This window comes from Molothrus ater, chromosome 8, assembly GCF_012460135.2.
Source record: "Molothrus ater isolate BHLD 08-10-18 breed brown headed cowbird chromosome 8, BPBGC_Mater_1.1, whole genome shotgun sequence".
Lineage (NCBI taxonomy): Eukaryota > Metazoa > Chordata > Aves > Passeriformes > Icteridae > Molothrus > Molothrus ater.
Genome location: NC_050485.2, coordinates 10073939 through 10144699, shown reverse-complemented (window position 1 = coordinate 10144699; position 70761 = coordinate 10073939). Strand labels below are relative to the sequence as shown.

Sequence of the window (70761 nt, the reverse complement as noted above, 5' to 3'; positions counted from 1 at the left end):
TTGGCCACGTTCTTGGTAGTCCAGCGTCGAATGCAGAGCTGGTTACTGCCCGCCATCCTGCCCTTGATCCGCCACTCACACTCACCTGCTGCACAGCCGAGAGAGAGAGACAACACCAGAGTGTTCAACACACATCACTGAAATGCCAGCTCTCTTGTGCCATTTTAGATGCTCAATTAGCCCAAGACATTTTACATAAGAGATAGCTAAAAAACAGACCTAATTTCTAAGGCAAGTAATACAAAAATGTGGTTTTTTTTCAAGAAAAACTAAATTAAGATTATCTCATTTGCTCCTAAATAGAAACCTAAAGTTTCCAAGAAGCAGAATATTTCCTAGATGTATCCAGTATACTGTTCTAATTTTGTTGCAAATAAATAAATAAATAAATCCTGCTTTGTTAATTACATTAGGCAATGAAAATCAAATACTACTCTTTAAATACCAGCTTAATCATTAGACTTTTCCACTGTTTGCAGCTCATCAACTACATGAGGAAGTACAGTCAGCAAACACACAAAACTGAATTAAAGCTGAAATAATACATTTCAATACAGTCCAATATGTCCCACTGTTTTAAAATACTACTGAAGCTTTGATGACATGACATTCTCCCACTCCTTCCAAGTAAACCTAAGTCTAGATATCTGCAACAGTATTGAACTGAAGTATGTTAGTTGTATCATGATGGTACAACCATCCTATTTCTTTGTTTGATCTCAATAATTAAGATAGATACTTACTGAATTGTGAATCCTTTAAAATACTCAGCTTTCAAAAACAGCATTACTAGAAATGAAGTACTGGTTTAAGCTTCAAAGCATTTTTTAAATGGATGTGGTAATAGATAGCATAGTAATACACCAAAACCAGAAGAGAGGTATCTAATTTCCTGATCTGTGTTCCTGACTCTAGAATATTGCATGAAGGAAGGAGAGACAGCTCAGCAACATTTTAGTCACATGGTGGTGACAAGTCACCAGAAAAACAACCAAGAAAAAAGTTAACCACAGGACATTATATGGAACACAACAGAACTCTGAAAGGCTACCAGTGAAGTAAAAGTACTAAAACGTTTATGCAATATTGAAGACCCACAGCAGTAGAGAATGGATTTGTGCATAATTTATATTTGGTGGCTCATGTACAGCTACCACCTAAGAAACAGCTACAATATCACAGCTCTTTTGTACTCGAAAAAACAGTCTAATTAACTAAAATGCTTCAATCATGCCAACCAAATCTCAGAAAACACAAGGCACTACAATGCACTATTGCCACATACATCATTCAAGGCTTTCAGAATGAAAGTAAAGAAACAGTGTATTTAATCTATTATTTAGCTGCTGTCTATAGTAAACTGGTAGTCAAATCCATCATGAATATTCAGCACAGTTCTCCATCTTTTTCAGGGGCACAGCTCCTCCAGAAACAGAACGTCTTTCCTTCTCACTTCTTTTTTTTTTAAGGAGGTACAGTACCTATTGTGCTCTTAATATAATTACTGGATGCAACTTTTTCTTCTGGCTTTCATCTACAAAGTATTTTATACTATATCAGAGAAGATTCAATTTGCCAAATGAGATTTCCCAGCAGTGCAAAAGCAATATTTTAGAAGAAAAATGAGCACACAAATCACACTTACCCTTCTAAAATAATTAAGGGCATAATACATCTGAAGATATTCTCTCAGCAGTTGACTGTATATTAAAAACTTGTACTTAATTCATTGCTAAAATTTCTCAGTACCTCATATACAGTCAATAAGTATATAAGCTTTAACACCTTGATTTAAATAGTTGCCCAAAATGAAAAAACCCCAAACTCCTAGAATATCTGCATATGCTATATGCTTCCTTCTCGATATGAAAGGGTATTTTCTCATTTTTATGTTATCGTACTATTTCTGAAAGTGTAGCTCAAAAATAACTCTGACAATTATTTTGGTCACACGGCTAATAAAATAAATTATGATACTTAATTTGATTAAATGTCCTGGCCCACTCCCCCTGCAGTGGGATGGTGGGGGAGAACTGTAAAAAGGCAAACCCAAGGGGTTGAGATAGGAACAGTTTAATAATGGTAATAAAGTAAAATACAGTAATAATAACAGTGAAAATAACAAAAAGAGAGAAGAACAACACCCAAGAAAGACAAGTGATGCACATTACAACTGCTCAGCACCTGCTGACCTTTGTCCAGCCAGTTTCCCAGCAGTGGTCAGCCCCTCTGGGCCAATCTCCCCCTCCATTTATATACCAAGCAGGGCATTCCATGGTATGGAATGTTCCTTGGGCCAGGTTCAGGTCAGCTGTCCTGGCTGTGTCTCTACCAGCTTCTTCTGCCCCTCCTCACTGGCAGAACAGGGGAAAATCAAGAACTCCTTGACTTAGGGTCAGCACCACTGAGCAACATCTAAAACATGAGTGTACTGTCAACATTGTTCTTATACTATTCCAAAATATCCAGTAAAAATAAACAAACTTGAGTTGCCAAACTGAACTTCCAGAAAAACAGATTACATACAGAAAAGAAAAGAAGTTGTTAATCCCAGTGAGTTTTATAACATAGTAATCATCATGGGTTTTCTAAAAGCAGTGAATGTAAACTCACAACACAAATACACTCAACTTACTGATATTGTCTTCTAACCAAAGCAGCTTCTGAGGACAAAGGCAGGAAACTGTCCCTAACCTAAGAGAATTCCATTCATTTGTTACAAGTCAAGTAGCCTAACAGCAGCCTAGTCTTCTTTCATCTGGCATTGCTGGAATAAAAATCAACCCTTATCAAAGGTGCAATAAAAGTAACCTTACAACACTGAATCAGCACACCCATCAAAGGTCACTATGGGCTGGACCTGGGAGAAAGTCTACATTAAACCTCAAGATGCAACTGATAGGACCTGCTCTGTTTTTAAACACTGTCAACAAAAGGACACTTAACCAACTGGAAAAGACAAAGAAATGACCACAAAACACAAATTTAAAATATTACACAGAGCAGGTAGCTAATTTCATCTCAACAGCAACAGGTAAACTCATTTTTCAATGACAAAGCAACTTCTTAAATCCTGAAACTGCCTTCCCTTTCAGACTACTCAATTGGTGACACTTGTGTGGTTTAAAGGGTAAAAGGCACTCTCCCTAATAATTGTAACACCTGGAATACAGTACAAAGCCCTATGTGCAACTGCTCCTGCTCCTTTTTGAAGCTGAAGAATGTTGCATAACTTTTACAAAACTACAGTGCTATGTAAGAATAACGCAGCAGAGGCCAAGTCCCCTAGATAACTGCACCTGTCTTCTGGAAGGAAACAGCTCTGGGAACTACTTTGCCTTCCATATTACTAGTTTTATCCCTAAAGCAAATAATGGGTAACATTACTTAATGATGAATAACACACATGAGTAACACAAAGCAAGCATAGACTGAAGCGTCAGAGGGTAAAATATACTTTTCACCTGACATCAGCAATGTCTGTAGCTAGTTAGTGGATTATTTTCCTGGTACTGTGACTTAACACTTAGCAAGCCTGTCAACAGTATGTATTGTGTGTCCCATTTTCTTGCACCAGCCTTTCAATTAACAGCATGAGCACAATGCATATGAACTGTATATGTATAAATATTTACTTTTTTAAAAGAAAAACATTACTTTGTGAGCCATAAACATTCCTACAACTTGGCTGTGGCATCTTAAGAAATAAGATGCCTCTGAGAGGCTGACTATGCCCTAGCTGACAGCAAAATTTTGTAGATTTATATCTAGAGAAAATTAACCTCCCTCAACATGATTGTCCATGATTCTATCATGTTCCCATCTACTGAATTGCTGCCAGTCAACCATTAATTCCCTAACTTTCCTAGCTTACAGACTTTGAGACTTTATATTGAGGTAAAAATGTGGGAAGTTGAATCTGCTTATCACTACTCTAGCCAAGGAAAAGTAGCATTAATATCACAGTAACATTAGGCTGCAAACTTGATTAGAGCAGTCACAGCTGAAGGGTTAAACAACCTAGTTAGGTCTGCAGCAGTTAGCAGAGGGCTGACTGGTTTTGTTTATTCTAGACACATATGCAAAATCTCTACTGGCACCATGACTGCTTTACCACCTGCCCTCAGGTACCTGGGAGAGCCTTGCCCCTTGCTTTTTTCCCCATAGATTCATTTCCCACCATCCTGGAGAGGAATTTTAGGAAGGATGCTGAACAACTACCAGATCTCAAGTGATTTAACCTACATTTCTGTGTGAAGGTTTCAAGCTGCAGTTTGAAAACAGGCCATCCCAACTCGGCCCCCCCTTCACTGGGTCTGCTGGCTTAGGAGCACATCCCACACCTCAGGGGAGAGGCTGTTCCCTGCAAAGGCTGCTACTTCACCCATGTTGGTGGCCTTGGTTCCCCAGCACAAAAAAGCTACACAAAAACATGTGCTGAGCCAGCCTGCAATAATAAGGCTACTGTCACACACCAACTTAGCAATGCTGTGCTGGAAAAAGAACACACAGCACTGCCTTGTTATGCAGCACAAGGCTCAGCTACTCTGCTGACTCTGACTTACATGAGAAGCTTGTCACCTGCTCTTCCTGGAAACTCTAAATTCTTCAGTGCTTATTTAAAGCAAATAGCACCAAAGATTTCACTGCCATATAGCATACAGTGGCTTAGTCCTTACTTCCTAAATGCCACCGGATACATATAATATGCTAGGTGTCTTGTAAGCAGAAGGACAAAAAGAACACATGCAAAAACAATACATGATTTTTCAAGAGTTTTTAACCACAATGGCTACCATACTACATATAAAATTGATCAAACACATCACAATGCCCACCATGAGACAACATATGGTATTTTCCTGAAGCAAGAATACAATAATTTCAAATGCATAAATATTGCTGTAAAACTTGCATTGAGTTTTAAATAGTGACTTTGGTATCATAAGTGAGATGATCAGCAATAGCTTAACTGTACTCAAAGTTCTTAGTGCTATGTATGAAGGTAAGATAAGAAATCTCAAAGTAACACTAGCTTAGTCTTAGGTTTTAAGCCATCAAGGAAGATGAGCTTTTTGAGAATTACGTACTGAAGTGCAGCTTGTGTATCAAATATTAGTGAGACACCTCCATGCAAGAGTGACAGCAGCTACTACAGAAAGTCCTGAAAGTTAAACATGTTTGTCTTAAGAACCACCACGTACAGTTACATATTGCATCAAAATGAACAGAATACAAACTGCTCCCTGACTCTTACACCTCATGAAGCCAAACAGGCTGTTACTATACTCAAGTGAACACTAAGAGCAGCTCAACTCCTAATCTACTAACCAGCTAACAAAACAAATTTTTATACTACTGCCACCATTCAATGCACACACAAGTGATTTTTAAACAACTGATCAAGTACTCCACCACTTATCTTAGGATGTCATTCACAGTATTTCACTACTATTTGACTAAGTTCTTGAACATTTTACATGCTAAATATCAAATGTCAAGTATTTTTCTTCCAGTTTCAAGTAGTATATCCCTTCTGTGACAGAATAATGGCTGCTCTTTATCCCTATACAACTTAGGAGTAACAATTCAAGTTTCTTTCTCCCCTTTTCTTCCCACACTCTCATCTTACTGTGGAGATAGGAGAAGACATGAACAAACTCTCCATACAAATGAATACCAGAACAATATCTGAAGTGAAACTGTGTTTCATCTTACTCTCCACAACCATTTACAATCTGATCTTTCTGGTCTAGTGAAAATCTAATAGCCTTCCTCATTTTAGATGCATTAAAGTAGGCAAGAAATAAAAAAACTTCTAAAAGGCATGTGATTATCAAACAAACATGAACAGTGTAATATGGTTAGTGGATCTCAAGCAGCTAAGTGGGCTGCAAAAGCAAGCTCTGTACAAAGAAAAGCGATACTACAGAACTCAAAAGATTACAGTTCCTAGGCCAACCTGTATTTTAATAGTATCCTACTAAAATAAACCCCCAACCAGCCAGCAGAAACAACACCCATAAAAGGGCAAACAAGATAATTTAAAATTCTTGTGCTTTACAAATGTACAGGACATCTCCTTCACTTCTAAGCAGTACTTATACAACAAAACCTTAGAAAACTTTACAAAATTTCTTTCACCTGGTATAAAAATCACTTCACACTAATCCTACAGGTTAGTTCCACCTTTCTTCTACATCACAGAAAGCAAAATGAAGAAAAAGACACAGTCATTTCCTTACCTCTGATATTCAGCAAGAAGCACCCCCTACCAAACAGGAGGGGCACTTAAATGCCGGGAAATGTCTTCCGAGCTCTTGCCACTCCAGGGCACAGCATGATCAGCTGCTCTGTGGAGGTGGCACAGACACCATGCCCAGCTGCACAAGGGAGCTCTGTGGAGACAGAGCAGACATTAGCCAAGTTGAATTTTGCCATCGAGTCATTTTACAACACAGAATGAGCACTGCACATAAAAAAAAATTTATAAAATTAATTTTGCAAACTGAAGCCTCAAATACAAAACCATAAGACCACTTCAACTTATGCCAAACGTTAACACTAACACTACCTCTCATTTGCCTCTTCCATTAACTTAGGGAGCTGGAAAAACCTACCTTTTTGAAGTGTTGGGGTTTTTTAATAGCAATCTGCAATAACTAAGTGAATAAGGCCACATAATGCATCAGTAATATAGATTTAAGAGACTGAGTGGGTAACAGTTCCAGTACTTTCGACTTCTTTATGCTCAGGCCCTAAACTTGCACACACTCTCCCCACAGGCAGACCCCACCATTTAACCCTGAAACTCGAAGAGGACACATAAAAACCAGTAACAGCACTATTCCATGCTGCCTTCTTAATAATCAAATCCTACATACTCAACAGCATTTTTATTCAAAACTGAACATTTTGTCCTCAGAAAACACACCAATTTTATTGAAAAAAGTAACAAGAATATCTATTTTGACCGGTACAACCGTTTCGTTATCTGACTGTAAGAGTGACACAAAACATCATTTCCAGGAACGATCTGTTCGCTGCGGAGGCTGACGCGGGAGTCACAAACCGCACGGGTCCCCTCTGCCCCCAGACCCCACAACAAACCGCACAGGGCCCGCAGGCCCCGGCCCCCCGGTGCCGTCCCACACCTTCACACGCCTCTCCTAACGAGGCCGGCAAAGTTCACCCGAGAGCGGCACAGCCGGGCTCAAGGGCTGACCCCTTCAGCCCGAAGCCTGCCGGCGACACGGCCCCAGCGCGCAGCTGGTGCTCCGGGCCGGGCGCTCACGCTCGCCAGAGATGTGCCGGGCCGGCGGGCGCCGTAATTACGGCGGAGCGGATTTTAGCGCGGACACACAGCACGGGAGGCTCGTCCTCCCCCCAGTAGGCGAAGCTGCTCTCCTCCCGCACAGCCTCTGCGCCCCGAGACTCGCGGGGCCCGCCCGCACCCCGGGGGTTGATGCCGCAGCGGGGGCAGCGACGGGGACCCGGCGGGCTCCCGCCTGCGGGGCGGCCCCACGGGAGGGAAGGCAGGAAGGGTCCCCGGTCCGGGCCTCCCGGGAAGGGCCCCGCGGCTCGCCCCGCCTCACCTGCCGCCGAGTGGCGGTGCCGCCGCGCCGGCCCTGGGAGCTGCGGCAGCGGCTCCTCCGCGCCCTACCCGTGCCTCTGCCCGTGCCTCTCCTCGGCGGCAGCGGCGGCCACCGCCACCCCCCATCCCCCGTCCGGAAGCGGCGGCGGCAGCGCCGGCAGGCGGCGGCGGAAGGGGAGGGACGCGGTGGAAGGACGGGGCCCCTGCCAGGAGGGGCTTCGGTCTGTGCCCGAGGCTTGGAATCGGTGGATCGGTCAATATCGCCGTCCTTCAACTCAAAGCATACACCAGGACAGAATAACAGAGGAAACTTATAGGGCCCTCGTACTGTCAGGCCTCATAGCAGGCAGTCATTAAAAAGCATTTCAATTGCACCATTGTTCTTTCCTGATGTCTGTATAAAAAGAATAAAACTGGCTGTCCGCACTTGGCCGACAGCACTGAGTCATTTATGCGCGGAGATGCAAAGCACAGATGTGAACAGCACACATGACTTAGGAAAGCTTCAGCAAGGCGCCGTAACTTCGGGAGCTCCATAGCCTACAAACAGCACAGGTGGAGGCGATAGAAGGAGACAGACACACGAGAAGCAAATTGCTCCAGAAATAAATTTATTTTGGATACCAACTGTCTGGGGTAGCTGCCAGCCCTTTGCAACTGTTTGAGTAACAGTCAGAATTTGTTTTGTTGATGATGTAATTACTATGAGGTCCAAAACAATCTTAAGTTGTAGCTTCAGTTGAAATAAAAAGGAGGTGGCAGTGTATCCATGAAGTTAAGGACACTGCCTTTTTGCCTTTTCAGAGAAAGTGGCCTTGAGATCCTTGTTCTAAAAAAAAGAAAAAAAATGTATTGCAAAGTTTATATGCTGCTAATAGTGAAACAAGAAAATTTGCACTTCAAAATTCTTCAAAGCTAAGTCAATTTGTCGAATCATCAAGCAATCCTATGCAAATATGCACTCTTGTGCTCTCTCAAGTGTAATGGACTGTCTATCTACCAGATATTCAGAAGAAAAATTGTGAAGAACATCTCTCAGAAGGCGTGAGAACATCTCCTCCTTTCCACAAGCCTTGGTTCAAAGATGCTTATCTCTGTGCAGTCTGTTCTGTCCCGCTTTTGTTTTTTACACTAAATGATCTGTAGTTTCCCAAAATGAGTTGTTGAAGTTGGAGGGTGTGTTCCTCTGTTTTTGCCAGTTTAGCAGCATCTGCAAACAATGTAGGAATCAAGTGCAATTTCAGTCCTCACAATGTTTTCCTTCTTTGCCGTTAAGGCACTAGATGAAAAACTGACGAATCTGAATTCATCAGTGACAAACACATACATGTAAATCTGAAAAAAATCAAATGGACCTTGTCTTCCTGTTTATCATGGATCAATTAATAAAGCTGGTTGAAAATTGAAGTAATTTTGCTTACTCCAGTATTTTTTCTTACTTACACATATTTATATTCAAAAACCCCTAGCATGTATCTGACAAGGAAAACAAAATTACAGGAGAGCAAGGCAAGTAAGTTGAACGAGATTTTGTGCTTCTCTATTTGTGTGCATTCTCTACTGTTTTTGACATGAATTTTTCTCCACCAACTGCCAGTCAATCACAACTTTTTGCACACTTCCAAGTGCCAAGTTGGTACAATCTACAATACATGGCTGCATTTGCTTCTATCTGAACAACTGGTTTAAACCAAAAATGTAAAAATAAGCACAAACTAAAACTAAAAATTGCTGCAAAAACAACTGTAGCAGGCTACGGAGCTGTCGTATCATGGAATAGGTCACTGAGACAGCCTTAAGCCCGTGCCCTGAAGCTAGCTCACCATTTGGAATCTCATTCTTTTCATGAGAGGTACCAGGAAACTGCTGCTTTGTTCACCGTGCTATGCCTTTGTTGTTTTATTTTATGTATAAACATGCACTAGGGTCTACCAGCTCACCAGATTCCAGGAAGGAAACAAAAACGGAAGCAGAAGTTTCCTAACCCTGTTTCCCTGTGCTGTAGCAAAACCAGCAATCCACCTAAATGTTACATTCGAAATTCAGTCTCCAGACTTTAGAAGTCTGGGTTGGAAAATGAGCTGTATTTAGACATGCATGTTACTCCAGGACTATGGAGTAACATAGTCCTAAGGTGTGTTATTCCAGCAACAGATTTCCATGCAGGGAACCCCTGGCCAAGAGCTGCATCCAGAGCAAAGGTGAAGCAGACAGACAGACAGACAGACACATACAGAGTGGAGACCAGCCGCGGCCTGGCCGTGGAGGCTGCTGGGCTGGTTTGCAGGAGCGATTTGCCCAGTGACAGGACAAGGAGTAACGACCATAAGCAAAGGCACAAGAAGTTCCACCTCAACACAAGGAAGAGCTTCTTTATGTGGAGGTTGGAACAGGCTACCCAGGGAGAGCATGGAGTCTCCTCTAGACACATTCCAAATGCACCTGAATGGTTCCAGTGTCACCTGCTCTAGGTGACCCTGCCTTGGCAGGGAGGTTGGACTGGATGATCTCCAGGGATCCCTTCCAACTCTAATTAATCTCTGATTCTGTGAACCTCAGCACTGGAAAAAGGCTTGATGGTCAGTTTCTATCTCAAGTTATCACTGCTAAAGGCATTTTTCTGCTCTAATTTCATAATCTAGCAAATATTTTGAAAATTACTAAATAAGCTTGCACAGAAAAGTAATAGAACGTAATTTAAAACTTGTAACACTTAGATATGTAATAGCTGCTTAGTTGTTGCACTTCAAAACTGAAAACTACTTCTCCATGCTAACATTTGATGCTCTTTAAAAGGGTGAATTATCTAAATAGTTGGTGCTTTATTTAACAGAAATTTCCAATAAACCTCATTCTGTCACTTTGGCTTACGCCACTTCATGCCATGTGACATGAAGGCATTGATATAAGTTTGGCAGGCAGTGCCAGTACTGACCAGTCAGTTTGAGAATTTATGACAAATTATATGCTACTGATATTTTTAAAACAACTGTGGATTGCCAAGGAAAAAAAGAATTTTAAATGTGTAATAACACTGATGTATCTTTAGATTGAAAGCAATTTATTCAATTCAAATAGTTATATTGATTTAATGTTCAGGCTGACAATGCAATAAAAGAAAGGAAATTTATATTGAAAATTCCCAACTAGCTTAGGTTACAATATATTATAGAGCAAAGGAAAATTCGATATGTTAATGTAATGGGCTTTTTTTCATTTTTTAAAACATTGTCATTAAGTAATATTGTTAGCATTTAATAATTTGAAATAATCTATCTCAAACGTTAAGGACCTACACAGAAAAAAAAGGGCGTCCACTGAACAGAGAATTAATTGCTTATGAAAATTCTTATTCAGCAAAGAATACAACATGGCAAGGGGGGGGGGTATCTTTCACTAGAAGTGCTAGTTGTTTTAAATAATGTTTTTTCCTTTTTCTGGGTTTGGGGTGGGGTTTTTGGTAATCTCATTTTTCTACAGATCAAGTCCTGCCTTATAATTTCTCCACAATCTCTGTACTTCAGTCGAAGCACACTTTGGTCAGGCATGTGTGAACTTTCACACATCTATTTTATATTCAAATGTCTTAATTCTGTAATGGATGAATAAGAGATTGAATGCCTAAGGACTAATCAAATCAGTGAACCATAATCATTTTTGTAAGACAGAAAACAAGCTTATTAGAAGAGAATAATAAAGGAAAAAGGAAAAAGAATAAACTCCATATCCTCAGTAGACAAAATTGTTCCATGTGTTAAAGTACTTTGTTCTGGATCACCAGAAAATGTGTCTCACTTATTCACTTAGTGTTGCTCAAAATGTACCAAAGTTCAAGTACTTCTCTTCTTCTTCAGTAGTTTACCATCCCAAAAATCAAATCCTGAAAACAGTGAGTGAAATGAGAAGAACCCTTCTGCAGCTGGAGATACTGTATCTATGAAATCCTATCTAACTGAACTGTCATACTGTAACATTTTCACTGTAAAAGCTGCCGTCTTTCAGGGTATGTGAAAGGAGTCTGATTTTGCCTCTTTTTTCTTCAGTAGAGAGATGGCATAGCATCAGTTAGAACTGATATGAATATTTCCAAGGAAGAAATAGAAGATCCACCATGAATTTCCTGTTTTCAACTGCTGTGCATTTTCCTGGCAATGCCATACCACGAGCTGCTAGAGCACTCCATGGCAATTTACACTGCTGCCACCTAATACATTATTAGCCAGGAACTGTTTGATTTAGATTATTGCACCAAGTGCTACCTTCTAAGCAATCACAAAGACACAGTCTGGTTAGAATGATGTTCGTTGCATGTTCCAAGATTAGGCATGCATTAATTTCAGCTAAAACAGCAGCTGTTTAATGTTCATATATAATTGCACACAAATGTTTGGTTTAGAGTTGCCCAGCATTCAAACTGCCAGAAGAACCACCAAATGACTGGAATCACAAAAAGTGCTTCCTGCACAGAGTATTAAACTTGCCTCCATTCAGTGTGTCCATATATCAGTCTGTTGCTTTCTACATCCTTTCTTAGCAGATGTTGAAAGGGCCAGAAAAGAAGCACAGATGTAGAGAGGGAAATCCATCATAGTATATCAATGCATATGGAATGAAGGTGGCTCAGACCTGACCAAGAATTCCTTCTATTCATGACCATTTTTTCTACAGGGGAAACTCTTAGCAACAAGCTTCTCCTCTTGGGTCACCTTCTCTCCTGGATTGCTAGTCTTACTGAGGAAAAGCATCACAATTTCTTTTGTTCTACCTTGTAGCTTGACTGACAATTTTGCAGCCCCTGCTAGGAGTCATCCTGCAGAAGCATAGGCACTCCTGGACTTGAAAAGACCCACTAATACAATTTCATATATACTGTGTCTCCAATTTATGGCTGGCCAGACTGTCCTATGTAAACTAACTCACTGGCTTACAAGTTTCACCTGACAACCATTACACTCCTGGCTTTTGTTCTCTTTTCAACAGAAGAGGGAGGTATCATGCAATGTATGGCAGGTGTACTGTATTAACCCAATGAAGGACTGCAATAGAAAATATTAAAAATATAAAGTACACTTATGTCAGATAATTTCACTTTGTGAAAAATAGTAGCTTCAAGAAATAAATTTCCCTAGATTATCAGTGACAGGCAAGGCATCATCATCATCCACTTGGTATTTAACCTCCTGGTGAAATACCCGCTGATGTATTTCTGACCCTTTCACCTCAGACTAAATGACGGACAATTGTTACTGGGACAGGTTGCTATTTTTCCTGTATCAGGTTTTAATTGCTAGCGGTGAATGCCCAGATCTCGCTGACTGCCACGGCTGTGTGGAGACGCGGCTGGGGACAGTCACACAGTGTGTGTCCTGCGGGCAGGGGCTGTGCCACACGGTGCAAGGCTGCTGTGTGCAGAACAGTGCGGCTCTGGAGACGAGCCCCGAGAGGCAGACTGGACCCAGCAATGCCCAGTTTGGTACCTGCATATGTTTGGAGCGGCTGTGGCGGTCGCGGCAGGGCAGAGGCGAGCGGCCAGCCCTGGGACAGGCATGCCTGGCTGCCCGGCACCTGCCCCAGCCCGTCTCGCAGCGCCCCTGTGCCCTTCCTCCGGCCGGCGGGAGGGAGCGGCGTCTCGCCCTGGATCGCAGCATGGCTGGGGCAGGGGCGCCGGACAGCCAGGACCCTGAAGGCGCTGGGACATGCCCGGAGGATGTCCCTTCCCTCAAGGAAATCGAGCAGCTCCTGAACACTGGGCGGCCCTCTTGCAATCACGTTGATGAAGTATGGCCTAATCTTTTCCTAGGGGACCTGTAAGTACGGGTTTATGACACACCTCTGTCATACCTTCTGTTAGTATGCCTCATGGGTGCGGCTTTAGACAGCTCATAGTTTTGTTAATTGCTGTCGTTTACGCTGCAGACAGCACGATTTCCGAGATAAAATTATGACTAAGCTGGTATTCCCTTCTCCATTAGCCCTTAGAATCGATGATGCATAGGCTGGTGCTCCAGCAGTGGTTTGGGAGATGAAATCTCAGTGCTTCTGCTCTGTGAATATCACTGCACCCATCTTGATTTGTCTTTGTCTTTTCCTTAGAGTAACAGCAAACAATAGATTTGTTTTGTGGAAGATGGGTGTGACCCATGTTTTAAATGCTGCCCATGGCACATCATACAGCCACGGAGGCCAGGACTTTTATGGAACAACCATTGATTATTATGGTGTACCAGCCCATGACCTGCCAAGCTTTGATATCAGCCAGTTCTTTTTCTCTGCTGCACAATTTATCCACAATGCCTTGAACACACCAGGAGGTATGAAATTATTGTTGGTCACATTTTGATGCGAGTCAGCAACCTCATGTAACAGGTCAGCTCCACAAAGCTCAGTGGTGGACAAGTCACTACATGGTGTCCTGCCAGGTGCTGGTCACCTGTACGGTGGGTGGCAGGAGAAGGGAGTGCTGTGTATGTGTGTATAGCTCTGACTAGGTCCCAAAGAGCTGATGTGACAAAACAGATGAACTGTGCAGGAGAGAGCCTGGGGAGGAGAGAGAAAATTATTTGGAAGGTAAAGCTCATTCAAAAGGGGAGAAGCAAAAACATGCATTGGAAATGGACACCCTCTTTTGAGACCATCTTATTGCAAGAACAAATGAATAAAAAGATTAATGTCCTGATTTCTTCAATCACCTGTATAAAGAGGTTCGTATGTTGCAGATGAGTTTCTTGTGTGAACAGAGCCTGCAAGGCTGGGCCTCCAAGAAGCAGATTTTAGCATTCTTCCTTCCTTTAGCCAGCCTGCTAAAACTAAGGGGTCTTCTTTTCCTCATGGTCAAAACAGAACAGCTTCATTACTCTAAGAGGGTTTTCTTTCATTTACCAGTATTTCTGAGATCAGTTTGGGGTCTCAGGGTGTTTCTCATACATAATTAGAAGTTCACGTGATTTATCAGAAGAGAAAAACATTTAAATTAAACTTCATCCACTGTACTGCTTCTCTTGATGGTTGTATTTTCTTTTTTTTTTTTTTTACTAGCCAAAATATTGGTACATTGTGCAGTTGGAGTAAGCAGATCAGCTTCTCTAGTCCTAGCATATCTTATGATAAATCACCACCTCCCACTAGTTGAAGCCATCAAGACAGTGAAGGAGCATCGATGGATTTCACCCAACCGTGGTTTTCTGAAGCACCTGCGAAACCTGGATGCTCAGCTACGGCAAAGGAAGGACTGGAACAAAGGAAGGACTGCTGAACAGGCAAGCCCATCTGCATTCACTTGACTGAGTTTCACCCTTCAGAGCAGCTGTGCACATACAACTTCCCATGATCAGTGCACATTACAAAAATGAAGAGAATTATGCACAGACATAAAAGGCCAAGAGAATGATAGATGGATTAATTCTGTTAGCTCAGTTCCTCCAAAACCAGCACAGCCAACATCAGCACCATAACCACTGCGCAGGGTGGAACTGCTGTGCCTTGAGTGGTGCTACTGGATGAACCCACTGAAGTGGTTAAGACAGACCAAGTTTGTCCCTGGTTTCTGCTCATGCCAGAGCCAAGTTCAATATTTGCATCTAGCTGTAAAGGATGTTTGAGGCCCCGTTACTTGGGAGTGTAACATAATAATCTTTCTCAGTTTGGTTACAGTTCTCACATGGATGTTCTCCTAAGAAAAATTAGTGTTTCAGTTTCAGGCCTGATGATGTGACAAGGACAGTTTATTAAGAGCCCAGGCACTCCTACAGAAATGTTCCTCTATTTCTGGTCTGCTAAATATTATGGTGCGTCAGCCACAAGACCCACACCATCAGAATAAATGTTTGTGATACTTCTGCAGCCTGGGTCAGCAAGCCCCACGAGTCTTTTCTTGTTAAATGTGTTTTCAAAAAGATAATGTATATCATGTAGTATATTGAGGATGTTAAAGACTATGTCATGTCTTCAAAGCATTTTGTAAGTTGGACTCCTCAGTTCTCTTACACTCCAAATTATCCCAAATCAGTTCTGTGTCAGTGGCTTTGGATCACCTGTGGTTTAATATCAGGTAGACATTTAGCTTACATCAGTGGCTTGGCCTAATTGATACAAATTAGTTTTAAGATGTTTTAAGGATGTCAGTTTTCAGCGTCACCAGTTAATCAGTACTTAAACCAATGTGATTTTTAATACAGCAACAGCATTTGAAATTCATGCTACCACTCTGCCTTAAAATTAGCTTGTTACCTTGTGGTGAACCATGAAGTGATAATCAAATTTGGTTTTGCCCTTTGCTGCTGGTTGGATTTATTGATTAGTTGACCTTAAAAGATTCCCTAACAGATTAAGTAAATACATTTCTGCTTGCTTGTTTGCATTTGAAGCATCAGTTCTGATCTTTTATTCTCTGCTGTAAGAGACTTGCAAGGCTATTAGAAGACTAATATAATGGTGACTTGGGAGCTGAACCTCTTCCTTTCCAGACCACATTTCCTTATTCATTCTTTCAGAGGTTATGACATGAATGCTGATTCTGCCTAGCATTTAGGAGAATGTAGAAATCCCTCCCTATTTCACGGTACACAAGTGCTTTGCAAAATAAGCACATTTAAGATCCTTTCAGACATCAGTTTGACTATTGAGATTTTCCTAAACGTTGCAAAAGAGCTCCACTTATCAGAAAAAGATCAAATAGGAAATCACATTTAAAACCCAACAGTGCTAGGACAATCTTTATACCTCACAAAGCAGCAGAGCAGTGGAGGAGGAGCTTTGTTTGCTTTGAAGTTCACCATAAAAATTAATAGGTATTTATAGGAGTTAATATTTCATTGTAATTTATACTTCATTCACATTACAGTAGGTTTTAGTCTGGAAACCTTTTGAATACACAGCATTGAAAAATCTGAAATTCATGTGAGTGAAATAATGCATCTTAATGGCTTTAGGCTGGACAAAATTAGACACATGTGAGCAAGATTAATGGAATCCTCCCATCAGGATAATGTTTTGCATGCCTCTGAGCATCTGTCCTACAAAGCCACAGCTGTGAAAGCTGCTTCTGTTGTAAATTAGTACCTGCTCTTGAAGATACTGCTCATCCTGGGAGAGTATTGTTTCACCAGGGGCAGGGAAGGGAAGAGCACAGAGTGAAGCTGAGTCTTTCGGGCATCCGTGCCACCAATGGCATGGTAGTGATCTTGTAAGCACGACTTACTTACCTCAGTGGAAGGAATGAATTAGGTAGAAACTTTTTTCAAGGGCATTGTCAAGTCACAGAAGTGCTTTTAATCTGTGGCATCAGTGTTGCTTATATTTCCTGCCTGCCTGTATTGTGTCTTTATATACAGATTTACTTTGAGTGCACATTTGTGCTGGGGAAAAGCTTCCAGTCAACATAAGCAAAAGCAGAAGAATAGTCCTGTAACTTCTTAAAACAGAAAGCATTGTCTGCTGCAATGTGCTAAGAGGAAAAGGACCTCCTCATCTGTCAATTACACTATCCATAATTCACGTCATGATGTGACATGACATTAGTACTTCACTGCTTTCCACTATCAGCAGAAAAACTTGTATTTTGAATGTTAGTTTGGCAAGTTATATTAAGGAACCAAAATGAAGGAAAAATACTGCCTTCCCAGTGGCACTTCATTCAGAAAATACACATTTGTCAAGAGGGTCTACACAACCTGGGAGAAGGTGCAAGTGAAAGGAACTGTCCCCACTACAGCTCTGGCAGACTTAAATCTGCTTACAGCAATCACAAAACCAGTGTCACCTGAAGGAACCCATGTAGAGTTCCAGCGAAAACGTCTCTTCATTTTATTTTCCAGTACAAGAACCGAGGGCATCAGATGAAGTCAGTAGAAATCAGGTCTGAAAGAAAGGGAGGGGTTTACATGAGCTGTGTAACACTTGCCACAGGGTGCTGCAGAGAGTAAAAGCCTATAGACATTCAAGTGGAAATGTTTGAGGGACAGAAATCCATTCAGGGTTACCAAATACTTAGAAACTCCATCCAGATCAGCAAGCTCATAAACTGCAGCTGGAAGCTGGGAGAGTGTTATTATACACACAGATATAATTCATGCTTGTGTGTTCTTACATTCTGTAGGCATTCACTTTCAGCCACAGTCAAGCACAAGACAGTGGGCTTGGTGAACCTTGGGTAAGGCCCAGAACCAGTGTTCTCATGGTGTTTATTTTGAACTCGCCCTCAAGCTGTGCTGTCCCCTCTTTCCTGGTAGCTTATTATTAGAACTGGGTCACATGAGGCACTTGGGACTGCGTCTCGGTTGCACTGACATTTCTTTCACAGGGAAAGCTCTGTGCTGGCAGGAACAGCACCATGGCTTATGTCAGGATGGGAGTAGCATTTTTTTGCATAAGATTCACTTAAAGCAGAAGGTTCATTTTTCTGGCTGTTCCCCATTGCATCAGGGAGATACTGCTGAGCTAATCCAGGGAGGCGTCAAGGCGCGAGCTGTATTTAGAGTCAGCCACCTGCTTGGGAACATCAAGCTGCAGAAAGAGCCTGCTTCAGCAAAACCCTCCCTGTGCATTCCACAGCAGCGACTGCCAGCAGGCCCTCCCTCCTCTGCCTGACTCTGCACGAGGCCTCCAAAGGGGTCAGCACCTGAAGACAGACCCTGTCAGCCCAGGAGTGCTCTGAGCCTGGCACTCCCTCTGCCCAGGAACTGCCAGATATTTTGGACAGCTGCAAGGTGGAATTAAATCACGTGGGTGAAGAGTGGCCTAATCTCTACATAGGCAATATGTAAGTGTTATTTGAGGCTGAGCTGTTCTGAAGGGCTGGGGAATACAGTGCTCATTAACATATGCTGTCCAACTTTATATAATTAGCATTGGTAAATTTCATTGCCTTAAAATAGACAAGATTAGCACAGAAGAAAGCAAAAGGACTATCCATTAAAGAAAGAACCTACTGCACAGAAAAACAATTAAAAAGAAAATTCGACTCTCTTTATTGCTTTGTATTAATTTATAATTGTGCAACATACGGATTTTATAAATGCTACAGCATTTACCATACAAAGCACAAGACAGGCTCATGATCCTAAGCAGCCTTAAAATTGAACAATTGGTTTTTACCTTTTTTGGTGTAATTTTAACTAGAATGGAATTTTCACATTAAAAAATATTCTGATTTTGGCTGTTTATAAGACAACTTGATTTGCAGTTAAAATTTTGACAAATCTATGGATATTCTGAATGACAGCAGACTTCACTATTTCTGAAAACTGTGCAGATGGGTGTTTCACTCTGAAGATAGAGAAAGCATGCAGTTATCTGCACTCAACAGACCTAGGGCCCAGTGTTATGCCAAAACAAGGGTTGTTTCACCATCATCAGGTTGCAAACTTGTTGAAATATCTAGAAATTACAATAATCCCTACAGGAGAGAAACAGGGGATACTAAAAACCCTGCTGATTGCTCACTGATTACAGCTAAAGTGGCCATTCTTCTAGCTATGAAACAGCAAAGCCAAAAAATGAGCTAGGTGACATTGGGGAAATAATCTGCATTTACAAAACTTAGTTGTACAGATTGTCGCCTGCTTCCTGATGTGCCTGCACTTGCAGGCAGGAGCGTGGCAGCCGGCAGGTGGCCCTGTGCCACCCTGTGCGGGTGGGGACAGCCAGCAGCACGGGGCCCTGGTCGGAACCTGGCTGTGCTCAGGCAGAAGCCACAGCGATGTGCAGCGCTTCGCTGAACTCCTGCCTTGGCCAGGAGAGTGCGAAACCGACCCTTGCCTTTCCGGTTAAGCCTTGTAACTACACTTGGAAATTAACTCTTTTACTTATTAGAACCATGTGCAGAAACAGGGATTTGTAGAATTGAGCCTGACAGGTAGTACAGGCAAAGATTTAACACAAACATCACTGACATGGTGTTCTCTTAACAGCAACATTTGATTGTAGACAGCCTTTTATGTGCAGTTTCAAGACCTCCTTTTAATGCCTGTGAATATACATGTTCCAAACTACTCTTGAATGTTTCTTTCAATCACATTCTGTCTTGTAGGGGGAAAGAAATGGTAGAGAATATAAAGAAAAAATATATAGATAACAACAGTGTGTATGTGTAGTAAGGAGAAGATGAACTTTGATAACATTCAGCTAACAGAAATAAAAATGTAAACAGGTTTGTTAATGGAACAGCTGATCACTAATATCAGCTTAAATACAAGTTACAGATTCCAAACAGTGAAAGTTGAACAAGTAGAGATTGAATTTTCTCGATTGTGCCAACATCAATAAAACAAATAGGAACAACACCTGAGAATGAGGTTTCATGGGCTCTTCATGAGATAGGAATGGAGAGAGTATTTGCATTTAGGGCCCAACCCAGTACTCAGTGAAGTTAATAAACAATGGATGTTTCTGTTACTGAGCAAACCCATGCCAGCATCAGGACTTGTGCCAGAGCTAAAAGAACCCAGGGCAGTACCATATATTGTCACTTGTTTCTGTGGAACCATTTATGTGCAGTTTCTGAGCAGCTACTTGGAAATCAAAGATCAATCTAGAATTAATGCTGTATTTTATAAGAAATATTTCTCTGTATGCCTTTATCAGAAATCTGATGTTCAGCATCTTTAAACAAGTTAAATATATCATAAAATAAAGTAAGGACAGCTGACTTAACATGATGACTTTCATCCTGGAGGACTTTGAAGTTGTCAACAAACTGATTATTAAATATTTGTCTGGCTATCAGCCATTGCTGATATACAAGGCCAAGGCCAAGACCCTTTGGATTTAAAGGTACAATGTTTTCTGAAGTGCTATATAAGCAGCTGAGGGCACAATATGTAAAATATCCTGCAGAAGTCAAACTTTATGCTGATCTTAAGCAGGTGGGTTTATTAACTGGAGTTTAACTGGATCAGCAAATCTAATATCACTTCAGCAAAGAAACATTGTACAGTTACAACCTATGCTAAAATCTCAGTGTGTTCAACATGCATGTTTCAAATCCAGTTGTAGAGCTATCTCCTGAGGTGAATTTTAGTAGGGTGTTTGGGCTAGCAGTCCTCAATGTGATTGTGGCCAACTGAAGTCAGTAAAACTTGTTAAACTTATTTCATTTCAGAAGTGAAATAACTTGGAATTCTGCATTTCCAGATTTGAGTATATACAGAAATTGCAACCTTGTATCATTCTTCTACTACTTTACTTTTTCTTACACTTCTCAAAGGGGAAAAAATGTCTCAGAGTGTGGTGGGCACGGGGCTCTACAGACAGGAATACATTACAAGGCAACAAGATAACTAGAGCTACTTGCAATCACGAGCTTTCATAGCGGACACAATTGACTTTGACCTTGTTGCACATTTCTGTACATTCCGTGTGCATTAACAAGGGCAAATGGCGAATCCCTGTCCCAAAGGTAAACTGCTGCTCTTACACAGCACTCACATTAAGCAATCACAAATTACTTTAGCAGCATTAACTAAATGTCACTCAACCACTCAGGTAAGCCTAATTATCCACTTGCAGACATTGTCTTCATTGGCACATGGGAAAACAGCAGGATCCTGAGAGATTAGGAGTGACCAACAAAACCATATCCACATCAGTGGCAAGGATCACACATGGTGTACTAGTAATCATCAGAATGTATCTTCTGTCACAGGAGAGAAAAAAGAAAAACAATTATAAAAGGGAAGACAGTTTTGAGCTCTCAGTCAGAAATCACAATTTTTTTCAGTTTTTCTGTATTGATTTGTCAGAATGCACAACAAAAATAACTAAAAATAGTTACTTCCTCATTTGAGAAATAGCCAAAAGCTGCAAAGAGCTATTGCAGAGACATGCCAGTTGGCCATTTACAAAGCCTCATGCCATGTGTTTTCCTCTGTTTCTGGACTCAGATCTCTAGTAACAAAAAGCAGTTCTTGATTTATGAAAGGGCTGTATGTAATACCCTGGAGGCTACTTTATCTCAGCTGCTGTAAATTGGATCTCTCAGAGATGAGATGAGATGAGATGCGAGTAAGGCAAAAGTACAATCTTATGCAATCTGTGACCATAGCACTGTTCTGTGCAGCCTGGAACAGCACTATGTGTATTCCTTTCTGTTTTGAAAGGAAAAATCTTTATTTGCTGTATTCTTCAAAAAAGCAGATCTGCTTCCTTTATGCTGGCTTGCCCTATGATATTCTGCCACTTTCCTCTAGGCAATGCTATCCAAAGAGTTACCCAGTCGTGAGCAATTCCATCAAGCTGCAGGATCTACATACTGAACTCAGATACAGTATACACCTATGTAAACTCTAAACTCATGAAATTAAAAGAACACAAAGCGACAAAGAGAAATGTCAGACAAACAATCTGAATATGAGATAAAGATGAAAGGAACATGACCTAAAGCTTTAACATCAAATCTATTTTTCCTCTCTGTTTAGGGTATAGAATGTTTCTGAATTTTGCATGTTCCTTTCATTCTTCAATCTGTTTGTTAAATGAAGGCAGCAAATATGCTAGGTACTCCTCTGGGATACATTCCTAATTTGCTGTCCATTCTGCTCATTAAAACTCTCAAAACTCAACTCCAAGAGAAAATAGGCCCCTGTTTAAAATTAAAGCTCTTAAGTATATCCCTGGACACAAAAAGATGCTAACCTGTTTCGCTGATTTGGATCAGCAAATGAAAAGGGGAAAATATTGCCCAGCCTGTAAAAGTCACCCAGATGGGAGACAGTTTTCTCACCCTGCTGACAATAGATGCTCAATGGCTGAGGACTTCCCAGAGGTAACTTCTTCCTGCCATGCCCTCTGCCCAGCTCTGTCCCAGCTTCATGGACCTGAGAGTTATTGCAAATACAATAAATTTTCAGCCATAAATTAGACATTTCTCTCATGCTCAGAATTTCCCATTCCCACCAAAATTCTTATTACTTGAGCATTGCTGTGCCTGTAGCACTTGTGAACATGGAAAGAGACAAGTTATTTAATTTTAATGGAATATTTCATAAACGAACTGCTCTTTAAAGCCTATTCTGCTGGCTCAGAAGGCAGATTTCTCCCAGTACCCTGTTTTATGTCAATGTCTTGCCGAGGAGAGGGGACTGTCAAGAAAAAATTGAAACTTTTTTTGAACTGTTGAAATGACTACCCAAATTTGCATACTAAGATAGACCACCCCATGGCAGTTCTCATCTTGGAGCATTTGTTTGGAAAATAAATTGTAGTTTTAGACTGAAGTCCTAAACATGAAGAGGTAAAATACCTGGGGAAAGTTGCTGGTGGCAATTCAGCATCTCAGCAGAATTCCATAGCATTTGCCCAGAGTTCTCTTGCCACATGCATGCATTTCTGGAGAAGGTAATGCAGTGCTGCATCAGAACACCAAAGCTGGGGCCACACCAGTCCTTGTGGAAACTCCCACCCCAAACCAGCAGTGTAACCCAGGGGTGAGCTTGCCCTCCTGTTTCCAAAAGGAGACGTGTGCCAAGGACAGTATGGCCTAAGAGGCACGCACTGCTGGCAGGCTCTCAAGTGTCAAAATAGAGCCGGCACTGCCAGCCACACAGATCCTGCACTTCGCAGGCAGCACACAGACAAGGAAAACAATCCAGTTGTTGGGTGGAAAAAGCGGCTTCCCAGGATTGCTCTGACCATGGTGTGATTGTGATCAATCCACATTGGCAAGTATCACCTTTCCACGTGTGTTTCGCCTCCCGCAGGCTGCCTGCGGAGAGCAGCCCGGGCAGGCTGATGCATGCTTGTTATTGCCGGCGTAAATATCTCTGCCTTGTGCTATTGTGGCACAAAGCAGCTGGACCATTTGAAAATCATTTAAAAAGCACTATAAAATTAGGGCTCCAGTGCTCTTATTTTATGGCTTTCACGAGCAGCCATTGCCTAGAGAGAAATTATCCTCTTTATTTTCAAGGCTAAAGGTTCTTTTAACATTCATCAAAATCAAAGTGCACCCTTGGTAACACATAGAGCTGTTACTTATTTAGTACAGACTCTACTTTCTGCATAATATCACATTTGAGATCTCAGTTCTTCATATACAACTCATTTCATTGTGTCTGCTGTTGTTTTCACCAAGTGAATTTGCACAGTTTCAAGAGAGGCTGGATGATGCCCTGAAACATATTCTTTCCATAATTCTTCTTTTTTTTTTTTTTTAATGGTTAGAACAACAGCCTGGAGTGTTTTTGTTCTGATCTTTCTATAAAAATGTCCAATTACCTTTAAGCAATGGATTTGCACAGACCAATTAAGCACTGTAAGTGGAAGATTTTCAAGGGCAGAAATAATACTTAGGTGCATAACCTGATAGACTCACTTTAAAACATCTCTTCCCTGTATAGATTAAAAATCTGTCTTTAATAATTTTATTTTTTTGCATTCTTGTTTTCACAGACAGTTTCTTTACCAAACTGAAGAAAACGGTGAGTGAACCAAAGCAGCATGAAAAAATGCAAACAGTACAAAAAGAAAGCCATTTCTTTTAGAAAAAAAACCCCACAGCTGTATCAACCATACTTACAGCTCATCTCTGAAGGGCTTAGGAAGAGACGCTGCATGAAAGCATCCATTGGCCTCAAAGGTGGCAAGTGGGAATGGTAAGGCCCTGCACATGCTCTGTGCTGCAGCTTAAGAGAACCACTGTGTGCCCTCTGTTGTTTAACCTGCCTTACATTTCTGTAAGAGACTGGTCAACTTATTATCCAGACATCAAATACAGACTGAAGATAAAAATTTACAAAGTCATAACCTTAGCTCTGTTCTCATGGTTCCCTCTTTGGCCAGGATTTTGTCTTTATGTTCTCTGGGGACTTGCAGGCTCATTCCTGTGCCAAAAGGGAGCACTCTTTCAGATCCCTACAAGGAGGGTGTTGGGTGCTGATAGATCCTGCTGTGAAACCATGTGTAGCCACACAGAGCAGTTGTAAAGTCAAGATGCACCATCCTGCCTGGAGGGGATGTAACCAGGCAGAAGGCAAGGCTGCCTGTGTGCAAGGGGAGCTCCATCACCATACCAGCACCTCTGAGAGCAGAGGGAGTTTGAGTTTTTAATGACAGACGTTTTGCCTGTCATCACCCAGTCCGTGATCCATCAAGGGAATGGTTAATCTAATAGAGGGATGGGATGAAGTTAATTGGTAATCACTATTGCTTATGACCCTAGAAAGGCAGAAAATGGGACAGGCATGATAGACATCTTTATGGAATAAGGAGGTGGGACAGACATTAAGTAAGTCAGGATAAGAAAAGCACCTCAGCTCTGTGACACATTTTTCTGTTCCAACAGTCAGCAGCCACCTTTCCTGTGTGTGACAGTCCCAGAAATAGAGAGAAGGGCCCAATTAAGCTCACATAGCTATGGGCCCCTGCATTTCAGATCAGATTAGATCCTTTGGGTTAAGACTGACCCATCCAATCTCAGCCCTTACTTGTGGCAATAGTGAAAAGTTGCAGGAGAAGAGCAGAGGTCAGTGTAGCCTCTCAAGACCTGATCCAGCACCATGAGTGAGATGATGTCACCTGTGCAGGGGGTTCTTCCCTTTGGAGCTGACATGTACATGTGTTTGTTCCCTCTCAGGCATATACACCTTACTCAACAGAACAAAAATTAAAAACTCAGACAGAGTTTTTAGCTGGTAGAATAGAATTGAAAATCCCTTAACCCATAAGAATAGAAATAGAAAATCCCTTCTACCCAGTGATTTCAAATTCCTGGACAGCCCTTACTTCATGGATAAACTACCTGTGGTGAATGGTTTCTCAGTATTGTTTTCTCTATAAAAGATAGCAAATTGACACTTGCAGTCAATGCTTTAGTGCTGAAAGGGGAGAATTTTCCTTTCCAGCACTGAAGGGGAGCAGGTGTCTAGAGAGTGTTGTTTTCTCCATACACACATATCTCCTAACACCTCAATCTGTAAAGTCTTGCTCACCTCCCATCCAGAGCAGGATTAAGCATGTCCTGGAGCTGTTTTGACCTAGATGATCAGTTGCTGAAAGCCTGGCAAAAGGACCCAGGTTGTAGGATGTCCTGCATGAGCTAAGTTCAAAGTCATTTTGTGCTCAATTTAAACTATTAATTTCAAGGAAGCTTAATTTACCTTTAAATAGCAGGTGGGACCCCATAACTCAGAGGTGGACAGCCAAAGGGCAAAAGAAGGCTCCTGGATGCTGGCAGTGTTCTTGCTGTGTTGCCAGCAGCTGCAGACCTTCCATCATTTGTTTTCCTCACAAAATGAAGCTGCTAACTGCAGAACCAAGCTGGGACCAAAGTAATTTTATGAAAAGAAGCAATACAAGAAATAATATCTTAAAAATCCAAGTAGGATCAGAATCTGGAAAGGTGTGAAGGCATTAGGATCTGTTTTAGTATCATGTCATGGGACAAGGGTGTTCCTGCCCAGGTGGTGGGCACCTGTATTATCAGTTCTTCTTCCATCATCATCTCAACAGTTGAAAGTTACTGTAAGCATTTTGCTTTTGCTTCTTCACTCTTGCTGCCTTGTCATTTTCTTCCATGTTGTCACTGTGAAATGAACCTTGGTTCATAATGACAAATGTATTGCCAGCCTGGGAGGCAGATTGTGGACGTTTGGTGCCCATTTTATAGAATTCAGTATTTAGTAATGAGTAGTGTAGACACAGCATTCATAAGACAAGTGGGAAGAGCCAATTCAGGTTGGACCTGAAGGACTGGGTCTCCATCAGGCCAGAGCAGAGTCTAGAGAAAGCCAGCTTAAGAAACAGGACATCTGTGTATCCTCCAGCTTTTGGCTTTCAACAGATTGGTTATTTCTTAAACCTCTTGATACTTTTAATTACTACAGACTGAATAGAACTGGTCCTAGCACAAAAGTCCCTAATTGCCCTCACGCCCCCAACAAGCACCTTGCCTCCATCAGTTCCAAGGAGGGGTGAAGGCTGTGGGGGGAAAAAAAGAAAAGGAGCAATGAAGGCTGGGTGAGAAAAAAAGGTGAATGGATAGCTGAGGAGCAGGCTGGATGGATGAGGGGGAAGGCTGGATGGGTGAGGAGGAAGGCTGGGTGGGTGAGGAATAGGCTGGGTGGGTGAGGAATAGGCTGGGTGGGTGGGTGAGGAATAGGCTGGGTGGGTGGGTGAGGAATAGGCTGGGTGGGTGGGTGAGGAATAGGCTGGGTGGGTGAGGAATAGGCTGGGTGGGTGAGGAATAGGCTGGGTGGGTGAGGAGCAGGGTGGTGCTGGAGGAGCCTCTGGGGAGGCCACTGCCACAGGGCAGCACAGCTGCCATGACCATGAGCTTTGTCCCCTCACCAGACAAACTGCAAAGGCACTGAGGAACGTCCTCCATGTCTCGGTGAGGGAAGGCCAGGCCGGGTGAGGCCAGGCCAGGCCGGGTGAGGCCAGGCCATGTGGGGAGCAGTGGTGTGGCAGGGCGGGGACCAGGGCCAGGACCCACCGGGCCTACACAGTGCTGCCATGCACTATTAACTTCTACCAGTTCACGAGCTCCTGGTGCACAATAATCTTTGTGAGTTTTCCACAGCTTTCTTTCATCTGTCAGAAGAATGGAGGGGAACCACCACACTGGCTGCTGAGGAGGAATGCCTCTGGATAACTCCAAACTCCCAGCCAGTCTGCTTGTACTTTCCAAACCAATTTCTGTTCTTGTAGATGGTTTATTTCCTTTAAGAAAAGTATTTGAAGTGAAAGCAGCTGGGGAGAGAGCATGAACAGCACAGACTCCTCCCTTCCAGCCCTCTTCCAAAGCCCCAGCAGCTCCTGTGACACCCATACAGACATTAAGTCAGGATAAGAAAAGCACCTCACCCATTGCATTGAAGGGCGAGTTTTCCCAGGAGAACAGGCAGGAGGGACATGGATTTGATCCCACAGCCCAGCCCAGCAACCCAGTGCCACAGCCTGTTAGCACCCAGGCATGCCCTCCTGCCCAGCTGCTGTCCCTCGTGTCTCCCACTGTTCCCAAAAGCCAGAGCAGTGTCCTCTATCTGGGCTCTTTTTCTACTATGGCTGGAGGAACAGGAAATGGGAAGAGAACCGTATTTGGAAGAAGACAGTATAAAAGACTAAAATAATCACCCTGCTTTTTACTTTAGGTGAGTGCATTATGTCTTGGACTGGTTTGTACAACCAGATTTTGCCAGCAGAACAAAACCAGGCCAAACTGCACAATGTACAGGAAAAAATGAGCACTGTCACAGGCTTTTTTTATACATAAAACCTGCACAGGAAAGGATACAGTGTAGATCTTTTGATGTATACACCAGTGTCAATACCAATCTAATTAATTCCGTACATTTCACATTTTTCTTCCATCCAACGTGCAGTTTCTTGCAAGTTCTCCCTTTAAATGCCAGTCAGTGTATTCCGTTCTGCAAGGCCCATCTCTGTGTATTTTTAAATCCCCAACATTGTTTTTTCCTGCCATCTTGTGGCAGCAGGAAAAATCACAGCGTTTCACTAGCTGCCCACTGGCCTAAGACAAGGGTTGTCAGTAAAACAGTCTAATCTAGAATTAGATTAGTTGGCATCACTGCAAAAAAATACAGCCCCTCTTGTATATTTAAAAGCTTGACTAATTTTTCCAGCTCCACTAGTTGATCTTGTAGCAGGGATTCTTTGGTTATCCCAGAGCAAAGTGTCTGTTTTGTACACCTTTGTGTTTTCTGCTGTCTACAAAGAGCAAAGGAGAGTTGCATAACAGGTGAGACTTAATCACGTCATGACAGGACTTCATCAAGTGAACCCTAAATATTTTGAAAAGGCTCCTTTTTGCCAGTGTTGCTCTAAGGTCTTCATAGCTCCTTAACAAAGCCATCTTTTTTTCCTATCAAACTGTAGGAAGATAGGCATGTAAAGATCTCCTTTTACTGCAACCACTATTGCTGTCTGGTCTCTCAATGTAAACACCACAAAACCTGCCCAAACATCCTGCATTATTTGCTTAATTCTAAACCAAAACATTTACATTTTTTTGTTAAAAATGCATGTAAGATTTATATAAGACTGAATCTAGGTTCCTGTGTTTTCCTCCCTTTTCCTGCAATTGCACAGAGGATTTTTGAAAATGAATACTTGTGACACCAACTGTCCTGCCACAATAGCTCTTTCCCAGACAGATGAGGTAAAAATATGAAAATTATATATGATTTTTTTAAAAATTCAAAAAGAAAAAAAATGCCAGAATTTTCCCTTAAAATAAATGCAAAATTCAGAGTCAGTAAGAAAAACTAGTCACTACTTACTAAGAAAATTTCCAGCTTGCAAAGAGAGTGTTAATAAAAGCTCTTCAAAGCTTTGTTCATTTTCACTAGCACCTGCAAAAATGACTGCTTGGATTGCAGGCACAGGAGAGAAAGGATGTCAGTGCTATTTATAGCTCACAGGTGACTCCCATTGCCATTGTACCTGAGAATGTCGCAGTCCTTAGTGCATTCCTGCTCCCAGCAGCTTTCTCAGGCCGGGGACAGCCTTCCCAAGGCTGTGCTGGAGGCACAGAGGTTTGCTTTAGGAAAATGGACCATTCTGTTTGCAGGGTGTTCCCAAAGTGTCTGCTGTAAACCACCTGCAGCAGGCACAGCCTCCAGCAAGGACAAGCTCCTTCCTTCTAGCTCTGCTCAGCTCTCCCTCTTGGGAGCCCTGAGGCTGCTGCTTTGCTGGAGGCTCTTCTCCCCTGCATCTCCTACCTGCCAGCCTTGCCATCCACCTACATTCCACACCTAGGGCATGAAACAGAATCAGAAAAACAACAGCATAAAACCTGGCTAGATATAGTGGAACCTGGCAATGAAGTGAAAACACTCTCCAAAAACTTTCTGGGACAAAACAAGCCTTGCTTCTGCCCTGCCTGACCAACTGCAAGGCTTGCATAGCTTCAGTCTCAGGAGTGGGGCAGCGCTGTGCTGCCTGCTTCTCACAGAGGTATTGCAGCAGGGCCAGGCAGGGAAACTCCTTCCCAGTGACCCTGGGATTGGGAGCTCCAGGGGGCAGCAGCACATCCCCACTGCCCTCGGCCCTCATCCCTCACAGCCTGGAGAGGCAGCTGCACACCCTGCTTTGCCCACAGCCCCTGTGAAGCAGCTCCTACTTCACTCTGATTTACCTGGCACCCTGGTACCAGGGAGGTGCAACAGAAAAACCACTCACTTGTATTTCTTCAAATTTAAGATAAGAAATGAGGAGCAAATACTCATTAGACACATAATCAAAAGCTGCAAGAGACAGGAAATCCCAGTTCTGAGTCTTAATATCTCCTTTTAGTTAGTGTCATGTGCTCATCAGTGATCAATTCCTTTGTGACATACAATCAGTCTTCTTAAAAGATGACTTAATCAAAATCAAATAATGATTTTAAAGTCAGCAGTTGAAAAAAAAATCAAAAGAAAAAACATTCCCCTCTGCCCCAACAGAGCTGAGAATGTTGCTGGAAAGCTCTATGATATGCCTAAAAAACTCAAGTGCCAAAATAGATCTACTGCAGAGTTTTGAAGGTTGCTCTTGATTCCATAGCAAAGAATTTGTACAGCTTTGTCAGCCTTAGAAAAAGGTGCCTTTTTTGTATGTACCCTTTCAAGAAAGGCAAAGCAAGGAGAGCACTTCACTACTTATGTTAAAAGTGCAGGGAGAGACAGCTCAAAGCTACCCTGCCAAACGACTGAGGAATATCAAAACCCTTTTCTCATGCCTTCAAATATTCTGAAATCTTGCAAACCTGACAGAGTTGTCAATTTTGTATTGATAACAGCAGTCATATAAAAATCATTTGCGGAGTAAATCAAGGAGAAGAAAAAAACCCCTTTAATCCACAGTCACACAAATCCATACCGCCTGCAGAAGTCAAAGTGCTTTGGAGGCCCTTTTAATAGCAATATATTAACATCCTTGTTTGTCTTTCCTGAAGCTTGCAAGACATTATTTCCCCACATCCCTCTCTCAGTCTGGCCTCTTTGACAACATTTTTATCAGAACTGACCATAACTTACACCTATTGACAGCCTGTGACGCCAGTGAAGTCTTGGAACAGCACTGGCTGTGACAGCACTCACTGAACTGTTATCAATATCAAGGTCATTTTGTTTTTCTTGCTCTCACTGCAGCTGCAGCTTCTCTGCCCTCAGGGCATGAGCTGCCCAAGAAAGCTTTCTAAGCTCCTCAGAAGCCACAGCCTCTCTGCTCCATTACTGGTGTTATGTAAGATTAGAGTGAAGGTTCTACTATTAGAAGCAGTTAGCTGCATGGTGATTGTGTGCTCCCCTGACTACAGCATCCAGCAGAGTTATGGCTGCTGGCAGCAGGACTTAAGATTAGACAATTTTAATTCAGGAAGAAGCACTAACGCAGTTGAGATGCATCAAAAAAAATCCATAGTTTTGGGGGGCTTGAATTCCTAGCTGTACCCTGGACAGAAATGCCCCAGAGGAGAAATAAAGGGGAAAGCATCACCCTAGGCTTGAAGATATCCACAGGCATTCGGAAATTGTGCTAGGAGCCTGTGGAGGGCAGCGCTGTCTTGCTGGGGATGGTTCATTCCATAGCTTAGAGATGCCAGCTGCTAAGATAATACTTCTTTTTTTATCTCTTTTGAATCTGAAAGCTGCAGATGTAAAAGCTGGTGTCATGCTACAGCCATGACCTGTCACTGCCAGCAGGACTCCCCATTTTTCCAACCAGTGCCTCCATTTTTAAGCCATCCTTTCCTGCAGCCTTAGCCACGTCCATGGGCAAGTGCTCCTTCCTAGGCTACATGACTCAGATAGGAGGGTTGGGGGAGGTGGGAGGGGGCAACACAAAGGTTATCCCCCCTTGGAATTACAATTTTGGGAAAATATGTGCAGGTCTATTATATTGCAAAGAGGAAATGCTCTCCAGGAGCACTTCTGTAAGGTAGCACCCTCTTCCCAAAAACTAGCAAGGTGCAGGTGAAGCTCACCCCACTGAGCTCAGCAAGCCCTGGCCCTCCCGGGGGCTTGCCTTGTCCAAGGACAACAGTGGCAGTGTGACCTGGGGTGGGGCTGCTGGGAGGCCTCACTGGGGCTCCCTGCCTCACTCAGGGGCCCCTCTGAGCTGGGATGCTTGGGCTCCACCTCCACCTGCATGCCTGTGTCTAGCCATGCACCCCCTTGTCTTCCCACTTCACCTGGGACCTGCTTCACCTCCTGGAGCTCTTCTGGCTATCCAAACCCTGTCTGAAGCTGATTCCTAGCACCTGCCCTGCCCTGTGATCACTCCCTCTACTGAAATGGCCTTGTACATTCCTGCTTTCCCCAGGTGGAGGCAGCTCCTGTGGGGCAGCAGCGGCAGCCCCTCCAGCACCACGGGCAGCCCATGGAACAGGAGCAGGAGGGCTCACAGAGGAAGGAGCCTTTAGCTTTCCAGCCCAGCTCAGACTCCTTGCAAGCAGAAGTTGGTACCTTCCAGCTCAGTTTGGAGAAGTGAGAGGGCCCCATCATAAATACACAAGGCCGGATGTGAGTGGAGATGTCAGGAGGGAGACCAAGCGGTGACGAGGTGTGAAGACTCAGATTTTCTCCCACCCTGTAAAACACAGTTGCCAGCGTAGGGTGAGGGGCATCTGCAATCTGAGCTGGGCTGGGCTGAGGGGGAAATCATGGAGGAGACTTTGAGGGCTGCTCCTGCTCTTTCCTGACACTGTGGTTAAAGGGTGGGCTGTGTTTTCCAGAGCCCTCGATCTGGCATCTTTCCCAGGTAGTAAATTCTCTTAAAACCTGAACCAAACAGAGCTTTAATTGTACATTCTGCTTTTCTCTTCCCTCCAAAATAACGGCAATAGCATTTATACGGTGCTGCATTGAACGTGAACCTGCACAGAAGCTGAGGGACCAATTCTGCTTTCCATTATTCAGGGGCACTGCCTCTGGTGAGGCAGATCAGAGTTTGAACACTGAGCTGGAGCAATGAACTTCTACTATTCCCTGCTGTTTGACTGTGGGCAAAATAAAAGGCCATAATATATGATGCAGTCAGCCAAGAAAGCAATATTGCTCTGCCATGTGCACAGTCTACACCAAGACAAGTCCAGGATCTCATTTCTAAATTCCCATAGGTACCTCATTTAAACCATCAGCCATAACCTGCTTCTCATTTTCAATACCACTTGGTATTAGAGCTGCAGTGAACTGCTGGTGAGAGATTCTAATTCCTGCAAACAAGCCCCTGTAGGCTTGCAAGGAAAACAGAGAGTTCCCCTCTCGGTTGCCTGCTAGGTTCCCATCTGGCTGTTTTAACTTTGCTATTGCTTTTAAATGTGCCTGTTTCTGCACACCAAGCTTTCAGCTCTACCTCAAGAGACTCCTGGGCTCTCTTAGCGTCAGATTCTGACCAAAGTGTAGAGACACAGACTGGGTCTTCTTAACAAAAAGGAAGATCATATTTCACGTTACAGTATCTAAAGGATTAATTCCACTAACATGATCATTTCCTTGTGAAACACACTTCTTTCCATCTGGAATTTTCCATCAGGAGGACAAAGAACCATAGTGTTACACACTACCTGAGAGAAAAGAGCAACGAGTGTAAAAAGAAGAGTGCAGAGATGCTTGCTGAGAGAAAAGAGAAGAAAAAACAGAGTAGACAGCATTTTCAAATGCATCAAGAGGCTGGTTTTCCATTTTTTTCCCTTCCACATGAATTATATTCTGACCCCATGCTTTGGAATTTTGAACCATTTAGTTTGTCAGGTTTTTGATACAGGGATTCAGGATATTTGGCTGCAGGAGCTTTCTGTATCATGTTATTGTTAGGTAGTGTTTGTGCTATAGTGGTATCCACAGGCCCTGCTGTGCCTGAGGCTCTCAATAATCTCATGTAAGGACTTGTTACTGAAAGTCCCCATCTGGGCTATCAGCATAACCACAGGCAGAGCTGTGCCAGCCAGGAAGGTGCTAGCAAAAGGGAAGGAGGAAAGATGATTTGGGTCCAACTAATGTCCTATGACTCCTTCTTGGACTCCAGACATTCATTTAATCTCTCTACAGCTCAGTTCCATCTTGAGGAGACAAGGGAACAACCATGGCAAAATGGCAGGGAGTTACAGAAGTGAAAATTTGGGCTAGGCAAATAGGTGGCTATTCAGTCTGTGTTCATTGTTAGTGAAATAAAACATATTTTTCTCAACCAGGAGCAAGCCATTTCATCTTGTTTAATGTTTTAAAATACTTTATGCAATGCAGGAGAACAAATTGCAAAACAAAGTAACTGAATAGAAAAATGGAAATGGTAAATTCTTTTTGAAATAGCAAAATTAAATATTTAATATCTACAATATTTGAGTGTTTGCATTTTTACCCCCAAAACTTTGCTGAGTTTTTTTCCACTAGAATCTTCAAATGCAATATTAAGTGCTTTAGCCAATTCAAGTCACTAGGGGGTTTATGTGGGTTTTCTCTTTTCTTTTCTTTTTTTTTTTCCAGAGATGTTCAATAGAAAAGGGCAATCATTTCCACTATAGAGAAAGGAAGGAAAAAAAAATAAACCAAACCAATAAACCAAAAACCAAACCAAAAAGCTTTGCAGACTGTAGTATTCTAGTGGCTAGACAATAGTGGGAAGATACAAAGCTCCACTAGGTTGTTATAGACAAGGTCCTGGCATGACTGAGTCCCTCAGGAGCTGCCCCCAGCTGCATGCAGACAGCATGGAGTCATCCACAGCCTTTCCTGGGTGCTCCCTGCAGCCAGGCAATATCATCCACGGCCACCTCCAGCCTGGGCCTCCAGGGCAACTTCTGGACCACTGGGGAAACCCAGGCTCCACAGGTCAGACAGGGGTCAAAGCTGGCCCTGGCCATTTGGGCTGTACCCCAGTGCTCCAGGTGGGTGGGAAATGATGCAAAATGACAAGACAGTTTTCAAGCTTGTGTACTACCTTGTATTCTGTGGATTGCCATTAAAATCTCTGTCCAGCCTCAAAAGTCTCCCGTAGGTTGAATTGTTTTGTTTCTGTTGTTTAACTTTTAAGCAGAAAAAAATAGGAAAGAAAGATAGAATGATAAGAAAGATAGAATGATAAGAAAGAGAGATAAGAAAGATAAGAAAGATGAAAGAAGGAAAGAAAGAGAGAAGGAGAGAAAGTGAGAGAGAAAGTGAGAAAGCAAGAAAGAAAACAAGAAAGAGAAAAAAAGAGAGAAAGAGAGAAAAGGAAAGAAAGGAAAGGAAAGGAAAGGAAAGGAAAGGAAAGGAAAGGAAAGGAAAGGAAAGGAAAGGAAAGGAAAGGAAAGGAAAGGAAAGGAAAGGAAAGGAAAGGAAAGGAAAGGAAAGGAAAGGAAAGGAAAGGAAAGGAAAGGAAAGGAAAGGAAAGGAAAGGAAAGGAAAGGAAAGGAAAGGAAAGGAAAGGAAGGAAGGAAGGAAGGAAGGAAGGAAGGAAGGAAGGAAGGAAGGAAGGAAGGAAGGAAGGAAGGAAGGAAGGAAGGAAGGAAGGAAGGCAAGCTACTGAGATGGCTACGGTTTAAAAGAAAAGTAATCCTATCCAACTTGCATGGTTTAGATCTCTGCAGAAAATGTTAGTGGCCTTGTAAGACAGAAGTTTTCCCTCTGGTACAGGGATTCCTGCCCTCCTACTCACACTGTTTCCAACTAGAGCAGCTTCTGGGAGCCACCCAGAAGGAGAAGCTTAGAGAAATGTAATCAGTGGCAGCACTTTTGCTACCTCTGCAGTATCTTAAAGTAGAAGGTGGGGGAAAACCTTCACCAAAGTCCCTGGCCTTTAATTAAAAAATTCATATTGCTTTCCTCATTAGTCCAATCATCTGCTATAGCTATTTCCAGGCTTACCCTGAAGGCTCTGCAGAGCACTCCAATTTCAGGCAATGCAGCGCAGGCAGGAGCTGTACTCTTGGGAGGAGCCATGCTTGTGTTGACACAAGGAGCTCACTTGTCTGACATCAAGCATGTGAATAAAACAATGTTGGTACACCTTTTGGAAAGAGGATTGCTCTATGAAATGGAGTTCTGTTGCAAAGCATTTCCCTGGCTGCAAAGGCCAGAGTCATCTGTGAAGTGTCACTGGCACCAAAATGACTCAATTTTGGGAGAACCTCCTCAAAGTCAGGTCTTAGACAAGTGGCCACACAATCTAATTCTCTTTGTTCATCATCTCCATTACTGTAACTAACTGAGAGGCTACAAGAGAAGTTTAAAGCAGCAGGGTCTAGGAGAAATGAAAGTTTGGTATCCGTCTGCTCCACAACTTCAGCCCTTAAGCATTTGCAGCAACTCAGAGTCAGCCACACTCCTCGAAAATGAGCCCATGGTCCTATTAATCTCCTGATGTAGAAGCTGTATTATCTTATTCTTGATTTTCTTTAACTGCGTCAGCTTAATGTTCTGTGTCGGTGGAAGTACAAACAGGTCATCATGAAGATGCTGGCAGTAGCTCTTGAGCACAGTGCATGACTTCCACAAGGCAGTAAAACTTGTAGGGCAATGCACACTATCTGTTTCTGTGCTATTCTTCATGCTAATCTGGGCTAGGGTTGCACAACATACTCCTTTACCAAAGCTCTTGATCTTATATTATCTGCCCTGAAAAATTCATAGGCTTTTATCTCTATATTTCTCTCTACCTCCCTGCAGTTCTTTTCCTCCATCATTAAAAGTAAAACCAGTCTTCTTTTTTCTATGTCTCCCATCATCGTTATTGTGCTTTTCATATCTTGCTTATTAAGTAGTTACCCTAGGGAGACCTCTTTCTTATTGGAACATACAAAAAGCTATAACTGCACTTAACATTTGTGGGGAGAGGAGGGAGGAAGGGGCAAAGGAAGCAAATTTAGACTGAGGACTCAGAAATATATGTGTATGTTCAGAATATGCCTCACATCAACTCCACTTCTTTTTCTGTAAGCAAAAATATATTCTCCCTTTTTTCTGCTTATTCACCAAATCAACTTACACTGTTAAAAGTAATGTACATGGACAAAGTTGTTGTTTTAGGAGCAACATCCATATGGCTGCTACTGCTGTGGGGAAGACCAGATGACTTCTGAAGGTCCATCTATGCTTGTTTTCTAAAATTGCTGAGAAAATAAACCCAAACTTTAGATTTAGGCATTCAGGCATTAGAGTGAAAGCTGATGCCATATCAGAATAAACACCATTTACCCTACTTTGGGAAGAGTTCTAGTGTGCCTTCCACATTGATTATGACTTGAGTAAGAACAAGCAACAAAATAAAGCTCATGAATAGTTTCAGGGGGCAAGAACAGTAATTCAGGATAATGAGATCCAGGCAGGAGAAATGTTTCTAAAGTCTCGGAAGAGGGACTGCTTGGATATCTTGCTCTTGACTGAGCTTTGCTTCCAGCTGAACCATCTGACCTGGGCTTGCTGGGTCTAAACCAGCAAACAGCATTGCAAAAGGGTTGCCCATATTCCACAGCATGATTTGTGAGGGTTCAGAGGTCTGGTATCTCAGAGACCTGTGAGGGAGCCCTAGATGGATTCTCAACAGGACAACAATGCCAGAACCTTTCGCTCTATAATTTCAAAAATACTATTTTTTCTCACATCCTGGGTAAGTGCCCTGCCCCTCAGACAAGAAAAATGGCCCCTCTCTGGAGGGAAGTAGCTATCACATTATTTATACAAAGTGGAACAGCTCCCAGAGGAGAGATTGAGATAGACAGGCGCAAGAATACCAGTATAGCTGAGTGTCCAGGGATATTTAACTGAGAGAAAAAACTAGTTCAAATCCTCTCAATTTCTCTTTCTATACATACAGACATATACAATATATATATGTTTATAGATGCATGTGAAAATCCTTTCCTATGTATACATGTATGTATCTGTGTAGGTGTGTTTAAATACATCACTATAAATGAAATAAAATTGTATGTACACACTGTTTCTATGTGTGTACACATGCACCATACAGATGGCGCTCACATACACATCCTAAGATTTTCACTGTGGCCCTAGAAACTTTGTAAGTCAATTAATTGATGCATTCAATAACTTCCAGTTTTAAGTAATCAGAATCAAGTGTACAGAAATACTCTGGTAGCACTTTAACAAAAAGAGAAATGTTACCTGTGCCTACAAGGTTCATCCAGTCTGCATTCGGGTGGTGCAGCTGTTCTTTACTAATGGTGTTACTTGACAAGAAATTAAATCACATTATCTTATGCTGCTCTCTCAGGGGAAAAATTACATGTCTGTAGAGTCCTACCCCTGAGTCAGTCCTGCTCTCTGGATGCTTTTAGCAACACCTGCAGGCCCTGCTGCACACACTAGTTCTAATAATGTAATCCTATTTGGAGGGTAATGAACAGGTCTACTTTCTAGGGAATAGTATTCCTGTATGAAAATTTCCTTTCAATTCATTTCAGAAAAGCTGTCTCTGATACAGCCTGAGTGCATGCAAAGGAACAGCAAGATGCTTCACACCAGAGACTCTTCATCTCTGACTAGCAGCACTACCTACGAAACACCGTCACTAACAGATCTCCAGCAGCTCCTGTGGCTCAGAGGAGGCTCTGATAATCATGTGGACCAAGTCTGGCCAAATATCTACGTGGGAGATGCGTAAGAACTTATGGTCCTATTGTTAACCTGTTATCAGTCCCTGGGAGGAGGAGGAGGAAAGGGTGTGGTACTACTGGGGAGCAGCTTTTGGGTCTTCAGGAATGTTTTTGTGATACAGGCTTCCAAAACTGATGATGTAAAGAGCTTGGATGTCAAGAAACATATAACATGCAAAATGGTGACTTACTCCTAGCATGTCTGATTTGGTTTTTTATATTTTTGAACCACCATGGATTTAGCAGGGTAAAAATTATTTGTATTCTAGATTAAAGTCTTCAAAGAACCTATGCCAAATTGATGTCAATTCTGAGATGCCTTATGTGGCCTGGAAATTGTGCCTCTAAGGCAGCAGACAAGAGGCCAGTAGACCTAAGACTCAAATAGGGGTAGCAAGATTAAAACCCAGAAGGAGGAATACCCAAATGAATTGTGCAATAGTGATCTTGACATTCCAAATCCAAGCTTTCTTTCAAAGATGACAAAACTGAAAATATCAAACATGAATTTTCATGCAAATACCTTATTCTTGTGACCAATAATATTTATTGCTATTTCCTTCCACTTGGATTACTGCAGATTACCTAGATCATTAGCTCATTTTTCCCAGCTCCTCCTCCTCATGAATATATCAGTTAAGGTTCAGAATCCTGTTGAATGCCTATAGTCCTAGTTTATGGTGGGAAGTGGGGTTCACCTAGCTGGTGAACACAATGCATCCACTTCATGTCCAAACCAGGAACAAGGTGTTGCTACATCTGTGCAAACTCTCACTCTTGAGACAAGGTACACTACCAATGAGAGATTAGATCTAGAATTTCCTAAATAAATATTTAAGGAAAATCTTGACCGCTTCATACAGTAAGCCATGTTCCCAGGGATTATCTGCTGGCAGGCATTTGCTTAACTGACAGTAACCCACTGGCAAGTCTGTGCTCCTGCTGTTCTCCACACCTCCATATCACATTTTTCATGTGCAAAGCACTATGTGCTTCTTGAAATTTGCTCCTCTGAAAGCAGGATGCAGTTCCTGCATCCTTCCATAGTGGGAGCAGGCACTAGCTTTAAACCATGCTATTTTTGCAGAATGTTAGGAGCGTTGCCAATGTGCCCTTCATGTCTTTCAACAGGTGGGCTGCTAGGAGCAAAACTACACTTCAAAGCCTCAAAATTACTCATATCCTTAATGCAGCAGATGGACCATATAGCATCAACACGGGAGCCAAATATTATGCAGATCTGCAAATAGAGTACTATGGAGTAGAAGCATTTGATGATCCTGCCTTCGATTTAAGTATCTTCTTCTATGATGCTGCCAATTTCATACGCAAGGCCTTAAACTCTTCAGGAGGTAAGAGAGAAGCAAAGATAAGCTTTGAGGGGAAATTTCAACACAAGCCAAATGACTTTTCATTGCAGTAACAGGCATCAACAGAGCTCAGAATCAGCATATGGTTCAAGGGAGCAGAGACAGAGCCACTGAGCAGAGGATGGTGAAGGGCGCCTATGCCATGTGCTGCAGGGAAGGTGGCTGTACCAGGTCCCCAGGAGTTGCAGAAGACTGCCTGCCCCCAGCCCAGCCTGGTGGAAAGAAGGGCAAGCTCTGAGACTGGAGTGTAGAGGGAAGGGCAGAGGTTATGGCACTGCAGATGCTGCCCCATGGGCTCATGCTGTAGGGATCAGCAGGATCTGTGTGCTCCTACACATCCCTCCCACCCCTTGCACACTGCCAGGGGCTCCAGCTGGGTATCCTGCCCTGCATGCTGCTCCTGCTCCCTGGGGGAGCAGCGGCACTTCGGTGCTGGCTCGAATGCTTCACATGCTCAAGTACTTCACAGAATTGCAGCTTTATTCAGCCTGTCTATTAAGCTAGAGAAGCAGCAGAAGTTAATGAACTAAGTCAAAAACTACGAGCCTGACCTGCAGCCTGCTGAATTTTTGTCAGCAGAGTTTGGATTAGGGCCTAGTTATCATAATTTCCATTTGTTCCAGAGTTTGCTCTGACTCTGGCTGCAGGATCTGCTGCTTTCACTAGAGTGGTTTATTAAATCCTCAGTTATAGCTCACACTGGGCTGCTGAGATACAGTAAATTTCAACTCCATTTTTACAGGCAGACTATCCCACAGAGTTTGTGGGACTTGCCAGTGATCACAGTCAGGGATGGGCCAAATTTTTCTGCCAAAACTTTTTTTTTTTCACAGCAAACTATACTAACAAGTTCAGTCACAGAAAGCTTCTCCTTCCACAGAAAATTTCAACTATTTCACTCTTAGGCCTGAATTAGATGCAGGAGGTTAGTATGAAATACCACCTTGTCTGAGAGGTGATCTTCTTGACAGCATGAAGATCACCTAATTGTCACCATTGCTTTCTTAACTTGTTTCTACTAATTTTTTTTCTCCTCCCTTTGTCTTATCCACTTTAGAAATGATAAAGCACACTCACCTTGCTGTGCCTTTTTGTTTGTGCAGGTAAGGTGTTCGTTCATTGTGCCATGGGAGTGAGCCGCTCAGCAACTTTAGTGCTTGCCTTTCTAATGATCCATGAAAACATGACACTCGTGGATGCTCTGAAGACAGTGAGCACTCACAGAAACATCTGCCCGAATACGGGGTTCCTCAGCCAGCTCCGGGACTTGGACATTAAACTGAACGAAGAGAGGAAAAGAAACAAAGCATCTGCCACCACAGGCCAGTAAGAGAATATTGCTGAAAGAAAGAGGACAAAATCCTGCCTGCATCTCTTCTAGATGAACTGCATTTATAAATTTAGGACACAAGTTTATGGGACACCAGGACGCATGTTATTAATAAAAGTAGATTTTGCTTGATCTTTCCATTTTGCAAAGCCTTCCTAGATTTATATTTATGATTGGTTGTATACTCTATCCTTCACTCTCCACCTTAAAACATTGCTGTCTGCTAGCTTGAAATAAAAAAAAAAAAAAAAAGAAAGAAAAAAGAGAAAGAGATCAGGTTCCACTTCAGAAATAGCTGTGTTTCAGCAACTAGTGGAGCTCATATCACTTTATGAAGTGTTAGGCTATTTGAGGTGAAAGATGCCATATTATTTATGCTACAGTAATGCTTAGAAGTTTTCTTATGAACTTGCCCCCCAGCCCTTCACTCTCTGTATCTCAGAGGGTTTGTATTTTGAGACTTGAATCTGGCACTGGTTAGTTCTTGCTTTTACAACTGGTGGAGCTCCTGAGTTGGGGTAAGAGGCTGTTTAAAGGCAGAGCAGCTGGGAAACAACGTAAGCCGCTCTAAGAAATTATTCCAGGTATCTCTACAGGCTTTTCCTTTTGGCTGTTCATCAGAGCTTTTTTCCTCCATGTAAATACATTTCCTTGAGCGAGCATTCACATATTGTTCATCTTACATACTAAAAATCCTCCAGGAAATGCTGCAGAAAATGCTTCTAAAGAAGAAGGTGGGTTACCAGCTAAGGCTGGTGCAGGAAAATATTTGACAAAGTTCAATGTATCCCAAATTTGTCTGGCAGTTCAAAATTACAAAACTTGGGATTTTCTTTCTCAAAAATAAAAGGTTATTAACATTGCAACATCATATTCTGTGGCAGTTGCTTTTGTGAGGTGGGCTGAAGTGAAAACTGAAGACACACAGGAATGGCAAGGGAGGTGTTGACAGGCATCAGGCTTTCATCTTTGTGTCTCTGGGCCACCATAAGAGCACTCAATAGCTACTGTCATCTGATGGATCAGTGCTGCCTGGAAACTATGTGAAGCACATCTGGCTTTTGGTTCCCAGCGGACAAGCATTTGCAGCACAAAGCCAGCTCCAGAGCCAGCTGGGGATGGCAGTTTGTATTCCTAGTACCAAACTCAGGAATGCAGAGGCATGAAAACTCCCCACTATGTGAGCTGGCTACTCAAAAACAGCACAGCAGCAAGGGAAAACATTCCTTGACATTTCCAGTATTGTCTACAAGACTAATTTCTGCCTTCAGGACAAACAACTCAACACCTTTTATAATGCTCTTAGGTGATACCTACATCTTCTCTGTAGAGCACAGGAGTCAGAGCACAAAGCAGAGTATTTGGCACTGAGGATCTGACCATCATAGCAAGGATGTCTCAGGGGATTTTACTTTGGACTAACCCTGTAGATTGGACATCCCTGAGCAGCAGTAGAGCAGTATGGGAACATTTCTTTGCTTTAGTTCCCTGCATAAGGAAACCTCCTCATGAGCTCTGGGGCTGCTCTACAAAGGCAAAAAAACCTCAGTAAGTAGGAATAGACAAATTAAAAGTATGCTCCAGACCCAAATCAAAATTTAATATGAATGTTTCCGTTACCAATTAAATCTCATAAAGTGATTCAAACTTAGAGAACAAGTCAGGAAAAATCCCCCAGTGTATCTGTCTGTAGAGATGCCCCCAGTCTCAAGCAGAACTAAATTTTCTTATCCTTTCCCCTCTCAGAAGCAGGAACCAACCAGCCATTTTCAGGCTGGAGCAAAGGGCAGAGCTCAGGAGTCAGTGGGGGTACTAAAACAGGGGCATATTAAACACATTTCACAGGATACAAATTTCCCGTGCTGTTAAAACACTGACTGGAACAAGTGGAAATCTGGAGCTTACTCTGATGGTAAAAATACTGTAAACACAGCAAAGTAACACACAGAATGCAACTTCTCAGGTTGCGATGTCTCGCGGGCTGTTTTTCTCCCAAAGGCGCGCTCCGCATCCCCCTCCACATCCCATCCGCGCCCGCGGCTCCGGCTGCCGCCGCCAGGTGGCGCGGTCGGTCCGGCGCGCCCCCGGCCGGTCGGGATTGTGCCGGGAGGGTCCCGGCGGGGCCGCGCCGAGCGGCGGGCGCTGCCACCCAGCCCCGGGCCCCGGGCCCGCCTTGGCCGCTCTGTTCCGAATTCGGGTCAAACCCCGGGGGAAGCGGAGCAGACGATGCGAGGCCTGTGCTCGGGAACGCGCTCCGCTCGCCCCGTCTCGCCGCGGGCGGCCCGCGCCGCCTGGCAGGCTAGGGCACGGCAGGGGCGGACCCGCTGCCCGCCGCACGGGCTAAGGCCGGCCATCCCCTCACGGCTCTCAGCTGGGCTGAGCAGCAGCTGCCCCGCAAGGAGCAGCCGGGGCACCCCCCGCTGGCGGGGAAGCCCTCGGGCTCCGTGTCCCGGCAGCGGCCGCGCCCCCGGCCGGTCAGAGCCGCTGGCACCGCCTGAGCCCCGGCGTCCTCCACAGCCCAGCCCCGCAGCTGCCTCACCCCGGCTGCTGCTGCAGGTCCAAACAGGGTAGCGGAGCACGGGTTACAATTAACAGAATTAAAAATAGGCTTTGAATAAACTGAACACCCGGAGAGGCTAGAAATTTGCTGTGCAGGTGGCACGTTAGGAGCGAAGTGAGTGGTATTATTCAAACAAAGGTAATCCAAGACACCGCAGCGCGGGAGCTTCGACTACCAGTAAGGCAAGTACCTTTAATCTTGTTTACAAACCAGCCCCGGTGCGGTCAGCACCTGCACCGAGCAGTGCGAGCCCCCAGAGCCAGCTCCGCCAGCAGCGACCCCCGGCAAGGCCAGCCCAGAGCTGGGCCCTCGTACTCAGGAACTCCAATATTTGTGAAATTCGAGTTTGCTTTCCAGCTGGCCTTACAGGCTGAGGATCTCTCGCTGAAAAAGATGCTATAAAAAAACAGGCCCATTTTATTTAAATACCAATCTGGCTTGTATTTAAATTTCTTACAGATCTATCTTTAAGATAATAGCCATGAAACACTGGACATGGGTTTCCTTCCTCTCAGCTGATGTTCACAAGTCGATCCTGGGAAAGGAGAGACTGTCCAGTCAGTTACACTGGAGAAAATGTGAAACAGACTATGAACAAAATGCTGTGCAGTTCAAAAACAAAACCTGGGAGAAACAAAATGAAAGAGTAAGAAGTTTGGGCGGGGGGTGTGTCTTTTTTTTTTTTAAATACTAACTCTTTGTAGTTTGGGCTATTTATGGATTATTTATAACTAGGATCGAATTTTCAGAGAGAAATTGGATTTTTAATATCAGCAGTCTTCCTCAGAAAATTTTTATTGAGGAAATATGCTTGTATGGCTGTGGAAGCCATTGTGATGATTGGAGTAAAAGACTACAGAAGGAGAAGACTGGGTTAAATTAATTCCTGCTAAATACCTACCAGAAGACTTGCTGTCTGTATAGGGAGCTGGAGACAGAATTGTACCAGGGTAAAAAGGATAGCATGGCTATTTATAGTGCTGCCTTCAACACACAGGAATTCAAAGGAAAACTCCAACTCAGCACACAGTCCTCTCATCATCTTCTTCTGTCAAGATTAAATGGGGCCTGAGATAATTTCCCCTACAAATCCTTTCTAGGAAGGATCTGTTCCTTTGTGTAACAAGGAACTACCATGGTACAAATCACTCCAGAGGCCAAATCCTCCTCACCCAGCCAAATGTCATCACTTTCCTTTTGGTAGTCGGAGGAAGAGGAGAAAAAGACCCTTAGAAGCCTCAGCACTTAAGCAGGAAAGACCAAAACATTTTGCCTGCTGTACATCCTTTCTCCCTGTACTGTCCCCTGCCCTGCTCACACCGGGTACTCTGAGGGACTTGCAAACAAAAGGACAAATGTAGCTCCAGCACAATCCCAGTGCCAGGCAGCAAAGAGAGGAACAGGAACACAGTACTGGCACACAGTCATGGTCATTCATGGTGTCACTTGAGAGGAGGCCCTTACCCTGTGTGCCCCTCTTGCCTCTGCAGAACCATCCATCTCTGGGGAGGAATGGGCTCCAGTAGGTGTGTGGGGCACCTATTTATCAGTAGAAATTAGCTCTAATATTGAGAGTACAAATGAAAGCACCTTTGGAAAGGGTGTTGGCAGAAACCTGACTGCCACTCTAAAAAAAAGATACATTCCTGGAGTTCCTTAGTTCCACTCCTCTTTTAGCATTATGGTGCCTTAGATCTTTCCTTCTCATCTTCCACCTTCCAGTTTCTTTTTAATAAGAGCTGCTTTTTCATTCTTCACAAAGCACGACAAACTCTCAATGCTCCTCTTTTGTAATTCTGTTACCAAGCTGTCTGCTAGGTGGGGAGCAGAAGGTGCAGGACTTGGTGCTGCCTTTGAGGTACAGGTAATTATTATGTGCATCTGTTATTGTGGTTGCTGCCTCAACAGGTGGAAAACATGCTGTTCTCTGATAGATTTGCAGCACTCCATGCTCCTGCCTTGTCTTTTCTCTAAAGCCAGTCGTGTGGTGTTCCTAAAATAATAAACACAGCCTCACTGCTGCCACAAAACCCCCTGGTAAATATATTTTTATGGGAATGAAGTATTAAAGGATTTGAACACTTACTCACTGAAAGCAAAATATGAGCAGTAAGGTTGGGTAAAGATTCAAAGGCTGGTTTGCTTCCTTTCCCTGGGGCACATCAAGGCTGTACTGTTTGCACTTCAGAGATGGATAGTGGGGAATTACTTAACCTGAAATGATGGAAACAATTCAGACTATAATAATACAGCATAAGAGTTTCTCATATTACATCTATTCCCCATACTGCTGGCTATACTCTGCCTTCAGATTCACGTGCACAACTCTCATTGGAATCTGGAGGAACTGTATTTGAAGCCAAAATGCATTTCATTGTCTTTCTGAAGTCTCTCTGCAGCTTAGTGGCTAATTTCTGAGCTCAAGAGCTGGGAACAAAGCTTGTCTAAACATTTCCCAGTGTCTGTCTCTGTGAGATTCCCATCTGTTGTGTTTTATTTTGAATTTCATCTTCCTACTTTCCTAAAAACACAAAGCAGAAACACATTTCCTCTGCCCTGGAGTGCAGGAGTCACCTAATTTCCCAGCAGGTTCTCTTAACAACATACAGTGGATCCAAGTTTGTCTAAAAATGCTACAAGCCCTTTGTGGAGAAGAAAGGGAGGAGACCAGAAATGTGGGCCAAGTTTCTGAGTGTTGTGAAAAGCCCCTGCCCCCCAAAGGGACTCCATTTCCTGTTTCCCCTCTCCCAAAAATGTCACCTGGGCTTGGGTTTTGTTAAAAGAAATATACATTGCTCAAGTCCAGGATCTAGGTCTTTGGTTTGTGCTTCCTGCTGACACTGCAGAGACTGCAAGAGCCATGAAAGCTTAGTCTGACTTTGGGGATTCACATTTGCAATAGCAGAACAAATTAAATGGAGAGCATGTTAAGTGAGTTGGGAGATTGTTGTTGACCAACAAATCTTCATTAAGTTCCCACACCAAGCTGTGCTGCACCTTTAATGAAACTGATCATTGTTTTTCCTTCCACGTTTCAACTATTTTGCCACCAGGTTTGAGAGAAATTCAGGCTTGCTTGAGGTTTAATTAGAGATAAAATACAATATGAATCCATCTTTCTCCATACATGCACCCAGTTTGGAGCAGTTGGTGCATCTTTCAAAAGGCCAAGTTTCATTCTGTTCCCCACCTGTACTTACTGCCTTGGTTTTTGCTAGTTCTTTTATTTACTGCCAATGACTCATGGAGACTTTGTTCACTGGTTTATGGTGACTTTCTGGATCACTGGTTTGCATCACCAGATGTTTCAGCTCAGGAGTTGCCAGCATGAACCCCAAGAGTTCATATGACTTGCACCTCCCAAAAGCTAAGCCTGTGCCCAGAATAACAGGCTTTCACAGGATTACAGCAAAGTCCTGTTCTGATGATTTTTGAGACTGAAGGGAGGCTACCACAGCTGGGCCTCTGAGAGCCTTCCCTGCAGACCATTAGAGAAATATGGCTCCATAGGTATAACTCAGATACCAAGTTACTCTGCTTTAAAAACACTCTGTCCAGTTTAGGCCAGAGAGGTTTAAGGGAAAAGTACAAAGTAAACATGAGGAAGTACTCAGCAGTACTGAGAATGACACAGCCTAAGCAGAGCAGGATCCTCTGCTCCAGACTGTCTTTGCCATGAGGGGAGAAACAATTACTGTCTCTTTTAAGTATAACATAAGAAACGAAATGTACATGCAAATATAGCATAAATGGGGAAGTTAGCCTTCAGTATTGTCCTTTGACAGATACCCGTTATGGTGGCCAAACTACTTGTTGGCCATGGAGCTTGGCCATGCCCCATACCACACTGTCCTCTGAGTCAGATAACACTCCAAAAATTTAGATGGCACTCAACCTTTTCCATACATAAAAGAATACATCAATCATTTGGATCTATGCAGTAGCACCTCAGCACACAAACTTAGGGGTTTCCAGCGCTTGGGCACTGCAGCCTCCCCTTCACAAAGGTTCCTGTTGTGTCCCAGCTTGCACTGAGAGTGCAACCACAACAGCTGCTTTTTAATAGGATTTTTTTTTTTGGTTTGTTTTTTTTTTTTTTTTTTTTTTTTGTTTTGTTTTTGTTTTTTTTTTTTTTTTTTGTATTAGAAATTACCTGTTTGCTATGCTATGGAAGAAAATATTTTCTGTTTTTGTAGTGGGTGATCTATGACATTTGGGGACATATTTTTAACTGCTAGTTTGTTTTAGAAAAATGGTAAGAGTTAACCTGGAGGACAAATTATCAGAAATACCTATAATCCCAAGAGCTAACACAATTGCTGGGAAATTCTAGACCTCAAATCAGCTCTGCTACAGAATATGATGAATTTCTATTTTTTTCCCCTCCACAGACTTAGTAGCAAGATTTTACAATAAGAAGAAAGCAATTTGCTTAGCTGACTTGGGATTTAATCTTCCCTTGCATCTCTTAGACTATACCCACATAAGCAAGCAAGTTTCAGCTGTGTTCAGTCTCACTCTGACCTCTGTACTAACTTGATGTACTGGTTTTAGTTCTCAAATAGTGCATTACGTTATAACTCAAAGGATCTGATTAGAACTAGCCGGTATTTTAATGATTTATGAGGGGCATCTGTGACTGCATGGGTAGCATATACATTGTGTCACTGCTGTAGGAGGAATTTGCATTGATCGTACCAGCATGCTCCAAGACAAGAGCGTGTCAAATTCCTATCAGCCTGAGTTCACAAACTTCATCTGACAGGTGGCCAAGCTTGCACTGGGACTGACCATAGTTCTCATGGTGGGAATAAAACAAACCAGCTGGATTGCTTCTAGCCATTGCATTATGAGCAGATTTCCATTCCTTTCTGCTGTTCTGTCTTGCAGTGCTTAAGAAGGTGTTTATCCTTCCCAGTTTTGTAGCCAGAAACCTGGGCCACAGAACTTGCAATCAGCTCTGTCTGTGGTTTATCCTTCTGCCAGAAGACACTGGTGTGAAATACAGGCTACTGGAACTAACTTTCCAGACCTCTCCACGTCTTGCCATGGCTATCAAATTGCTAGCAAGTCTCAGATCAGAGAGGCTGGGGTGTGAGAAAGGTAAAGAAACAATTAGACAGCACAGTTGCTTTAAAGCCATAATGTCCCTGCATTTAATAAGAGATTATACTACTTTTTTTTTTAAATAACTGTAATAAAAAGACTTTGCCAGCACAGAAAGAATGGTTTTAGGAGCACAGTGATAAAAGGGTTTCTTATCCTTGGTTTGATTTTATGTGTTCTGAATTCTCTTTTGAGTATTGAAGTCTATATCTGCCAAAGCATTCCTAAAATCCTTGTCCCCAAGAGCATGGAAGTCCAACCTTGATGGTTACTCACCTCCTGTTGTAAGCTGCCTTTTGCTCACTTGTAGTGAGTAAAGGCTTTTGACTCACGTTAAACCCAAGGGCAACTCTTCACTCGGGTCCAGCTATCGCTGCCAGTGCTTGGCAGCACTCTGCCCTTCAGCTGCCTCCAGCTCAGACCTGGGGAGAGATACAAAAAAAATCATCAAGTTTAACTTCACCATCTGCCCCTGTGCAGTGGGAACAGCCCTGTTCCTCACAGAATCACTGAAGTAACATGTATGAAAGGCATTCCAGTGCCCAAGAAACACCAGGGAATCTTGGCTGTCTGCCTCCTGCTGTTTCCCATCTTACTTCCTAGCAGGTTACTCAACCCTCCTGCTATGCCAGTGTAGGGGATAAGTGTCTGCTCACTCCTCTAAGTTGGGTAGCATAGAGCTGTCTTTGTAGAGCTGGTAGAGACCACAGGACAAGAACAAAGAGCAGTGAAACTTCTCATGCCCTCAAACAGAAGAGACACAAGGAAAAAAAAAAAAAAGGAAAAGCAGCAATATATTGTTTTTAAGATAGAAGAACATACCAGAGCTAGTCACAGGGGAGAAAGGCTTTGCATTGTGCCATCCTTTTCATTAGATCCTTGGGGCAGAAACCATTCATTTGTAATGGGATTCTTTGAATTCTGAAGCCTGATGTTTTCAGTTCTGGGCTGGAGGACACTGCTGTATTAGTTATTATTAACAGCAGCCTCATTCACCTTCAGATGTGGGCTGCTAAACTCTCTTGGGCCACAGGACCTAAGGGACTGCATTCCAACTGGGGTTTTGTGCAAGGCACAGTACAGGAAATCCTTGGCCTCTAAACCTTGCCAAAGCAGGAAAGAAACATGACTTCAAGTCATTTAGAAGGTGACCTGGGAAAATTAGATGAGGCTAGATTAAGAATATGCAACATGGAGTAAATCTGAAGAATGAAACCATAGCTGAGAGACTGGAAACAACACCCAAGTGACACTTTGTCTTCCTTTGAGTGAGCTGGATGCAGCAGACCCAGCAACCCACCTGGCTTTCTCACACTGTGCTCAGTTGGATGTTTGCTGTTCAAATCAACACCCCTTACATAGCAGACTGTATACAAAACAGTGTAGGACTTGGGCTCTGTGGTAGTTGCAATTTCAGCCCAAACAGCCATGGAGATGGAGCAGAGCTTGTGCTACAGCAGGAACAAGCTCTGTCTCCCACACAGTGACAGTGTGAGGCTGAAGAGCATCACAAAGGTGAGCCTCCAGGCCACCAGGTCTGTGTCAGAGAACAGATTCAGTGCATTTCAGGCCATCTGTGAATAAATCCAAGCTTGTATGTCTCCCCAGGGTCATGCTGTACTAACATCATCCAGTAACGAGAGCAACACAGGCTCCCTGCAAGTGCAGGCAGCAAATACTGGTAAAGCATTGCAACAAGTCATGAGAAAGCAGCTAGGATTTATGTTGTTCAGGAAGGGTGAAGACTTTGGAATACTTGTACCAAAAAACCAGTGTCAGCCAGACAACCCAGCTGGTTCTGACTGGCAGCTCCAAGAGAAAAAGTGGCACATGTTGCTCCTTATTTAGAGCAACCTGCATCAACTTGCCAGCCTGTCTTTCAGAAATGTTTCATCCTTCAACTTTTCAGTAAGCTTCTGAGGGTGCTTTTAGGAGGAAAAACAGAGTTTACCAATTCAGAGAATACCAGTTTTCACCCCCAACATGTTATTGCTGGAGGCAAGAGAGATAAAGTGATGTAACAATTCTTCAGCCCAGAAGAAGAGCCAGCCTTAACACAGAACAACTAAATTTTAGGTAAGCTTGTCTTCAAGTGTAAGCATAGTGATATCAAAAGTGTTTCATAGCATGTCTAAGAACTGTTTAGTGCTATAATGTTATAGATTGGGACTTCTGTTTTCTTAAGAAGTAGTGAGAAATGTCAGTATTGAATGGAGGAAGCAGTTAGAGACTCTCAGAACTGACAGTGAAGTCTGATGGCTGAAGTCCATTGCAGGAGAAGACACCAGCAAAAATATTTGAGTAGGAGCAGTAGCCTGGCTGGGAGCTATAGAGACTCTCCAATGTGGGCATGGTGCTGCAGTCATAAATAGCACGGAGATGTGGGAGATGCATTTTGGACCAGCTACTGTCTTTGGGTCATATGAAGTGTGTCTGCTGGTCTGCCAGATCAGGTTGGGTTAACGGGGGTAAGGATGCAGTTGGCAGCTGAGAGCAGAGGTACCCAAGGGCTCCAGAGGGCCTGGTTTTGCAGCTGAACTGTGCTCATAGCCAAAAGTCACATCTTTGCTGGGCCTAGGGCTGGAAGGGAGCCAACTTTGCTTTACTTGCTCTTGCTTGCCAATAGCCAAGTTCAGGTCCTTAGAGCTCTACAGTGCTCTTGCTCCAGCTGATGACTTCATGAACACCTAGTGCTGGGAGCAGCACAGCTCCCTGTACAGCCTTAAACTCTCTGTTTCCCTGAATATGCAATGACATCATTGCCACCTGAGGGCCCAAACTCTGGTCTTGGCAGGTAAAAGCCTTTTGGGTAACCTAACATTGGGGTTCTTGCTCTCAATGCATATTTATGTAATGATTGCTGGATGGCTCTAATTAAATGACTGTAAAGCACTACCTAAAATGCACAAGTAATAAATTCTTAATAGCTGATGCTATAACAAGCAGTTACACAAAAGAATATATCGTAACATGCAGATTGTTAACAGTGTCTGGGCCTGTTTAGTGCTCAGCTTTAAATAGTTACAATGCACACTATTAAAGAGCATGTAAAATTTGTAACTAGTAAATAAAAAGTCCAATTAAGAAACAAAATATACCCAAGCTTCAGTGGTGAAGAAGGCACAGAAGAGCTTGGGGTGGATAAACTACCTCTTACCTCTGCAATCCTTGTGGTGGTGCTACCTGTCAGCCATGGTTTCTGTAAAGCATACTACATGTACATTCCTCTGCCTGGCAGAGATTCTGTCCATGCCTCTGTCCTGACTCATAAACATGGTTAGGATCCCACTTACATTACAAATATGTGATCAGGTACAGCAACCCATGGTTTTGCATTTTGTGAGGAAAGGATGGGTCAGGGAAAATTAATTTTGCTGCTCATATTTTTCACTTCTCTTATCCACTCAAAGATTCTGTAAGGGCAATAACTCTACAGAGTTGGTTTCCCATGGCTAAAGAATAAAATAAACATACCTTCAAGACCCAGAAGAGTCAGCAAAATCAGCAGGTGGCCAGGTTTTGCACACTTGGTACAACATTGCTGCACATCAAAGGATGGCTGAGTCTGTCTAGCCACTGTCAGGAGCTGCACACATGGCTGGTAAATACAAATGTACTAACCAGCTGATGACAAGAGAATATTTTATACTACAGTCACAAAAAAAACCCTTCAAGGCCACCCTGCCTTGGGGCCTGCATGCTAATGTACATCCTGAAACAGTCAAGACTATTAGGTTTGAGAGCTACAGCCTGGCCCACAGACGTGCTATGAAAAAATTAGACATTTTTGAGGCTTCTGAGGCCTGGCAATCTGTAACATCAGTGGAAACAGTGGTAAATTCAACATATTTGAGAACCAGGATGGGTTGATTAAATTCTTCCTTACATTTGAGTTGTGCTTTGTATCAAAAATGTAGCTGCTGATTTCCCCGGATGGCACACAGGGAAAATTTTACTTTGACAGTAGGGAAGCATCATAATTCCTCTAAAGTTAGGACAAAAAATGTTCACTAATGCAGCACTGAGAGGAAAAAAAGTCAAATGTTTTTGCCTTCTGCTGCTCAAAGCTGTCCAGATTAAATTTCTTTCAGTAAAGAAAAATTTAGTCCGCTCCTCAACATAGGCCTTGTGTGAGCTGTGGAGAGCAAGTCCATCTAATGGATTTTGCCTCATCCCACCAAGTGGGTGCATTGCCCTAAATGCATAGCTGGGTTACACTTATGGGTCTAGAAGCCTCCACTAAATTTGGAAGTGCTGTTCAGATTACATCCTCCAGCTGCTGAAGAGATTTTGTTACAAACAGTTGGCTACTCAAATACCTTGTGCCTCCCTAGACACTGCCTCTGTCTCAGCTTTCAAGTCCAGCCAGCCCTACCTCAGTCATTGCAGTTTGATTCATACCATCTATATCTCATAGTGCTCCTAGCAATTGATAAATTATTACTCCAGTGAGACTATTGGGTTAAATGCTAAGGAAGAAAGAATGATGACAGTAATACTTGTCATTTGTGTGGCCATGTAGCAACACAAAACCTCTCTCAAACATAGGTTAGCTTGGAGGAGCCTTTCCAGGGGATAGGCTTTCTAAGAAATGTTTATGGCTTTTGAATACATGATAGGCATGAACTTGACATGACCTACTTGGGCCAAGCCCTGAGCTTCAGCCTGGTCTTTTACCACCACAAATCAGTGTATTCGAAGTAAAGCCAGACTCATATCTTCACTGGGATGGCAAGGTTATAGCACATAGCAGCTTGAGAAAACACAGGATGGAGGCTGCTTTGTTCTCAGGATTTAAAGACTTGGAAATATTTTTACTAATGTCATAAGAAAATGGCTAAGTTCTACCCATACAGAAAAGCCAGCATAGGCCTGGGATAATTAAGATATTTGACACTTGATTGAAATGAGCACATTAACATTTTTCTAGTATACACAGATCCCTTCTTTGTCTTGGCATTGGAAAATGCAAGTTAAAGCAGAGGTCGTAAAGGCTTTCAACTAGATATCCTAGACACAAGTGTTGCTTTTTCCTCCTGGCTTACCACAGCATCATGCTGCAGGATTTTCTGCTGCTTCATCTCAGCCTTCATACCATCCTCTCAACTTGATACTGTATCAAGGTAATGTTAAATTGTCAAATGTACTGACTTTTCATTTTGTTGTTTAATTAAATATTGTGGAATTGGAGAAATTGGATAAAAGGTGGCATATGTTTCCAAGGACTCAGACACCTGTAAAGGAACCTAAAGTCTCTAAAGGCCCTCTCCCCAGCATGGCACTGAATAGCACCAATTCTGTTACAGATAAAGCTGCAGTCATTGAATTAACTGAAACCCAACCAAAGGTGTATGCAGTCTGTAGGGGCATTTTCTACTAGGCAGACAGGAATCCCAGTCATGAAGGAGATGTTATCTGGGACCTCTCACAGGACTACTTTCCTTTCTTCCTGGGATAGTTGATATATAAGGAACCATTGACCTGGTTGCTCTCATCACCCAACTGCAGCAAAGTCACTAACACACATCAGTCCAGGGAGGTGGCTGCAGGGAGGCAGGGATGGTGGCACAAACAGCCTGTGTCATACTCTGGGGTCACCCTGCATCATCAGAATGACCTGCTTGCAATAGACCTCTGATTGCAATCCTCCTGCTAGTTGTAATTAAGGAATTCTATTGCATAGTACAGATACGATTACAGTTGCAGTACCTGTTAATTCAAAATTAATATAAACATAATGGCAAAATTTCTCCTATGTAATTGAATAATTACCATAATACATCTCCAGTAGAGTAAAGATCAGGAATGTTTCATGTCATCATCATCCAGAAACCAGCATTTTAAAACTGTATTGCCTGTTCATACAACACACATCTTAGAAACAGATCCACTACAAAAAGTCAGTATAGAAGAAGTGAGCTGAGAATCATTAAAAACATATTTTTTAATTAACAGCCATCACATTATTACAAATAACCTTTTTCCTTTCACACTAATTTTTTTCAATCTATCCATGTTCATTATAAAGAATTACACATTACATAGCATTGTTTTCCTTAAACATGTGCATTTCAGTAATGACACTTGCATGTATAAATTTAGTGAGTTAAGATGTTAGACTGCTGCCAGAACTGAGTAGTCATTTATTCAGAAAAAAAATCATGTTTTTCTGTCTGTAAATTTTCTGTGTAAAGCTATTCTTTTTTCAGTGCATTCAATATTCACCATATTAGTTGAATAGTCCTACTGAGGCCTCTCTGATTTTGAATAATTCACAGCCTGTTAGTTACAGTTATTTCACATTTGAAATTTGAACTCTAGTCCTTCCTCTTTATTGGATGTAGACTTTACACAAACAGATGCTATTCTCCAGTAAAAAAAAATGTGACCAGAATGAAAATGAAATAAGTTATAAGTTATGAAATAAGTTATGCTTCCTTTTAGAAACAAAACAAAACAAAACAAAACAGTCTTGGAAGGAGCCCTTTTCCTTAGGTGCACTATATGTCACAGTTATCTGCCCAGCTCCTGTGAGGCTTAGGAAAGCAAGGCTGACAGCAGCCTTCAGTCCTCTGAGGTAATAGGAAAATTAAAGTATTTATACAGTGGAGAGGGCAAGAGAGAAGGATAACAGGCAGTACTGAATAAGAAAAAAACAAAACAGTTTAAAGCAACTTTACAGGGAGTGAGAAGTGCCCTAGAGTGGCCATTAGACACACTGCAAGGAATTAGGTACATCAAAAAAGGGGAACATTTGCTGCAGATATTATGAGGTGGGACGGATTGGAGAAGGTTGTTATTCTTGAAAATACTTAATGAACTGGCAGATGGCCCTGTGGCAAGGACACAGGAAATCCAAGTCCCATTTCTGCTGCAGATCTCCTGAGTGGGATCAGAGAAGTGTCCAAGATCACCAGCAGGAGCCAGGCAGAGCTGGCACAGGGGACACTGGGGCGCCCAGTGTCAATGCAGCGATCAAAATCAATGGCAAATACCTGTTCCAGTAGGGAATTCCTCCATGCCCCCTCTTGCATAAAGCCATCCAAAATGGGCAAGAACATCTGCTTTCGTTTTCCCAGTAAAAGCTGACACTGGAGGAGATATGCACATTTGGGAGGGGAGCACATTCCACAGCGGAGCTCTTTGTAAAATGCTCTTGTAACAATGCAAGACCATTCTGGGAACATCATTTGGTGAAAGCTTACAGTATCCAAGAGGCCAGAGCTGCCATGGAGGTGGCCGGAGAAGGTGTATTGAAATGACAGAGGGCTCCTCTTGGCAAGTGGGTGGCAAGGCAGATCACCCCATGTGCATGGCAGAAGGGTGACTTGTAGGGACCATTCCGTGGCCTGACACTTCCCTCCTTCTTTTCTATGGATATTTCAGGGAATTAGTTGCTTCATTTGCCCTTCAGCAAGGCACATATTAATATGAAGGTGCAATGAGCTCCCACGGCAGGCTAGCCTTCAGACCCTCTTGCTCAGTCTTTGTGCATGCAAAATAAAATTACACCAGAATGTGAACTTAGGGCTAGAGAAAATACCTGGGTAGGAAAGTAGGAGAAAATTTCACCACATTTGGTGTTTGAAGAGAAATGGTCAATGGAGGTGCTTGAACTTAAATACAACCTATTTGTTAACAATAAATATGTTCAGCAGAAAGATGCAAGATTTCAGGTTTGCTGTCCTGGACTGTTTTACCCCAAACCACCCCTCAAATCATTTATGTACAAGACATGCTTCAGGCAGTGCCAGAGCAAGACTTTGACTCACTGACTACAACTTTACCCATGTCCTAGACAGGTGCTTCTGTTCTAAGGCTCATGAGTTGACAGACTTCCTACTATTACTTCCCTGTAATGCAGATATTTGGGTCATTTTTAGCACATGCAAGAAAAGAAGTATAATACTTTCTTAGAACAGAACCCTGGGAAAAATGTAATTTCTATTACCCTTTAAAAAAGTCCTCCCAACAGTTCATATCTACAGCTAACACTGCAGAGGAACCACTATTTCAAAAGAAATGTACCATCTGGAAACAGAGTAATTCCAAAGATAAAGCGATGCCTAAAAAAAAGTGTTTCTCCTTGTAACTGAAGTACTTGCTTCAAGATTAGAAATTGGATAGTTCTTGGAGGGAGCAGAGAGGAGAGAAATGCAAATTAAAATAACTTACTAAAAAAATTAGTCAATGCTCATATAAATGCTCAGCTGGAATCACTGGAATCAACATTTCTCATGAGGACAACCAGTATGGCCGGTAAACACTATTGGAAAGAACCAAATTACTCCTTACAGAGTTTTCCCCATTGAAGTTGAAAATTAATAGCTAACCAGTGAATAAGATTTTGCATGACCAATTCTACTGAGTCCAGATCAGTTTGTTGAGCAAATCAGAAGACAAATCAGATTAAGTATATATATATAAGAAAGCCTTAGTTACCTGGTTAAAGGAAAACCTCAGCATACCAGGTTGATTCTTTGTTTCTACACCCTTTGAGTCGATATATTTAAACAAAACATTTTCCATAGCATTACCTCTTTCCATGTGAAAGCAGAAGCCTTGTGCTGGCACATGAAGGGCTGGGCTTTTTCTCTGTGCTAATAATAGCATTTAGAATTCCAGACAGTAGTAGGAACTTCCCCATTTCCTATGAAAAAAATTAATCTTTAAAAATATAATGAAGTTTTAATCAACTTTTCGACAAGGTAAGAGGAAGACAGGAACCTGTCAGAAATATCTCTGGCTGGTGGTGAATATCTTCTCTCACCTTTCAGGATGGCCTGGGACTCCTTGTGCAGCCAGGACTTACGACGACCTAGGATAAGAAGTGCCTCAAGTGGGATGCCCGACAGTGGGAGCAGCACTGGGACACCATCCCTGGAGGAGCTGCGGCGCCTGCTCTGCACACGCACACACCCCACAGGGCACGTGGATGAAGTCTGGCCAAACCTTTATGTGGGAGACCTGTAAGAGACAGGAAGGGCTGAAGGTTATTGCAACTCTTCCCCCAAATCTTCCACTCTTTATTTAAAAACAGAGAGCTAGGCAGTAATCTGGGACCTCTCACAACAGATCTAAGTGTTGAACAAGATTGAACTGTGCATAGGATGCTGTAGGATAGAGAAAATGCATCCTAGCTGACTAAATATCTCCCTGCCTCCTGGTTTCTCCTCCTGCATTAGTGCAGGAGTGACACACTGCAACAGCCCACTGGAGCTGTGGCATTGGTACTTCAGGCAGTCATGCCAAAGCTGGGTAAAACAGGATCGAGGTCATTTTCTCCTCACTTTGCCAGATGGCATCAGTCCTCTGAACTGATGGATACTCAGAGACTTCTGACTTGGTGAGAAAGTCTTTGAAATCAGAAAACCCTTAGCTTGTGCAGAAATATCTCCACCACCACCTTTCATCAGTTGAGAACCATCTAAACATATGTTTGGGAAAAAACTGAGGGAAATCTAAGAGTTAGTTTCTTAACAAGTCATTTCTGTCCTAAAGCATTCTGATGAACACTTTGAACCTGATCAACCTGTCAATAAAATAGCCACTACCACTTCCTGCAGTTGTAACAAACTGCCCATCAGCAGCACGTTCTTCCCTGCATTGCAATGCAGCAGGCAAATGTAATTCCCCATCTTCCCTCCAGGTACGTTGCTCGTGACAAGGCGCAGCTGAGCCGCCTGGGCATCTCCCATGTTGTGAACGCCGCTGCTGGGAGGTACCGCATCAACACGGGGCCCAAGTTCTACAATGACCTGCCTGTGCATTACTACGGAGTAGAAGCAGAGGACAACCCCAACTTTGATCTCAGCATTCACTTCTATCCAGTTGCTCACTACATCAGAGAAGCACTGAATTCTCCAAGAGGTAAATAAGCTATCTGTGCATGTTGCATATTTTCTGCATAGTAGACAAGCAGGGAAAGTTATTCAATATTACTTAACATAGACCAACCCACCTGCGTGTAGGTAAGAATGGAGATACCCAAACAAAGTAGCGTCCTACCTGCCTCCTCAACTCCTACTGGTAGTTCTTCTGTTTCCCTGAAACAGGGAAGCATGCACTAAACAGGCTTTTAAAGGGGTGTTATTCATCAGCAAAAGACAAAATAGCAAGTATCCTTCATTACCTACAGGGACACTCTGACCTGGGAAGAGGCACATTATTTGATCTTTTCAAATTAGTGATGGGATTTAAAATAAAAGACAAGCACAACTGTCATATTTGAGTAAGATTTAACTATAATGCTACAATCTGTGCAAGTCCTACAAACAGAATAGGGAAGATCTTGCTAGAAAGCAATTCTGTAGAAGGGAGATCAAGCAACATTACCAGTCTGGAATAACGTTATGCTGTTGCTAGAAAAAGTATAACTTTTAAATAGGAAGAAAGCCCACTATATCCTCAGATTCACTGAATATGTGAATAGGAGCCAATAGGAGATCATTGCTACTAAGGGCAAGCTTTCACAAAAGCAAGTTATCACTGTGCCACAAAACTGTACAGATACTACTCAAAAGCAAGTGATTTAATAAGAGAACAGTTGTACACTCACTAAAACGTTTTGCTTGCATCATGGTGAGCTTTAATTGCAATCAGGTTCCCAAAGTACTAACTTCCCAGCTTAATTGTATGCATTGGTAGATCTGATCCACACCCTACTAGCCAGGAAGTGGAGGCACAGTAACTGCAAACAGTGTACCTTCATGCTAGGTACCTGTGCATTTCCTGCTCTTTGGAGGGCTTGTTCTGTTCTGTTAGAAAATATTTGCCCTTGTGCAACTTAGGGCTGCATTTGGGGAATTTGGATTTTCACCCATTTTTATTATAGCATACACTATTTGCAATTGAAGTCATTATTGGCAGTGCTCCAGAGAAAGGTAAGATCCAAAATCTATTCATATGTGTGTAAAAGCAAAGTTCCAAATCAATTGACAAAAGACAGAAAACAGCAGATGAATTGTAGAAGCCACAATAGCAAACAAAACTAGTGCTTTGCAAAATGCATGCCGAAATACTAAGTTATGAATGCAGAACAAGTTACAGCTCAAGACATATTTATCCCTGCTCCCATGCATTTAGTATTGCTTTACTGAACTCCATATGGAAGTAGAGTTCTGGGAATGGAGACAAGGTGAAATTTAATCATACGCTGTCCAGCTGTTGCTGACATTCATCATTTTGAGGAAAGAGCAACAGTTTAGAAAATATATAAACAAGATGTTCTGGAAGCATAATTTCCTGAGGTACAGAAATTTAGCAGCTAAATACCCATGACCTGTGCAGGGATGAGACAGGGAGGGGATTGTTATTCACATCATTTAGAAGAAGGAAAAAAGTGATGTTGATTATAAGCAGTGAAATTGAACAACAAAACAAAATATACCAGGTGACAAGAGGCCTGTCCATATTAAATACAGGATGTAACAAGGTACTACTGCTTGGTTGAGAAGCCATTTAAAACTGCTGCTTAACTGTTACAAGCAAATTCAACATCAATTTTTTTCTTTAACATAAACATATTATCCTTTTTACCTAAGAGGACAAGTCAAGGTTAAGACTGTATGAGGCACAAATGTATTTAAAACTAAGAATCAAGTACTCATTAGAATTAGATAAGAACTGTTATTTCCATCATGCTAGAAAAAGAAATCTGATGCTTTACACCACAAGTCCAGAAAACAGCATAGACAGATTTATTCCAGACTCCTACCTTAGCTGAACAGAATATTATCTTCGATGATGTAAGGAGTTCATTTTTAAGGCAGTTTCTTAAAACTGAGGTGTCAGAGTGTGAGCAAAAAGAAGCAGAGACTTGCTCCTACTTGGGAGCTGTTCCTGTCACAGTGGTCAATGGCTGAATTACACCCTGACTTCCTTCATAGTCTTTGTTGCAGAAATTAGACAATATGTGCACTACTATTGCAGCCATGCCACATCAGCATTATTTTATGATCCCTACGTCCTTGACTGCCTTTCCTTCAGCTTAGCCTGGCAGTTTCTTTGCCATGTAAGAGAGCTGTTTGGGAAGGCTCAGACAAGAGCAAACAAGATGCACAATCTGTCCCCTTTCCTACAAGGAAGAACATGGAGTTGAGAAAGTACTAGCCGTCTCCCTCATGGTCAAGCTCAAAGGACAACACCTTGAATATCAATCTTGACCCTTTGAATGGCCACCTGTGCAATTTGCATTTCTCTGGAGTGCAGCTAAACCTTAACTAAATCAACAGGGCTTTGTGAAGTCTAACAGAAGGAGGAGGGAAAGAGAACTTGATGAAAGGATGTCATGAAAACTATTAAACTAAGACTGTGCTGAGAGAAAGATTCCCAAGTAGAGAGCTTTGCCTTTTATTGACCTCTGAACATGTTTAAAAAAAGCAGGTTAAAACCACCCATTAAAATCTTGAAATGGCTGACTCTCAAAGTCATTTCCCTTCCTCCACTTCAGTAGAGCAAATGAAAAGCTAGGCTCTATCTCCTGTCACCTTCTTATTGGTAGGAATTATGAAAGCTGCTTAACTTTGGAGAAAAGGGTCTTCTTGCTTGACTCCACTGTAGGTGCATTACATACATCAGTCTGACCTCCCACTCTGCAGCAGATGACAGCTCTTACCTGCTCTGCCTTGCCACTATTTAAAGCTCTCCGTAGGCTTCTTGCTATTTTCAGCTGTGACAACACAGATACTGGATTAATCAGGAAATAGGCAGTGGATTCTGCACCTGGCTAAAATCTAACAGGAGATGAGAAAATAGTAGAACAAGCCCCTAGGGCCCATTACCCCAGCTGAGCTCTCCTGCTGAGCAGAATGCTTCAGCTGGATCCAGTGGAGTGAGGGCAGCTGGGACATTCACTATGGGTGACAGATCTGGAGCCTCATCTTAAGCCAAATTGAATCCATCCTGCAAGAAAGCAAGGGCTAGTTTAGGACATTTAGCTCATTTAATGATGATTAGCAAAAGGACAATAAGTTATTATGTGTTTTAATGACTGATCTTGTTCAACAACATTGAATTTCCTAACTTGAATTGGACCAACAAAGTTGAATGTGCAAACTTTATCCCTAGTGCAAACCCTTTGATGTTAGTAGAGTTGGATAGAATATCCATAATCCGCTGTTAAAAACCAAGTATTATTGTTCTGCACAAATCCCAGACAGATGACAGTTATTGTCTGCCTCTGCAAAAAAGTAGCTTGAGATGTGTGGTGCAAAATTTCAAATAAGGATTGCAAGATTTAATAATGCCAGAAGCTAAGTGCCCCTACTTCTCCTCAGTTAATCCCATTATTCCTAAGGGATCCTGTTTCATGCTCAGAGAGGAGGTTGCAACATGGTCCCCTAATGTGAGGCCAGTCCAGCTTCTTTTTGCACTGTATGTTAAATCAGATGGGGGTGGGGAAGACAGAGCTGGAAGCTGACAGCTCATGGCACGGATTCTGTGGTGCGGGAGATGTGGTTATAACCTCTTCGCCTACCACACGGCAGGGAGCTCTGTGAGCGCTGCTCCCCGTGGCTGAGCTCCAGCAGCCACCCAGCAATCCCAGCCTGAGTGCTGGGACCTCTCAGCTGCATCCTGCATGGGGCCGGTGGAACGGCTGGAATCGCCCACCACAGCCAGCCCACGGTGCAACAGCTGGAATCGCCCACCGCAGCCAGCCCACAGTGGAACGGCTGGAATCGCGCACCGCAGCCAGCCCACGGTGGAGCTGGAATCACCCAACGCAGCCAGCCCACAGTGGAACGGCTGGAATCGTGCACCGCAGCCAGCCCACGGTGGAGCTGGAATCGCCCACCGCAGCCAGCCCACGGTGGAGCTGGAATCGCGCACCACAGCCAGCTCATGGCGGAGCTGGAATCGCCCACCGCAGCCAGCTCATGGCGGAGCTGGAATCGCCCACCGCAGCCAGCCCACGGTGGAACGGCTGGAATCGCCCACCGCAGCCAGCTCATGGCGGAGCTGGAATCGCCCACTGAAGCCAGCCCATGGTGGAACAGCTGGAATCGCCCACCGCAGCCAGCTCATGGCGGAGCTGGAATCGCCCACCGCAGCCAGCCCACGGTGGAGCGGCTGGAATCGCCCACCGCAGCCAGCCCACAGTGGAACGGCTGGAATCGCCCACCGCAGCCAGCCCACGGTGGAACGGCTGGAATCGCCCACCGCAGCCAGCTCATGGCGGAGCTGGAATCGCCCACCGCAGCCAGCCCACAGTGGAACAGCTGGAATCACCCACCGCAGCCAGCCCACAGTGGAACGGCTGGAATCACCCACCACAGCCAGCCCACAGAGCAGACTGCCTCAGGCGCTGGTCACATGCAGGATGCCACCAGGGGTTCAAAGTGTCACTTCACCCATTTGCAGCCGCTGCTAAGAGACGAGGGTCTGACCCTGTAAACAGAACCAAATAGTAACACAGCTTTTGTTTCCTTGCTCAAGTTTAACATTCAATTTGTTTGCTAAAAATAATCAGACAGTAAATTCAAATCTGCTTTCATTAGAGCAATTTTACATTAATTAAATCATTTCACATGACTGATTTATCTGCAACAAACAAGTCATTTTATTGTCAGTGTACCAGCATTTATCATAGCCCTTGTTTCACTATGCACAGAGGTTAACAATGTTGGAATACATATTGCACTTGTAAAAGAGATAATATACCTACATCCTCATGGGAACAAATGATTAGAGAACCATGGAGATTAGGACCAAGGTCAGTACTTGGGGCTTGTCCAGGTTTTTGCTGAGACACCTTCTAAAGCTCTTTGCTGGTAGAAGAGAACTCTTCTTAAGTGCAGATAAGCCAGAGAAACAAGGAAGAAAATTCAGTGTATTCTTTTTGGACACAGTCTTCTCTCAGACACGGACACAAAACAATAGAGAGCCAGCCTGTACAAGCAGGAGCCTGGCATTTGTTCTGCTTTCTGTGCCTCCAACAAAAAACAACAGGCAATATTTAACAGCAGCATTTATACCTGTGCTCAGTTTGGTCTTCAGTTCAAGACTGCTAGTGGGCAGAGCATTTTCAAAGGCAGAAGTCTTCATACAGGTTGGGGAGGAAAGACTCAAACAATTTTACAAAATTTAGATTCAGAACATCAAGTCTCCTGTCCCCCATCCAGTTTATGCACAAATTTAGATTTAATTTCAAAATATATAGTGATGCAAAATCAAATCTAACATCAAGGCCAGTTGTTTCTGGTTTCTTTTTTTCTTTTTTTTTTTTTCCCTTATGATGCAGTTCAAACCATAAATTCTTTTCCTTTTAGTTTGAGAGTGCTGGTAGCTTAGAAGTTTTCAGACAAAGACAAAAAAAACAAAAACAAAAACACCCAACCAAATGAAAAAGAGTGGTTCTGATTCCAAGAAAAATTTTCAGAACATTTTGTTTCTTGGCTTCCGTTATTTGGGGTGTGCATTTTGGGTGAATGTCTGGATTTCCCATTCCTGCCAACACACTGCATTTAGGCCTCCTGCAAACTACTGGGGTAAAGATTTTTCAAAAATCTTGTGGCCTTACCCTTTTTGCAGTATTCTTCAAAGTGAAATTGTGCTCCTGATTCCTTTATGCTCCTCTGAAAATCTCAGACCAGGGTTATTTGGATCCCAAGTGCCTCCTCTGGGGAAGATAATGCAGCATACATACCCTACAAGGTTGGTGGAAAGGCTAATGGAAGTGCAGCACATTGAATAAGAAGTCTGATGGAAATTCAGACTAGCATTATCTTTTAGCAGGGGTGCAAAACATTTCTCCATATGCCCATAGAAAGCAGGACTTTACTTCCAAGAATTTACATGAAGTTAATGGAATTGACAGATAGATGCAATTTAACTTCAATAAGGGCATCAATATCTCAGTAAATTCTATTAAACTGTATCTGGATGAGAAAACAGAAATAGAAATTCTGCAAAACTGGCCTTACATTGGAAAACCTCTTCCTTCCCCCAAAGGTTTTGATGCCTGGTCCAAGTCTGCTGTCACCAGAGCTGTTTTTGCCACTTCCTTGGAGACTATATTTGTCCCTTTATTTCTACTGAAGACATGTCTATCTTTAGAGCTGTGCTCAGATTTCTCATGCCAGGATAATGAGAGGTGGCTGTGTCACATACATTGTGGAATTCAACACTTCTCTCAACCTGCTGGCCAGAGCAGCTTTTCACAACACATGCTCACCCTCTCTGAGCATGTGGCTGTGCCATCATCATTAGTCAGAACTAGAATGGTTGCTAAATAAATACTCTGTCATAAACAAAATGGGATTTAAGATGAAAAGCTGTGCACAAAGTACCCAGAATTAACACCTAGGGTGATGGGGGCAATCAGTCTGAGAGTTTTGTCTGGTTCTAGGCTCATCATCCAACAAGGATATTTTTGTCTTGCTCCCTAGTAATAGAGAGATTAAGATGCTGTAAGCACAAACAAAACAAGGAACTCACCCTGAAAAGCTGTCTGTTCTTTCTACCTCTCCTTACATTTTGCAGAGAAGCAGCATCTGAGATAGTCTATTCCATATCCAGAGGAAAAAAGTAACCTGGGATTGTCGTCGCTGATTTTTCATCTTTTCTGGATGTAAACTATACTGCCACTAAATTGCATTTTGTACAGCTATACAATGAACCAACAAGAGACCACATATGGGACAGTCTAAAAAAATAAAATTTAAATAAAGTAGGAAATACTTTGTTTCAAACTTGTGAAGATTTCCAGTGAAGAACTGTTCGGAAATTTCCATGCTAAAAAGACATTTCCTTCAGCTGCTTTAATGGGAGGTTGTCCATTTGGTAGTCAGAAGTTCATATCTGCTTCTAATCACTTGTTACTCTACTAATGCTGAGTTGCTGGGCCACAGTCTGTGAGAGAAAAATGGATCTGATTGCAGCAAAGAACAAGAGAGCTTGAAAATGTTCAGGCATGGTTATAATTGAGTAGAACAGTTATACAGCAATTGAGTTTCACTCTCAATTAAAATTTTCTCATTTATCTTACCATGTTTGTGAAAGTTGAAGCATTTTACAATATTTACAGGATGCAAATTTTCAGGTTTGGAATGATCTCTTTGTTTATATCTAGAGGGAAAGGACCAAAACCCAAATTCTTCCATCTGAGAGCAAAATTTTCTTTTAATTTAAAAACTTTCTTTAATTTCAAATAAGACCATTTAAAAAAATATTAATCACCTTCCAATGGATCAGTCACAGATTAGAAACCTAGGAGCCAGTTGCAATACAGAATTGAGCTTCTTAGGCTGCTTCCATTCATGATCACAGCAGGAAAACCAAAAGCAGAACAGAGGGAAGGAGGGAGTTACCCTCCTGGATCCCTGGACGGTGTTCTCTGAGGCTCACTTATGGCAACAGGGGAAGGACTCATCATGTTACTCTTAATCAACTCCTAATGAAAATGCACACTTTGCACTGAAATCTCTGGAAAACTAAAAACATTTCATAAACTGTCTTCCTATGGTCACTTAATAAGCAGGGGAAAATAGAGGCATTAGGGAAGGACAGTGATTAGTATGGGGTAGGCTATAGAAATAAAAATGCATTAGTGAGCTGGTGCAAATGCCCTATACAAACAGCTGTTCTTGATGATAATGCCTATTTTCTTCACACACTTGCAAAAAAGCCTGAGCAGCAGTCAGCACCCTCAGAAAGCATTTCTGCCCTAAGCAAGAAGAAAGAAGAATTTGTGGAAAACCAGGAGTGTTGCTGTAACAGCAGTGAGCAATCCTGAGCATTGCACTTCTGAAATCCCAAGTTTCCAAGCCCTCTAGCAGTAAGTGACCTGCCAAGTCTGCTTCCCACAGCATGGCCATCAAGTGTGAACTCTTGAAACTTTGCCAGCAAGTACATCATTCCCAAAACCACACATGAGCAAGCAGGGAGACAACGGATGGCAGGCTGGGCAGGAGGGATAAGGGTGTGCTGTCAGGCTGACAGCTAAGCTCAAACAAGCAACTATGGATCCTGGAACAGAATTAGGAATTGTCTGTCCCCAGCCAGTAAAAACCCCATGTTCCCCAACCAGGGGAACTGCGCCAGGGCTGCTCTGCAGGGCTGTACACACCTGTGTGCCCATCTCTAATACCAGCTTCCATCTCTGCTCCAGCACAATAACCTCCACCATGAGGCCTGCTGGCATAATTGCAAATCTCTCTCCTTTTTCTAGGCAAAGTACTGGTTCACTGTGCAATGGGAATCAGTCGGTCTGCAACTCTTGTCCTGGCTTTCCTAATGATCTGTGAAGGTCTGTCCCTCACCGCCGCCATTCAGACTGTGCGCTCCCACAGAGGCATCTGCCCCAACTCCGGCTTCCTCCAGCAGCTTCGGGACTTGGACCTCCAGTTAGGAAGGGGCACGGGCAGAGGAGCAGAGGCCTGCTAGTGCCAAGAAGAAGCTTTGTCTCCTGGCACCAGCCCAAGAGATGCTGCCCTCTCTGAAGAGTGCAAGGATGCTGTCAGGACAGCTCTGTAGCTGCGTGGAGAAACTCTGGGCAAAGGCCGAGTGTGAGCAAGCTCTTAGGAACTGTCAGGCATGTATTTTTTGCATAAGCACACTAATTGGAAAGAAAATGAAATAAAGAAGAATTCAAGCTGGCAGTTTTACTCACCTGGGCCTGTTTATTTAACTACCTGTTGGGCAGGGCACAGGGAGCAGCTGGGTTTTCATGCAGAATTAAAAGTCAGCACAGTCAACTTGAAAAAATACTTTTTACTTGCTTGTAATTGCATTTATTTGGCAAGAGGGAAAATGACTAAACTAGTAAAATAAAAGGAAAGCATAAGGCTTTTAAGCAAATCTTTAACATTTCACATCCAGCTGGCTTAGGGTGAGACTGCAGGTTTTGCAAGCTGACATAGTCCTTTGGTCTGACGTGGTGACACTAGTCAGGATCCAATTCAGACTTTGGGCTCCCTCTGCTACAAGACACGGAGGCTCTTGCTGGACCTTCACAAGTCCTTTTTGCTTCAGATCTGTGGCAAATACTCAGAACTTAAGGACCATGAAATTCTCAGGAGCCAACTCGAGCTCTGAAGCAGACGCTGCACCCTGGGGCCCAGCTGTCAACAGCCTCTCTGCTGGTCAGAGAGAGGAAGGTGTCCCCTTGCACACATGGAGCAAAGAGCATGCCCAGGGCACACTGCCCACTGGCACACTGCAGGGCAGCAGAGTGCCAGACAAATATCCTCCTCTTAGCTTGCAACCCAACACTTGAAATCAGATTCCACAGATTTCCCCGTTTTAATGGAAAGTCAGAACCTAGTGTCGTCATGTCAGAGCAAAAATGAGCAATGCCTCTAACAAATCCAAAGCAGCAGCTCTGCATTTCAATTACTCTTTTACGCCCAATTGGCCACATTTAATCTTGTGAAGAACTCGAAGCAGATATTTGCTTCAGTGCAATTACAGCCACATACAGAACATTGGCAAATGCAAACAATATAGAATTTCCACTTGACGGCAGATTAATTTGGTGTGATGTTTTCCCTTGAGAAGTCTTAAAGGCTCTCAGTTCTGAAAGTACCCTGCAGTTTGTATTTATAGCACCATGGATGTTGAATAGAAAGAGGGAAGCATATATTTGTTCTGAACTGAAGTTTCTTTTACCTCCATACATTAAAAATATTAACTGAGCATAACACACCTTTGCTGCATTTCTCATAATGCAATATGGAAACATTATTTTCCTGCAGAGTCTATAGAGAAATTCAGGTGGTATTTCCACTTTCATAAACATATGAAGCAAAGCATAGCAATGCTACAGACTAATTTCCTCTCAGGGAACAGAGGCACAGGTCTTCCCTCCAGAAAGGGTCCCATCCTTTGAGACTGGAGTAAGCAGTCAGAAGCGAGGTCATAGCTAATGATGGAAAAAATCAGGTTATAGTTTTCACAGGCCTCTTATTGCCTGCCACAGCAAGGAGATTAGATTTCAGTATGCATGGTGACTGAACCACTCCTGGCACTTGGGTCTCTTCCACCTTGGTCTGTCTGGGGATTCTTTTTTATTGCAGACCATGCTGAAGCTGTTTTCTGAGTGGTGTTTTCAGTTGCCTTACTAACCACTCCCTTCAAGCCTCTGTAACTTGACCCATGCCAATCCCTATATTAAAGTACAAGGGGTGTACGCAACACAACAGTCCAAAATCTCCATGCATTGAGCCCATCAGGACAGGTCATAATTTCCAGTGCATTGCACATCTGGAAACATGTGGCTGCAGGGCAGAACTTAAAATGAACAACTTGTGAGATTGAATGAGCCTAAAGTTACCCCAGATGAGGCCTGCTGGCCATTGTACGATTATTTTAGCCAGCCAGGGCAGGCCATCGATTTCCCTGCCACCCATGACTTGCAGCTGGGATCAGTACATCTGTCTGGAGCTGCAGTGTGCCAGGTAAGCTAGGGCACTGGCAGAGCAGGGCTTCTGGCTCTTGTCACCATTACAGGTGTACAGTAGAAGCTTCCTCTTCAACATGGGGAAAAAACCCAACCAAACAATAAAAACAAGAGGTCCAAAAAACTCAAAAAGACCAAAGAGAATAATCCAATCCCAGAACAAAAAAATCCTTTTCTAGATGTGCCTGAGCTATTCTGAGTGCTTTGCATAGCTGTGAAGTATAGGCAGTGAGAGGCAGGTCCCCCATCTCCTTCCAGGTTCTCCACCCTTCAGGAGACAATGTTCCTGAGCCCACCATTAGCTCCCCTCTCTGTGAGGGTGGCAGCACCGTGGAGTGGCCTGTACAGGGGCACAGGGGCAGGGTCTGTATTGATGACAATTGAGTCCTAACCTCTGACCCACATGTCCTGCACACTGAGGTTTATTGCCCCTGTGCTTAGTTAAATGAAAGCCTCTTAAAATTGCAGCTGAAATCAAGGCAGAATGAAAACAATATTGAGGGTGGTTGCAGATACATCTTGTGGTATAATTTCAAGATTCAGAGTTGTAAACAACCAGCTCAGCCTGAGAACTGAGGAATAACTTCCTTCCCCCACAGCCACCTGTGGTAGCATGAGGTGTTTAGTCCTGGCTGCAGCTGTCCATTGCAGTGCTGCTGAGTCAGCTGAAAGGAGCCCCACTCAGCCCTGCAGGTTTGGTGCCTCTGTGCACTTGCCCAGTGCCCTGGTTAAACATTTCCTGACCAAGCCACATCAGTTGAGGCCACAGGCAGGGTGGACACAATTGGAACAGCAGATATGTTAATAGGCAGTGGCAGTGACACTGCTGCCAGTTCCATCAACACCCTTACCTGGTGCAGAGCAAATGCTCAGGTTTATTTATGAACACCTGCCCATTCTGTCCTTATGAAGGAGAAACCTTGAGCATTTTGGTGGAGTTGGTATACCTCCCTCACAAAAACTCTGCCAGGAAGGATGGGTGCCTTAGCCCCCTTTTGCAGACAAGACACCTGAAGTTTGCCTGAGCTGCAGCAGGATGTTTGGGGAAAAGCACAAGAGGATTGCTCCCCAGCCTCCAGAACTGGCACAAAAGCATGAGAAGAGTTTTCTCACATGAGGTCTCTTGCCTTCACTAACTTTTCCTCTCAGACTTGCAGCAGTGATACAGAGAATATTTCCATGGGCATGTCTGCACTGTGTTATTTATCCTTTGGATTTGTGCTTAGGGTTTTATTTGTAAAAGGAGAATGAGACCATAAATCTACTGTGCAAGGAGCCAAGGGAAGAGAGGACAGAAATTTCCAACAAGTTTCATATAAAGAGATGGTGCCAAGGACAGGTTTCCCATTGAAAGAAATGCCAGCCAGGATATTGTCCAGTACTCACCATGTGTAGTGGCAACAGCGAAGAGCATCAGCCTTTTTCTCCCAGGTGCATTGATTCATTCCTCCTTGCATGGGTAGCTTTGGAGTTGCTGCAGCAAGGATGGCTCTCCTATGGGAGCATCTTGATCCATAGCTTTTGCTTTCAGCACACACAGGACTGCTCTTTGGGTACAGCATCCTAAATAATGCCCCATGGCTGTAAACAAGGGTGGAGGGAAGCAGTGTGGGGCAGACCCCAGTTCTGCATTGCACTGCCCTGTTCCAAGTTAGCCCATGGCTCCGATTCCACTTAACCCTTGGCACTGCCCACCAAGCCCAGGCAGCATTCTCCTGCATTGCCCTGATGCCTAGACCAGATCTGCCCAGCTCCTGCCAGCCCCACCAGAATTGCAAAGCACTGTCAAGCCCACTTGTCAGACTTGATCCTCCTCCCATTGTCTTTTGTCCTGTATTTTTCTGATAACAATGCTATGTGTTACTGTGGAAAGGGGCTTT

At 43.1% G+C, this 70761-nt stretch overlaps 4 protein-coding genes and 1 long non-coding RNA gene across 8 annotated transcripts in view; 3 read left to right on the top strand and 2 right to left on the bottom strand.

Moving 5' to 3' along the window:
• SAMD8 (sterile alpha motif domain containing 8) overlaps positions 1-7736 on the bottom strand; it is an 18338-nt gene extending 10602 nt beyond the window's left edge. Inside the window, exons 1-3 of the mRNA XM_036385449.2 lie at positions 7596-7736; positions 6246-6398; positions 1-88 (exon numbers count right to left, since the gene is read on the bottom strand). The exon at positions 1-88 is cut by the window's left edge and continues 519 nt beyond it. Of these exons, the coding sequence (XP_036241342.1) occupies positions 1-56 (56 nt within the window). The 5' untranslated portion in view covers positions 57-88; positions 6246-6398; positions 7596-7736. The remainder of the gene's footprint in view (positions 89-6245; positions 6399-7595) is intronic.
• Positions 7737-13226: 5490 nt separating this feature from the next.
• On the top strand, positions 13227-15109 carry DUSP13A (dual specificity phosphatase 13A). The gene is made up of 3 exons (XM_036386094.2): positions 13227-13401; positions 13688-13905; positions 14630-15109. Exons 1-3 carry the CDS (start codon positions 13241-13243, stop codon positions 14872-14874), a joined length of 624 nt encoding a protein of 207 aa, XP_036241987.1. The 5' UTR covers positions 13227-13240; the 3' UTR covers positions 14875-15109.
• A 2460-nt stretch (positions 15110-17569) lies between these two features.
• On the top strand, positions 17570-41688 carry LOC118688463 (dual specificity protein phosphatase 13-like). 4 transcript variants are annotated; one of them, XM_036386097.1, is made up of 6 exons: positions 17570-18350; positions 23978-24006; positions 24120-24180; positions 37926-38121; positions 39249-39469; positions 40591-41688. In XM_036386097.1, exons 4-6 carry the CDS (start codon positions 37955-37957, stop codon positions 40815-40817), a joined length of 615 nt encoding a protein of 204 aa, XP_036241990.1. In that variant the 5' UTR covers positions 17570-18350; positions 23978-24006; positions 24120-24180; positions 37926-37954; the 3' UTR covers positions 40818-41688. The 4 variants fall into 4 exon arrangements, with proteins under 4 accessions (XP_036241990.1, XP_036241988.1, XP_054371623.1 ...); XM_036386095.1 differs by having other exon boundaries at positions 24107-24180; XM_054515648.1 differs by having other exon boundaries at positions 23982-24180.
• On the bottom strand, positions 18535-22425 carry LOC118688464 (uncharacterized). Its single transcript, XR_004980470.1, has 2 exons — positions 22311-22425; positions 18535-21224 (listed from the first exon to the last, which is right to left on the bottom strand). It is a non-coding gene; the product is annotated as an uncharacterized LOC118688464 (long non-coding RNA).
• A 1643-nt stretch (positions 41689-43331) lies between the features above and the next one.
• Positions 43332-67070, top strand: LOC118688592 (dual specificity protein phosphatase 13-like). The gene is made up of 4 exons (XM_036386252.2): positions 43332-43559; positions 57261-57452; positions 58133-58353; positions 66653-67070. Exons 2-4 carry the CDS (start codon positions 57262-57264, stop codon positions 66865-66867), a joined length of 627 nt encoding a protein of 208 aa, XP_036242145.1. The 5' UTR covers positions 43332-43559; position 57261; the 3' UTR covers positions 66868-67070.
• The last annotated feature ends 3691 nt before the right edge of the window (positions 67071-70761 follow it).

Bases quoted from the DNA above. Each gene is read 5' to 3' on its own strand.
- DUSP13A (XM_036386094.2), top strand. From the start codon at position 13,241: ATGGCTGGGGCAGGGGCGCCGGACAGCCAGGACCCTGAAGGCGCTGGG. The intron at 13,402-13,687 runs GTAAGTACGGGT...TCTTTTCCTTAG, and splicing joins AATCTTTTCCTAGGGGACCT to AGTAACAGCAAACAATAGAT. The intron at 13,906-14,629 runs GTATGAAATTAT...TTTTTTTACTAG, and splicing joins TGCCTTGAACACACCAGGAG to CCAAAATATTGGTACATTGT.
- LOC118688463 (XM_054515648.1), top strand. From the start codon at position 37,955: ATGCAAAGGAACAGCAAGATGCTTCACACCAGAGACTCTTCATCTCTG. The intron at 38,122-39,248 runs GTAAGAACTTAT...GTCTTTCAACAG, and splicing joins AATATCTACGTGGGAGATGC to GTGGGCTGCTAGGAGCAAAA. The intron at 39,470-40,590 runs GTAAGAGAGAAG...TTGTTTGTGCAG, and splicing joins GGCCTTAAACTCTTCAGGAG to GTAAGGTGTTCGTTCATTGT.
- LOC118688592 (XM_036386252.2), top strand. From the start codon at position 57,262: ATGGCCTGGGACTCCTTGTGCAGCCAGGACTTACGACGACCTAGGATA. The intron at 57,453-58,132 runs GTAAGAGACAGG...TCTTCCCTCCAG, and splicing joins AACCTTTATGTGGGAGACCT to GTACGTTGCTCGTGACAAGG. The intron at 58,354-66,652 runs GTAAATAAGCTA...TCCTTTTTCTAG, and splicing joins AGCACTGAATTCTCCAAGAG to GCAAAGTACTGGTTCACTGT.